Raw genomic sequence first — 63,583 nt, forward strand, 5'->3', positions numbered from 1 at the left:
TATTTTTGGTTCTGAAAAATGTAGTAAGTGGCATGTTGCTTCTGAACCCATATTAACAGCCATTCACATTGCACACACTAACAGTGGTGTAGAACAGTGAACTGTTTTAGCATTGAGAGTTTTGTGTTTGTGTGCACAGTGCATTTTTGCACAAAATGGGCTGAAGGTTCACTGTAGCACGAAGCCAGTTTCAGTTTTTACCCGGGTAAGTTCACGTTTAGTTTAAGCAAACTGGGATGGTTTTGAGTGGGTTTTGTCACCATGGCAACTTAAGCTACACAACTACCCTGCTCCGAAGCAGGTTTTATTCTGGGTTAGAGATCGCAAGCCAAAACTGGACCAATCAACTGATAGCAAAGTGACCTATATCTGATGCAATGAAGCCACTCCCCCGTATCTCTCGCTCCAAATTAAAGCAGTTTACAGTCAAAGAATTTTAGAGACAAAATTGCCAGACTTTTGCAGCTACTTATTTATTATATTTGTATTAAATTGTAATTGTTTATAATTCATATAATTTATTAATACAATTTTATATATATATATATATATATATATATATATATATACACACACACACACAGAGATAAGCTTTAATATAGCCAACTATTAAAATGACTAAACTAATGTTTTCCTTTTGAGCTCTGTGTGAAATTATAAATAAATTAATTTGATTCCTTTGCATATAGTCCTGTATTTTCTTTGTGCTGCCAAACGTTTGCAGAAGTGTTTACTCCTACCTTGTAAATGCATTTAAATTCATTACATTTTTAATAACGACATCGCATTAATCTTCAGCAGAAAAGTGAGTTGCTCTGACTCGTGAGAAGTGAATCCAAATGACACTTTTCTGATTAGGTGTTCGACTTGAAGCGGCGCTTAAAATTTACAATAGAATGATTAGAGCCATTCCAGTTGCTTTGAGATTAATGGTTAGAGAAGATATTGTGAACTCCCAAGTTTCCCCAGAGCTGAGAAAGCTTTCCTTAGAAGGTTATGATTTTTGTGAGAGAATTTTGTCTAATAGAGTTATTAGAAATTTGATTTCACAGGTCTATTATCCAAATCCAATTAGAAGGGAATATGTGCTAGAAGATTTTGATACCGTTGAGGTTAAAAAAATTTGAAAAATATATGTCTTTCCCCCTCCCTCCAAAAGCTAAAGAGGTGAGTTTCAAGATTCTAAATGAGTTTTACCCTACTAACGAATTTAAGATTAAAATTTAATTTTGATGTAAACAACTGTGTTTTCTGTGAAACAAGTATTGAAACGCTAGATCATATGTTTTTTTTTTTTTTTGTGTGATACGATAAAATTGTTTTGGAGAGGTGCATAACTTGTTATGTTCCAGAGGTGTTGTTCTCCCTCCTTTCGATGTGAAGATAGTCAGGTTTGGTATTTTTTTGGATAACAAAGATTTTGAATTTGTTATTAATTTTCTGATTTGTGGTGGGAGGTTTTTTATTCACAAATGCAGATGGTTTAAATCTAAACCCAACTTTAGCCAATGGTGTAATGAGGTTAAACTCTTATATAAATCGTTAAAATTTATCAAGAATAAGAAAGCCCTTAAGTTGGTATCTTTATTTGATTTGTATAATTTAATTTAAAAGCCCTCTTTGTTGTATTTATTTTGGAAGCATCTTATGTTCTCCTTATATTGTTATGTATTTAAGTTTTTTTTTTTTTTTTTTTTTTTTTTTTTTTTATATTTTTGGTTATGCTCAACTAAGGTTGTAAAGTTCTGATTTAGTCTGAAGGTGATTTGATTATGTTCCTTGTTTGTGTGTAAAGTTAAAATAATAATAAAAAAAAAAAAAAGACTTGAAGCTGTGCAGAATGATCAGTGTATGACATCAATGGTACGCGAGAGCGATAAGATGCGGTACTTTGATGTCATACACTGATCATTCTGTGCAGCGCCGCTTCAAGTGTGTGATTGCAAGTTCCACATGCAATGACAAACTGCTTGTTAAGTCTATCAGTAACTAAATACTGATAATGTATTCTGCATTTTGTAGGTTGAGTGTAGGTTAATTAATGCTTGATTTGTAAATATGGTCATTGTTTTATGGAATTTAATTCATGACAATCTGTATATTATATAACTGCAATGTGCCAGCAGCTTAAAATTTCTGATATATGTGTGTGTATAGCACCAACACTGAGCATTTGTATAGCGGTGGTGTGTGTGTGTGTGTGTGTGTGTGTATATATGTACTTATAATCATTGCATTTAGTATTTTTTTTTCTTGTTCTTAATACTAACATGAATGATTAATTAAAATTAGAAATATTCTGTACAATTTTATTGAAAGGTACATGTAATTAAAACATTATGTAATTGAGTGCAGAAATGAACGCAAATAATTTTACCTGACGCTGATTAAAATCAGTCTTAACAGTGATCTGAACGTGATCTGGCCCTTGATTTTATTATTGTCTTTTTTTTATCATCATTTATTTGTTTTCCGGAATGCAAATATATCAAACATGAGCGCGGTAAGAGCGTCTACTAATTCATGTTGGCCAAATCACACAAGGAAACACGTTGGGAAAAAAAAATCACTGGCAATCACAGACATCACATTCGGACGGGATTAGTTTTCTCAGAGTTTGCTGAAAAATAATAGGTAATTTGCTCTGGAATTATTACAGAGGTCGTGTGAGAAAAACACAGACATGGCAGATTCAGACGGGATTAAAATCACCAAGTACTTCTGTGAAACACAAATTTCTCTAACGACCCCCTGTAAAACTAGTCCCGTCCAAATAGGGCTTTAATCACCATGATGATATTGATCAAAGCTTTGTATAAATGTCATTTAACAACACAAAATTCTCACATTTTCCTTTAATTTCATAATGACTTGATGATTTTCACCTGTGACATGTTGCGTAAGTCAGTTAACAAGTCCAGGGAATGATTATGCTTGATGCTAGAGGGGTGGAGTCAGGCTTATCTAACTACTATACATAAAGAAAAAAGGCTCAGCGTTAGGCATCTGAAGGTTTCTGACAATGGGGTTGAGGAAAGTTTGTTTTGGATTGGTGTTTATGATTGCACTTGGTTTGTCTGAAGCACAATTGCGAGGAAAGCCAAAGCATAATCAGAACCCAGCTGTGCCTATGCCATTAGCTCAAGTTCCTCAACCGGCTGAAACCAGGATCCCTCAGGTTCCACAGAGATATGACCCCAGCAACGCTGTATTTGCACCACAAAGTTTTCCCATCCAGACACCAACCGGGAGCTACTTTGGAAGACCTTCTCAAGATCTTTTTGGTGTTCAGTCAAAAGAACTGATGCTGGGTCCAGTAGCAAAACTGACATGGCGCTTTCCAAGCCTACCAGAAGAACCCCAGCAGCCAGAAGTTAATTTTGATTTGCCCCATCCTGTCCCTGCCAACAGTGTGGCAGCTCAGTGTGGAGAGAATTCAATATATGTGGAAGTTATGGAAGACTTCTTTGGGACTGGGAAGCCACTGAGGTCATCTGCTTTTACACTAGGAGGATGTACTGCAACTGGAGAAGACCCTTCTGCTCAAGTGCTCATCTTTGAGTCTGAACTGCATGGATGTGGCAGTATAGTAACGGTGAGGTGTTTCAACTTTCTATTCTATGATTCTGAATAGTTTTTGACTAATATGGCTCCACTCCCTTCAGTTGACCGACGATGAGCTTGTCTATACCTTCAAACTTCTCTACACCCCACAAGAGGCTTCATATGGTGTTCCTATTGTAAGGAGCAGTAGTGCGGTGGTTGGTATCGAGTGTCACTATTCAAGGTGAGGGCAGAACTCAAGGTTGCTGGATGTACTAAAGCCACCATAAGGTGACTTTCTATTTAATTCTCTTGCAGAAAGCATAATGTGAGCAGCGATTCCTTAGTGCCCGCTTGGATCCCATATGCCTCTACTAAAGTTGCAGAGGAGGTCTTTGTCTTCTCCCTTAAACTCATGACTGGTTGGTATACCAAATGCTTTCGTAACACTCCAGTGCTTGTGAACCTGTGCTAAAAGTTGTCTTTGCAGATGACTGGCGATTTGAGAGGCCTTCTAAACAGTACTTCCTTGGCGACTTCATAAATCTTGAAGCATCTGTGCATTTGTACAGCCATGTTCCCATCCGTGTGTTTGTGGACAGCTGCGTGGCTACAACCGTCCCTGATGTCACATCTGTCCCCAGATACTCCTTTATTGAGAACAGTGGGTAAGTGGTGAACCTCGTGTGTCCTGCACTCTAGATCAGGGGTTCTCAAACTCATTCCTGGAGCCTCCCCAACACTGCACATTTTGCTTGTCTCCTTTGTCTGACACCCCCATTTCAGGTCTTGTAGTTGCTGCTAATGATTTGAATCGGGATAACGGAGACATGCAGAATGTGCTGTGTTGGGGAGGCTCCAGGAACGTGTTTGGGAACCCCTGCTCTAGCTGTATTGCAAGATGTCTGACTTGGTTCCTTTTTACCAGGTGCCTGGTTGATGCCAAGCTTACAGGCTCCAGGTCTCACTTTATTCCCCGAACCCAAGGTGACAAGTTGCAGTTTCAGCTGGAGGCTTTCAGGTTCCAGCAACCAAACAGTGGACTGGTATGTGACTTGTGCAGCACTTTGTATGAGGTGTTACCTTCTCTACAAACAATGGTCTTTGCAGGTCTACATCACATGCATAGTGAAGGTGGCTGTAGCAACTCAAACAAGTGCTGAACAGAAAGCTTGTTCGTTCTCTGCTAATGGGTATGCCCCCCTAAATAAGTGTACAGGTGACTGAGGAATTGCCTTGCCTTAATTTAAGGTTTTGTCTTGTTAGTTGGGTGTCCGCAGATGATTCTGACCAGGTGTGTGGCTGCTGTGACTCCACGTGTAGTAGCAGAAGAGGAAGTGATCGGCTGCTTAAAGGTCTGGATTTATTTTTATATATGCAAGTGCTGTTTCTCACGGCTGGTTTGTTCTTCCAGATCTGCGGTGGGATAGAACATCCGTTGGGCCCATCCATGTTAAGGAACATGGCTATGGACAAAAAATAGCTGGAAGTGCCATGTGACTTGTTGACTTAATAAAAAAATTTAAAAAAATGGTCTTAATGGGTTGTGAACCGTCTTTACTCCCTTTTGAAAATCTACAATTGTTTCTTCTGTGGTTTTGCTGTCATTCCCGTATAAGCCAAACTCCCTGTAACCAAACCAGTTCCTTTAACCTAGCAATTCTGGTGACAAATGTATGAAGCTGACTTTGTACACTGACTAAATGGTGCCAGAAGACTTCAGTGAAAACACTGGTTAGGGTAGGACTGTTATGACACTTGAGGATGTTTCACTGGCAACCACACTTTGTTAGCATACTAGATAAGGCCTCATCTGGAACGCACTGAAAATAATTAGTGAACATTGAGCACTGCATCGGTGTATGGTGGCAACTTGTATCTTTAACTCCAGTGTCTTAAGTGCTAAACAAAGCTGTAGTACCTAGAAAGTGTCATGCACTACCTCATGTCTTTACTGGTTGCCATTTCAAGGCCCTGATACTGGGAGACAAGTCCCTAGATCCTTTTGCAAGGCTACCGTGCAAAATCAAGCTGACGAGCCCTAACTGGATTTGCTGAACTTCTGTACCTTTTGAGTGTTAAATACTGGCTTTGTCAGTCTGTTTAAAGTGGTTTACACTGTACTAGGATAACTGTTCACTTCAAGAGTTGTCTTCCAGGTTTTAAAAGACCCTGTTTTTAATTTTTTTCTGGTGTGAGGTAATCTGTACTTTTGTTCAGACAAAGTTGAATCACTTGTGCAGAGATTTGTTGCACCGTGCTGTCTTATGCAGGGTTGTTTTTGTGCTCGTATGTAATGGAGGCCAGCTAGCAAGGTAAATCTCACTTCTGATCTCGAGGTGCTTTAGTCATCTTATACTAGAGGCTGCAATCTCTAGCATCCTTGTTAGTGTGCCATACCTCTCACTTGGAGAAGGTCAAATAGAACCAATGGGGTTGCATATACATAACCTTAGTGCAAGGATAGCTGTTTAATCAAACAGGTTTTGTGCTGTGTGTAGTCCCTTATTCACTTGAAAGCAGCTTATACAAAAACCTTTCTTGACCTGTTACTCTCTCCAGAAAGAAATATATAAAAGTAGGCTATAATATACATTCATATAATACATGTATAAATATATAAGCATAAAAATATAAGTATATATTTTTTCAAAGCAAATAAAACTTCCAATAAGATGTTTGGTGTAACATTTTAAAATGAAATGAAGAATTAATGGGCTGCTTGTGTATAAAAGTTTGTTTTCAAACTGATCAGTGTATGACATCAAAGTACTACAAGAGTGATTAGAAAGCATAAGGATCCGTCGGCTCTCTTATCGCTTTCGATAAGAGGTACTTTGATGTCATACACTGATCATTCTGCACAGCGCCTCTAAGTCGAACACACCTATTGAGTACTCTACTAATCAACTAATTCAGCTGGGTTATCTCAAAATGAGGAAGACTCCAAAAATAAATCCTCTATAAAAAGACAAAAAAATAAAACATTCAGGATGTTGGTGATTCAAAAAATGGCAATGGGGTTGAGGCAAGCAGTATTTGGGAAGTTATTGGTGTTTGTTGTTGGTTTATCTGAAGCACAACGGCATGGTAGATCAATGCAAAACCCTGTAATGCTCAAGAATCAACAGCCAGCACCAGGTTCACTGCAGCCTGAAACCAGGATGTCTCGGAGTCCACCAAAATATGATCCTAACAGTCCTATATTAGCACAAAGGTTTCCTGTCCAGACACAAGCCAGGAGTGACTTTGGAAGGCCTTCTCAAGTGGCAAAACTGACATGGCGCTTTCCAAGCCTACCAGAAGAACCACAGCAGCCAGAAATTCGTTTTGAGTTGCGCCATCCTGTCCCTGCCAACAGTGTAGCAGCTCAGTTTGGAGAGAATTCAATATATATGTAAGTCTTCTTTGGGAACGGATGACCGCTAACATTCTGTTTTTACACTGGTAGGCTGTACTGCAGCTGGAGAGTATCCTTCTGCTCAAGTGCTCATCTTTGAGTCTGAACTGCTTGTATATGGCAGCACACCAACAGTGATGTTTTGTTGTTGTTGTTGTTTTCTGGGTTTGTGTAGGTTTCCCTGAGCAACACTTGCACTTCTAACTCCTTTAGGTGACTGAAAATGAGCTTGTCTATACATTCTCCATCATCTACAGTCCACAAGAGGCTTCATATGGTGGTCCTATTGTCAGGAGCAGTGGTTAGTATTGAGTACCACTAGCCAAGGTAAGGACTAAATTCAGGATTGTTAGGTGTCCTATTACCATTACATTCACCAGGTGTGGTCAAGTACAGAGTGCATGATGTGAGCAGCAATACCTCAATGCCCACTTGGATACTATATGCCTCCACTAAAGTTGCATAGGGACTTTTGGTCTTCTCTCTCAAGCTTATGACTGGTTAGTAGAATGCAACTTTCACTAGTGCCATTTTTGTGTGAACCTTATCTAAAGTAATATAATTTCTCAACAGATGACTGGAGATTTGAGAGGCCTTCCAATCAGTACTTCTTGAGTGACATCAACTTTGAAGCCTCTGTAAGGTCATACAATCATGTTCCTTTCCGTGTGTTTGTGGACCGCTATGTGTCTACGACAGTCCCTGGTGTCAGTGCTGCCCCCAGATTTCCTTTATTGAGATTAAAGGGTAAGGAGTCCTCTTTGTAACTGCCACATTTCCATGAGGATGAGGTCTGACTAGATTCTACCTTAGATGTATGGTTGATGCCAAAATCACAGGCTCCAAGTCTCGCTTCATGATCCAGTCTCAAGGTGATAAACCGCAGTTTAAGCTGGAGGCTTTCAGGTTCCGGCAAGTAGACCATGGATTGGAATGTATGTGACAAAGTTGTGCTATACTTTGTATGATATGCCACCATAGTGTGCTAACAACTGTCTTTGCAGGTCGACTGCGAACAAGACATGAGGCGTGCGGATCCATATGCCAGCTTTTATTTATAAACATAGTCAATACACAGGCAGGGTCAAACAACGACAAACAGATATGGCACGGGCAAGACACAAGAGTGATCCTAGGGCAAGCGTGGGTCGACGATCGGCGGACAATATCCAATAGGCTTGAGAAGAGGGGTAGTCCGATAACCTGAGCAATAATCCAAACGAGGTGCAAACAGAGTCCGAACGGTAAGGCAAAGGGTTAATCCTGGAAACATGGGCAGATATCAAAACACAAGGAAACAGGCAAGGCAAGGAAAGGCCAACTGAGTGGGCTCTGTAGAGTACCTATCGCTAGGATATGCGCTATACAATACTTGGCAGAGAGGAAGAGGAAGTCCATGGTTTAAGTAAATTGTGTAATCAGTGCAATCAGCTGTGTGTTGTCAGTGCAATGGATTATGGGAATTATAGTTTGAGGTGAAGTGCAACAGTAGTGTGGTGCAAGAGTCAATGTGGGGAGCGAGTGACCTCTGGTGGTGAGTAAACGGAAGTTCATAGACCTGGTTCGTGACAATTCTGGGTTAGAGATCGCCAACCAAAACTGGACCAATCAACTGATAGCAAAGTGACCTATATCTGATGCAATGAAGCCACTCCCCCGTATCGCTCGCTCCAAATTAAAGCAGTTTACAGTCAAAGAATTTTAGAGACAAAATTGCCAGACTTTTGCAGCTACTTATTATATATTATATTGTAATTGTTTATAATTCATATAATTTATTCATATAATTATATACACACACACACACACACACAGACAGAGATAAGCTTTAATATTTCCAACTATTAAAATGACTAAACTAATGTTTTCATTTGAGCTCTGTGTGAAACTATAAATAAATAAATTCAGTTGATTCCTTTGCATATAGTCATATACAGTGGTGTGAAAAAGTGTTGGCCCTCTTCCTGATTTTTTATTGTTTTGCATGTTTGTCACACTTTAATGTTTCAGATCATCAAACAGATTTAAATATTAATCAAAGATAACACAAGTAAACACAACATGCAGTTTTTAAATTAAGGTTTATTTTTATGAAGGGAAAACAAAATCCAAACCCACATGGCCCTGTGTGAAAAAGTGTTAGCCACACCCAGGCATGATTATTCCCACACCTGTTCGCAATCAAGAAATCACTTAAAATAGGACCTGCCTGACAAAGTGAAGTAGACCAAAAGATCCTCAAAAGCGACACATCATGTTGAGATCCAAAAAAATTCAGGAACAAATGAGAAAGAAAGTAATTGAGATCTATCAGTCTGGAAAAGGTTATAAAGCCATTTCTAAAGCTTTGGGACTCCAGTGAACCACAGTGAGAGCCATTATCTACAAATGGTGAAAACATGGAACAGTGGTGAACCTTCCCAGGAGTGGCCGGCCGACCAAAATTACCCCAAGAGCGCAGTGACGACTCATCCAAGAGGTCACAAAAGACCCCACAACAACATCTAAAGAACTGCAGGCTCACTTGCCTCAGTTAAGGTCAGTGTTCATGACTACACCATAAGAAAGAGACTGGGCAAAAATGGCCTGCATGGCAGAGTTCCAAGACGAAAACCGCTGCTGAGCAAAAAGAACATAAAGGCTCGTCTCAGTTTTGCCAGAAAACATCTTGATGATACCCAAGACTTTTGGGAAAATACTCTGTGGACTGACGAGACAAAAGTTGAACTTTTTGGAAGGTGTGTGTCCTATTACATCTGGCGTAAAATTAACACAGCATTTCAGAAAAAGAACATCATACCAACAGTAAAATATGGTGGTGGTAGTGTGATGGTCTGGGGCTGTTTTGCTGCTTCAGGACTTGGAAGACTTGCTGTGATAAATGGAACCATGAATTCAGCTGTCTACCAAAAAATCCTGAAAGACAATATTCGGCCATCTGTTCGTGACCTCAAGCTGAAGCGAACTTGGGTTCTGCAGCAGGACAATGATCCAAAACACACCAACAAATCCACCTCTGAATGGCGGAAGTAAAACAAAATGAAGACTTTGGAGTGGCCTAGTCAAAGTCCTGACCAGAATCCTATTAAGATGCTGTGGCCTTAAAAAGGCGGTTCATGCTCTCAAACCCTCCAATGTGGCTGAATTGTAACAATTCTGCCAAGATGAGTGGGCCAAAATTCCTCCACAGCGCTGTAACAGACTCATTGCAAGTTATCGCAAACGCTTGATTGCAGTTGTTGTTGCGGCTAAGGGTGGCCCAACCAGTTATTAGGTTTAGGGGGCAAGCACTTTTTCACACAGGGCCATGTGGGTTTGGATTTTGTTTTCCCTTCATAATAAAAAACTTCATTCAAAAAACTGCATGTTGTTTACTTGTGTTGTCTTTGATTAATATTTAAATTTGTTTGATCTGAAACATCAGGAAGGGGGCCAACTTTTTCACACCACTGTATTTTCTTTGTGCTGCCAAACGTTTGCAGAAGTGTTTATTCCTACCTTGTAAATGCATTTAAATTTATTACATTTTTAATAACGACATCTCATAAATCTTCAGTAGAAAAGTGAGTTGCTCTGACTCTCGCGAGAAGTGAATCCAAATGACGCTTTTCTGATTAGGTGTTAGACTTGAAGCGGCGCTGTGCAGAATGATCGTGTGTATGACATCAACGTACCGCGAGAGCGACAAGAGAGCAGAGACATCCTGATGCTTTCGAATCGCTCTTGCGGTACTTTGATGTCATACACTGATCATTCTGCGCAGCGCCGCTTCAAGTGTGTGATTGCAAGTTCCACATGCAATGACAAACTGCGTTGTTAAGTCTATCAGTAACTAAATACTGATAATGTATTCTGCATTTTGTAGGTTGAGTGTAAGTTAATTAATGCTTGATTTGTAAATATGGTCATTGTTTTATGGAATTTAATTCATGACAATCTGTATATTATATAACTGCAATGTGCCAGCAGCTTACAATTTCTGATATATGTGTGTATAGCACCAACACTGAGCATTTGTATAGCGGTGGTGTGTGTGTGTGTATATGTATATTTATAATATTGCATTTAGTGATTTTTTTCTTGTTCTTAATACTAACATGAATGATTAATTAAAATTAGAAATATTCTGTAAAATTTTATTGAGGCAATCACTTGGTTTGTAGCTTTTATTTATATATATTTACATTTATTCATTTAGCTGACGCTTTTATTCAAAGCGACTTACAATTGCTATATGTGTCATAGGTCGCACGCCTCTGGAGCAACTAAGGGTTAAGTGTCTTGCTCAGGGACACATTGGTGTCTCACAGTGGATTCGAACCCGGGTCTCTCACACCAAAGGCATGTGTCTTATCCACTGCGCCATCACCACCCCAAATATATACTAGTATATTATTAAGTTAATTAAAATGTACAATAATAAATCAGAAGTTTTGACTTAAGCCCATTCGGACGGGACTAGTTTTCTAAACTACGTTTGAGTTTAGATTCTTATTACCTAACGTCTGTGATTTTCATGTACCAATTCGGACGGCACTAACATCTCCGTGTTTATTACAGAGGTGGGAGGGGCTGTTTTGGACATCTGGGCGTTTCAGAGATCACGCGCTCTGTATGGGTGCATTGCCTATAGTCATTCGGATTTATTACCATAATCACACAAATACCATGGTGAAGCTGGTATAGCAAAACCATGTTAATGTGTGGTTACTTTAATTTTACTTTAGTTATTTATTTTGTAGTAAACCCGTGTTTAATTTTCATAAAGGTACATGTAATTAAAACATTATGTAATTGAGTGCAGAAATGAACGCAAATAATTTTACCTGACGCTGATTGAAATCAGTCTTAACAGTGATCTGAACGTGATCTGGCTCTTGATTTTATTATTGTCTTTTTTTTTTATCATCATTTATTTGTTTTCCGGAATGCAACTATATCAAACATGAGCACGGTAAGAGCGTCTAATAATTCATGTTGGCCAAAACACGCAAGGAAACACGTTGGGAAAAAAAAATCACCGGCAATCACAGACATCGCATTCGGACAGGATTAGTTTTCTCAGAGGATCAGTGATTTTGCTGAAAAACAGTAGGTAATTTGCTCTGGAATTATTACAGAGGTCGTGTGAGAAAAACACAGACATGGTAGATTCGGACGGGATTAAAATCACCAAGTACTACTTCTGTGAAACACACATTTCTCTAACGACCCCCTGCAAAACTAGTCCCGTCCAAATAGGGCTTTAATCACCATGATGATATTGATCAAAGCTTTTTATAAATGTCATTTAACAACACAAAACTCTCACATTTTCCTTTAATTTCATGATGACTTGATGATTTTCACCTGTGACATGTTGCCTAAGTCAGTTAACAAGTCCAGGAAATGATTATGCTTGATGCTAGAGAGGTGGAGTCAGGCTTATCTAACTACTATACATAAAGGAAAAAGTCAAGGCTCAGCATTAGGCATCTGAAGGTTTCTGACAATGGGGTTGAGGAAAGTTTGTTTTGGATTGGTGTTTATGATTGCACTTGGTTTGTCTGAAGCACAATTGCAAGGAAAGCCAATGCACAATCAGAACCCAGCTGTGCCTATGCCATTAGCTCATGTTATTCAACCGGCTGAAACCAGGATCCCTCAGGTTCCACAGAGATATGACCCCAGCAACGATGTATTTGCACCACAAAGTTTTCCTGTCCAGACACCAACCGGGAGCAACTTTGGAAGGCCTTCTCAAGATCTTTTTGGTGCTCAGTCAAAAGAACTGATGCTGGGTCCAGTAGCAAAACTGACATGGCGCTTTCCAAGCCTACCAGAAGAACCCCAGCAGCCAGAAATTCCTTTTGATTTGCACCATCCTGTCCCTGCCAACAGTGTGGCAGCTCAGTGTGGAGAGAACTCAATATATGTGGAAGTGATGGAAGACTTCTTTGGGACTGGACGACCCCTGATGCCCTCCGCTTTTACACTGGGAGGCTGTACTGCAACTGGAGAAGACCCTTCTGCTCAAGTGTTAATCTTTGAGTATGAACTGCATGGATGTGGTAGCACATCATTGGTAAGGTTTGACTGCAGCAGAATGATAGGTGTTCTAAAGTCACTACAAATAACGGTCCTCTTCTAATCCTTCTGTTTAGGTAACTGAGGATGAACTCATCTATATGTTCTCCCTTATCTACACCCCGCAAGAGGCTTCATATGGTGGTCCTATTGTCAGAAGCAGTGGTGCGGTGGTTGGTATTGAGTGCCATTATCCAAGGTATGGACAAAATTTGTTCAGGATTACTGGATGTGTATACACTGTGTATAAAAGTGACCGCCTCCAACTCTTCTATAGAGTGCATAATGTGAGCAGCGATTCCTTAATGCCCATTTGGACCCCTTATGCCTCTACTGCAGTTTCGGAGGAACTTTTGGTCTTCTCCCTCAGGCTCATGACTGGTTAGTACAATGTTTAGTGCCTGTAATATGCAGCGCTCATGAACCTGTGCTAAAGTTCTTTTATTTACAGATGACTGGAGATTTGAGCGACCTTCCTACCAGTACTACTTGGGAGATTTCATTAATATTGAGGCTTCAGTGAGGTCGTACAACCATGTTCCTCTTCGTGTGTTTGTGGACAGCTGTGTGGCTACTTCAGACCCTTATACAAATGCTATCCCCAGATACTCCTTTATTGAGAATAACGGGTAAGACTGTCCTTTCATGCACGACTCACTCGTGGCGTCATATAAGCTCTGAAGGTTTTAATTCCTTCCCACACATTCTAGGTGCCTAGTTGATGCCAAGCTCACAGGCTCCAGCTCGCAATTCATGCCCCGGACACAAATTGACCAGCTGCAGTTTCAGCTGGAGGCATTCAGATTCCAACAAAAGATTAGTGGATTTGTAAGTATGTGGTTTAGCAGTTTGGGTGTATTTTTGCATTGACTATTTATTTATTTTTTCCTCTCTCTTTGTAGGTCTATATCACTTGTGTTCTCAAGGTGGCTGCAGCATCCACCCCTACTAATGTTGAGCAGAAAGCTTGCTCCTTCTCCACTAATCGGTATGTTGCCACTGAATTGAAATGCCTGAATAACTGCATGAGTCTAATGCTTTGTTTATCTGACAGGTGGGTGTCTGCTGATGGGGAGGATATGGTGTGTGGCTGCTGTGATGCAACCTGTGACATTGGAAGTGGAAGTGATCAGTTGCTTAAAGGTTGTTGTGTGTGTGTGGCTCTTTTTTTTTTTTTTTTTTTTTTTTTTTCTTTTTTTTTTTATATATAGTTGGAATGTGTATGTATGGTCATTTTCTTTTTCTTCCTCCTGCAGATCTGTGGTGGGACACAGCACATGTTGGACCCATCAGAGTCAAGGACCATGGTTTTGGTCCAATGTAACTCCACTGCACAATGGCAAAATAAAGTGCTTAATCATACTGTTTGACTTACTGGTTTATCTACAACTCGTTTATCTATGTGGTTAAATTAAGGAGGCATGTGATGTGAGCTATCTTAATGCCCTTAGCAAGGCATATAACCTCCATACTAGTGCAGTCTCCAACCCTGCTCCTGGAGAGCTATTGTCCTGCAGACAACTCCGCTTCACCAGACCTGCCTCTAAGTATCCTAGAAGGCCTTGATTGGCTGGTTCAGGTGCTTGATTAGGGTTGGAACTTAAACCTGCAGGGCAATCTCTAGGAGCAGTTTTGGAGACCCTTGGTGTAGTGAAAGTCACTTTGGACTATATTTTAATTGTTCTAATGCTACTACTCTGCACAGGACAAAAGCACATCGGGACAAGAGGTGCTTAAAACTACTGTACAATGTGTACACTGAAAACAAACAATTCACTTTAGAAGTTAATGAGTTACTTGTAGAAAATGGCAAGTAACGCAGCTGGAAGTATGAAATCTACAAGGGTATTTTCTTGTAAAACGTACTTCAATATGCTATAATTTGTTTTAAGTGTAGTACCTACTGTAGATCAGAGGCATTCAAATTGAGCATTAATGAGATCCAGTCACTAACTTTCCTGCCCAGAAGATTTGAACAAGTGTAACTTAAGCCTGATGTGCCCAATTTTTTCTAAAACAAATTTGCAACAGTATCTTATTAACATGCTGAATTGGCCGTACTCTAATGCTAATGTTGTGAAAGCTAAACAAAGGTGGTTTTGAGGCATACTGTATCAAGAACCAAAGCAAAAAAACAATCTTTCCTGATATAAAGTCTTATATTTCTCAGCTGCAGTGCTGGTATTTTCCCACCAGATGGTGGATGCATAGTTCTTTCCCATTGTATTACTTCTCTGAATGTTACATTAAAGTAGCCAATACCACTTCCCTTTACTATGAAACATGACTCCTGAACATCTGTTTCCAATAAGCCAGAGTCACCACTCACTAACAGCTTAAGGTAATCACTAATGAAGTCTTCATCTAACTCTCGTTACTTTAATTCTGCTTATTCTCAAAAATCTATTTTTCTATTTGTATTTTTGTAAACTTGAGGTTTTTCTTAATTTTGTTGGACAATTTGTTGGACAGTCGTACAATACATTACATGTCGTACTATGTATGTATATGTATGTGACAAATAAAAATTGAATTTGAAATCTGCAAGTTTGCTTGTTCAATGTTTTAAATTAAATATTGGTATGACATGGTCTAAATATATTTTGTAGTCTTGTATATTTACTTGCAGCAGCACATTTGACAGACGCTTCAGATTGTGATACAACATTCATTAACTGAGAGAAATGTTTATGGATCAAAGGAGAGTGTTTGTTTGTTTTTGCTTCGTAATAGGAGTTCGGCACAAACGAGATTCAGTGTAACCGTTTTTACAGCTCTTTGATATCAGGGGCGGTTCTAGACCACAGTAACTGGGGGGGGCAGACAGGGGCCACTTGTGCTTTTAGGGGGCAAAATTTTAAAATTCATCTTCACCTACTTTAAGTATTATTCATTCAGTCATTTTTCACCATATATATCACTGCAATCTCTAGAAGTAATCTATAACAGTTCATTAAATTAAATATTTCATGTTTCATTTATTTGACAAAATTTTTGGATTGTGGTGTCAGGGGCATCATGCACTCATCATTTTTGAGGGGACACGAGTAAAGGGGGGGGGGGCTCTCATGCTTGTCATGTGACACACAGCAGCCACAATACCATTGATATAGATATTGACATATATGAACTGATATGCTTATGTCCCTACTGAATAAAAAACAAAACCATCACAGAAAATTTGAATGGTTTCCACTATAAATACCATTACAAACATTACAAACCATCAATTTTTAACCATTAAAAAATGGTTTTCTGTAGTGTGTTTTGGGACATTCCATTAGGATTTATTGGTTTTAATAAGCCACCAATAGAAGGCAACCAATTATAAGCAGAGACCAACAGGCACAGTTTCCAGTAAAACCAATACAAGTCCCATTATAACCAGTAAAACCATTACTAATTTTGTAATGGTGTCTATTGTTTTTTTCAGCAGGGTTAATTATTTATTTTTTATTCGATATATCCCTAAAATATATCATGAAATATCTTGATTCTCAAATATGCCAGCCAGCGAACACAGATTTGAATCTAGCTGAATTTCACCCAAAATTGTTACACTGTACAGTGTGAGTACATTTACAGAGGTCCAGACCTCGGTGACCTCAAAGCTGGCTACGGGCCTAATCAGAGGTGCAACAGCGCATTCATATTTATGTTTTGTATGCAGAGTGCAAATAGCTGTGAATTTATTTGTTTTTAACTTGATGGGAGTGAAATTAAACTGTATGAACCCGAAGCTGTGTGTGTTGTCTGTCTCCCCTCTTCCCCCTCCACTCGCAGCGCACTACAGGGGGTTTCATGACCCTTTAATGAATGACAAATGAATTTGGTTCTGTTCTTCTCTATATTATTATGACTTCGGAAGACTTGTAGTGTTGCACATGAGTTGCATAGCCTACTTTTACAAGGCTTTAATGATGTTTAAATTATGTTTGATGTCATTTTTGAATATTGACAGATTTGAGATTCCGCATGATTCCGCAAATTTTCCAGGTTATGCTGCGTTCATGTGCTATCGGAATTATCGTAAATACGAGCTTCTTAGTTGGAAATTGGACATGAGCGGCCTTATCTGGCCAATTTCCAACTAGGAAACTTGTATTTATGATAATTCCGATAGCACATGAATGCAGCATTAGTACACCCAACAATTCAGTTTTGGGTGAACTAACCCTGTAAGTGCTGCAAAGAAGAAAAGAAATACAGGCCATTCTGGAATGACATGACAGTCGGTGAGTATAAAATCAAAATATTCTATAGTCTTTGGTAAAATATGACATTTACTAATACATCAATTTCGATTATGTTGTAGTGATGTCAGTCAAAGCTAAATAATTTTAAACATTACGATGGCTAAAAACGAATTAGCCCAGTTGCAACTCTTACTTACCTCACATATTAGTCTGACTGAACAAAGACAGCGGGAAAGAAACAGAGGCGAGGAATTAGGAATCCATGAGGTAATATGGCTATTTCTCGCAAGAGTCTCCTCCGAAAATGTACCTAAAGGCGGGAGGAGAGCGCGAGGACGCGGAACGAGCTTCGTCCAATCGCGTGCGACATCCTGCTGAATAAAAAAAGGCGTGATGAAAAGAGAGAGAGAGAGAGAGAGAGAGAGAGAGAGAGAACGTCCGTTGAAAAGAGAGGTGGGGGAAAGCACGTCAAGCTCTGTTGACGGCTCGAATGATCACAGCGTGTGCTGCTGGTACGTTTCATTTAAGCTCAACCGGAGAAGTTAATCGTTTAGACCAGCGGAAGAAACGAATGAGATTTCAACCGAGTGGACCGGACAGGGCAGCAGATCTCTCATCCCCTTTCTCTTCAGCAGACTGATAAGGAGACCCAGATGGTGAGTTTCTCTGCAGCCAGTGAACCCAGCGACCCCCTCGTCGTCTATTGTGGTGAGGTGCAGTCCGCTAGCTAGAGAGCTATCAAGAGCTAACTGTGGGGTACTGGACTCAGACTTACTAGTGTTGCAGTGATCCATCAAATCGGATGATTTGCTTATTGTAGAGATGTATTTATGTGAGCTTTAAGATTGGATACAGCATATGAATACTAATCAGACCTGTGTTGTGGGAGGCTAGGTCTCCGGGTCCAAGGCTGTCATGTGTGTCTTCTTGAGGATGCGGATTTCCAGATGAATTTAGACCGAAAACAAAGCCTTCTGGTTTTGACACCTGGTTTTCGTCGACCCTGTTTAGTTCATGGAAAGCTGGACCGGTAACGTTACTGAAGCAGCGGTAAACTTACACAGGTTTTTTAAAATACATTTTTCGTACTTCCTCTCAGTGTAACCGAGCATCTTTGCCGTTATATGGTGCTTCATTACATAAAATTGCGTAGCCCAGCCTGTCTGTGTCTAATGCATCTTTTCTCCTGTCTGTGCACATTTACGTTTATTCATAATTTGGCATACACGTTTATCCAAAGTGACTTGTTGTATTCAGGTTTCACATTCTGCTTGATTCTGTGTGTGACATTATTAATTGAGATTCATTACTCAACCCAAATGTACCCTAAACTCTAGGCTGCTTTCATATAGGCCTAGACAAACATCCTTTCTTTTTGTCGTTGTATCATGGAAAGCAGTGACTAGGACTTGGGACAGGTTTTATGTGGAAATTTATGTAAATGCTTTTTACATGTGAATCTCAGCCTAATGCTGTCATGGTTACATGTTTGTTTAACTCCTGCCCAGCATTTGCTGGCTGAAACCATATATGTACACTATAATAATGGGAACAAATTTATATTGGCCAGTTTTAGATGGTTATCATTTTGATAATGCACGAAATATCACACTTGACAGTGATTCTGTTGTAGACCTGAAACTGCAGGTAATCACAGTTGAGATTATATTTATTATTACAACATGAAAGCAAGTTCTAATAGCCTGAATATTATTGAGCATCTTGTGTTGCTTTGTTATTTTGTACAACGAAAATAGTTCTAAAATTACAATTAAGTTTTGCATGTTCCTGGTTTGGAGCGTCCTATGTGTGGACTTCAGCGACAGGGATTTTCTCACTACCGACACATTGAGGAAAAAACGAAACAAAAAAGCATGCAAAAGCATGTGTGAGAGAATGTGTAGATGCTTGGCTTCAACTTTGGAAAAACTTCTCCCACTTTCATTCTGCATACTCCAGAGTGAAACGTCACAATTTTACAGTAAATATCACTACTGAATCAAATTTGAGGAACTGTTGTATAATGATTTATTTTTAGCAATTCTACTCAACCAATAAAGCTTAAATGTCTGTGTCTTTAGTCTTTAAAGCTCCCATTTCTTTCGGGTGGTTCGTTGCTGTCATTAGTGATAGTGGCACTTTGTTTTGGCGGTTAGGGATCACCATCTGCCAGTGGATTGTCTGATCAAACATGTACTTTCTCAGTTAAATTGGCACCATTGGGCATTCAGAAGCACAAGGAAAATGCCTGTTTTACAAATGATGTGCTTGAGAGAATGCGAATGCTCAAGCAAATGGTACAAATAAACTTGAATGTGACCTCTTTCAGAGAGTTGCTTTTTAATGATGGCTTCTTTCATTAGAGGTGTCAATCTCTGTTGTACGCTGAAGTTAAGAGCAGACGGCAGAGGCCCTCAGGGATTTCAGATGAAACTAAGCCCTGAAGATTGTATACACCGATTATTCATGTGGAGATGACAGCCTGCGGCGTCAACTGTCCAGTTGTCAGAAACAAACGTGGAGGGATGTCATTCCAGGTGTTTCAAAGCGTTATAACTTGCAGGAACTCAAAAGTATTTGGGAGGCCCCAAGAAATCATCCATAGTGGATTTTTTTTTCTTCTTCTAATTCTCATTCTTAGAATATCAAATAATTTAATCATGGCCATCTAGGTGTGTTTATTCATTCAAGTCTGTTCAAGTCTACCATCAAATGCAGTGTTTTCTTTTGTACGGTGTTTTTGCATGCTGTGCGTCAGTGATGTTCCTGTTTGAGCTGAATGTCACACACTGAGGTTCTAGTCCATGTCTACTCTTAGTCTCTTGACTATTCTTAGATCTCCATACTAATGAAATTATGCCAACAAGGACTCTGGGACAGCCTCTGCAGAGTGATAATGGAACCCTTTTTGTCCTTGCAAAAACTGTCTCCTTATATGGAGAAAGTGAAGAAATTAGGCTCGCTCCATAGGCCTAAATAGAACTTTCCACTGAGTGACTAGCTGTAGTCGATGCAGTGGTGTCCCAGCAGTATGTCTTTGACTTCAATATTGGTTCATATATGTAGGGGTGGGCGATATGGGAAAAATATCATATCACGATTTTTTATAGAAATATCACGATTCACGATTTTTATCACGATTCTTTGTTAGTTTTACTATTTTGGTTTTACAAGTTGTCTGAGCATTACAGCCAAACTAGAAAGACAAAGATGCATGGCAGATATTTAGGCCAAAGTGGGCGAAGATAAATCTTTGTCATTATTTTATTTTTCTTATTAAAAAATAAGAACAAAGATACACATTACAAATACACATAATATACAAATAAAACAAACAGTGCTTTATTTCCAGGTACAATAGGTGTATTTAGCAGAGCATTCAATGAAATTGAATGAACAAATATAAAAATAAAACACTAGATAGACTGATTCCTAAAGCAACTGTATTAAAGTTTTTCAGTCAAGAATAGTGAGTGATTTTTCTCTTTTGCGTTTTGTTGTTTTGTTAACGTTAAATGAATAGTTCCCCCACAAATTAATATTCTGTCATCTGTCTGTCAATTCTGTCATAATGTTGTATTTTTATATCATCATTTACTCAAAAGTTGTTTTAAACCGGAATGAGTTTCTTTCTTGTGCTGAACATTTATAAATGCTATTTTGAAGAAGGTGGAAAACCAAACAGTTGCTGGTCCTCAGTGACTTCCATAGGATTTTTCTTTCCTACTATCAAAGTCAATGTGGACCAGCAACTGTTTGGTTTTCCACTGAGTAAATAATGACAGAAATTAAATTTTAGGGTGAACTATCCCTTTAATGACAGTCGACAGCATGTTTAGTGTCCTGTCCCTTTAAGAGCTGCACGCATCTAATATACAGGCACGCATCCGTTTCTCTCTTAACCATTTACTTTCATTTTAGAGATAACCAACTCAGTCTGTATGTAAACCTTGTGTGTTTTGACAGTATTAGCGCAAAATATAACTTAGTTGAGTAATCAGGCGCTGTTAGACAGGCTTTTTAGCACGCGTGCTTCAGGTGTATCCGCTCAGAACAAGCGCACGTCAGACCAGCGCGCGAATTAAACATTTACCAGCAAGGCTTGTATGCAAATAATGTACTTTTGCGATCGCGAATAAGTGCAGTGTCCTGTCTGAGTAACTCTACTGCTGTATGTCGTGTTGTACAGTATATAGAGACCGCGGCGCCAGAACTGTATTTGACATAATGTGTGCTGTAGCGCGATACTACGATATTTCTTAAAAAGCAGATCGTGGAGACATTTTTATCGTGCACGATCAAAAATCGTCATATCGCACACCCCTACATATATGTATATTGTGGTATAATATGTACTTTTTATTATGTTAATGCAGGTGTTTTGGGTGTTAAGTATGTTTGGCCTGTCAAGCCCTTACTGGCATTGAGTTTAACCCAATGTGAGACACATTGAACACTTCTAGCCTTCATATAGGCTCTCTTTTGTTGCAGACTTTTTGTGTGTGTGCTAAAAGGGCTTTCCTGTGTGAAAATGAGTGTGTGAAATGTCCTGTGAAAGGGCAAAGGAGAATAGGTTTGCCACCTCTACCATGTTTTTCAAATTCCATTGAAAAGAGCAGTGTCTCTTGGCAGTTCTTCTGTGTATGCTTTATGATTTCTGATTGCAAAATGCACTCCCTTCCTTGTGATAAGATCACGGTATGGTAGATGCTGATGGCTGTGTTTTGTGAAGTACCACGAAGTGCCTAGATCAAGTTTCGAACTGTCTGAACATGTTTGAAAGGATTCAAAAAAGGGATGTGTCCTAGCAGTACCATTCTAAGTAAAGATCCAGTGGTTTTCTGCTCATTTTTGCAAGTGTTGTGCGAAGTGTAGCAAACATAAACTGAAGTTACAGAAAATGGGGGAGATTCTTTTTAACACGTCTTTGAAAATGATAATTATTTTTGCAGTTGTGTTCCAGTGGCACCACTTCAGTTTTAACAGGTGAAATTTTACACCGTGCACTTTCTCTTGGTCAAAGGTGCACTCTGGAGTCAAATGAAACATTAGACTGTTCCTCTACAACCCCGCCCACAAGCCTTCTCTTTAAAACATCCTATACAGTCGTCTTCAGATTTTTTTTCTGTCTAAACACATTTACAGTTTCACATCCGTGTGTAGACTCCAGCATCAGCTTCTGTCTGTGGCTCAACGCATTGGCAAAGACTTTCACGTTCTTCTTTAGAAGTGTTTAAACATTAGCGTTTTCTGCATCCTCATGCAAATACTTTCACGCAATCATTCTCTCCGACACAGGGTGTTTCTGCACTCAGCAAGAATTCAGTCAGCTCTGACTTATGAAAATGAGCACTATAATGATTGGAAAAGCACTTGGGTCTAACGATGGTACGAAACAAAACATGAGGTAGAAATAAGCCAAACTGAAGCTTTCATTTAAAACCCATACAACCGTCATATATCTAGATACAAGAGCAATCGGCAGCCGAGGCTTTGAGTATGTTCTGTTTTATATCTCCTGTGAGTTATCTAAACCGAAAGTACGCAATGCATTGCAGTGGGGAAATGCACAAATTAACGGAATCATTTGGAAAATTACTTATTGATTGGCACTAGTGGAAGACGACTAACCCTAATGTGTCAACTGGTAAATGAATGTATGTGTTTTGCTGCCTGAAGGCTCATTTTGCTTTTCTAGTTAAAAGGAGATCAATCATAGCTTGAGTTTTTCAAAAATGTGCCTTCCAGCGTCTTTTAAAACATTGCTTCTCATTCATGGAGCCCAGCCAGACTCCCTCAGGGTTTCTGCATGAACATCTTATCTGTGTTGCCCGGAATCTTGACAAAAGAGTTTTATCTTCTAAATCTGACTCTTCTCTTTCTCTTGTTGTTTAAGAATTATTAGCTCGGCAGATTGTGGCAAAAGGGACGTCAGCCAAATCATTCACTCCATGTCTAGGTTGGCCTGTTTTTACCTAATATTCCAGAGGATCCATCCACAAGTGGTCGCCCAAAACAGATTGCCGTTTACACTCATTATTAACTGTCATCTAAAATACATGGCACTGCACGTTGAGCCAGATACTCTGTGGGCAATGTTCAGTGGTACCACAAATGTAATGGTTCTGTGCATCCCAGATCACATCTGAAAGATCACAAGATACATTAGACACAAGGTGAACAGGGATTGCGTGGGTTTATGGTTGTTGCCTCCTCAGTCCACTGAACTCCTGCTTATTCCCCTGGCTGTCTGGACCCATGGGGAGCAGCTGATGGGATTTTGTCCAGCTAATGAGATTAAAAGAGCGTCTGCAGTCCAGTACTATAGAGGAAGAGTAATGGAGAGTGAATGTTGTGTGTGCTCAGTGTGTGGCTGTGGGAGAGAGTAAAATACTGACCTTTGGTAATGGTAGGGCATCACAAATCTGTCAGTGTCTGAGGGGGGAGCAACGGTTCAAATATGTATACATACTACTAGCCTGGGTCACAGAATGGCCCACAGCCCATCTGGTTGGCTGCAATTTTGAATTTGGGTAGATGTTTAGCTCGCTCTGTCTTGTTCTCTCTCTCTCTCTCTCTCACCTCACTTTCTCTTGCACAGTTCTATGTAGTCCGAATTTTAGAATATGAAAGGAGCACAAGGTTTTTTGACGTTGGCTCTAATGTCACTTATGAACAAAAAACTAATTGATGTCATCATTCATAATTTATAAAGTGGATTTTTCCATTTCTAAAAGTTCTGGAAATTGTTGTAATTTCTGTGACTTAACTGTTGTGATGGCCAGTTCTCTCAAACTTGATGTTTGAGTTATTTTCAATGTAATTTTTATTTTATTTTAATGTTGTAATTGGCAATTATCTTAAATATTATTATTTAAAATAGTGTGCAATTTTAAAAATAATGTTATTTATATACATTTATTTTATTTTTTACTTTTCTTTGAAGATTTGTATCTTCATTGTGCTTCATATCATGCATAAAAATACTCTCATCTGTGGTAAAATCACTTATGCACAGTGCCATGTTTGAGGTGCAACTTTTTTTTTTTTCTTTAATTGGTATATGGCTGTATCTAAAATGTCTTTTAAGAGTATTAACAGGCCCTGAAAAAAATAATTAAAACACTGTGACATTGTTGACACTGTAATGATCACTTTAATATTTAATGGCCTGACTGTGTTTCTTTTCTTGTGACATTCACATGCAAGGTAGTGTTTTTGAAACAAGGTTGAACTTTAAAAGAGAACATGGTGGTTTTTTTTTTGGTTTTTTTTCTGAGAATGTCATTGTGAAACCCAGAGGAGCTGGTAATGTGAACTGTAATGCAGTGATCTTCAGGGTCTTATGATTGCATATGGCATACATACTGCACTAAAGCTGTCTCAGTGTGCATGTCAGCTGATGACTGATTTTTGAGGGTCTCTAGGGAGGGCAGTTTGGACCTCATCATCATAAAGTGCATCAGAGCAGAGCACAGGAAGAAGATGTGTCATCACTCCTTCCTGCCACAGTGGAGACGGTTGGGCAGCAGTGCTATCTGCATGTGTGTGTGGTGAGAGAGTGTGTTTTTCTTCATCTTATGTACAAATAAGGCAAAAAGGGACAGATGGCACAAGCTGAGATGGTACCCTGCTCCATTGCTATGTGTGCTTCTCTTGTGTGTGTATTAACACACTCTCACACATTTCTAATCCCGTTTTTGCCACCATTTCAACTGTGACTGACCCAAGCATCTTTGTTTTGGATTTAATAGTTTGTGGCATCATTTTATTGCACTTCTGCTAACTAGAAGACAGAAAGTGCCTAAAACTTAATTTTTTGTAGTAGTAATATTTGCAATAGACTTTTTAAGGCTCCTTTTCCACAGTTCTTTAAACGTAAATGGTGTTTTTGATATTCATGCTAAATGCACACAAATATGTAAATCTCTCTGGCAATGGCTCTGAAACAAACGTGTTACACAAACGCTCTGAAACAGGAAGTGGGCTGAGGGTTGTCTTGCACTCAGGGTGTGTTGTGACTATCAGATAAAGCTTAATCATGTTGGCTTCTCGTTTTACTGCACAGCATGGGCTAATACATAATAAATGGTTCTTTCTGTATTGACCAGGGGATGACCACATTATACATTGTACAATAAAACACTTTACAAGCTGATGCAGACACACATTGTACTTCCTTTTGCAACACATGCTTAGAAATGTGTCAATGCAAATGCAGAAAAGTGTTACTTTTATTCCGTTTTGAAAATTGCAATGTTTTATGTTATATATCTATTGAATGCATCTCTTTCACAGCATGGAATGAAAACAAACATGTTGGTGGTGGTGTGTGTGTGTTTTGAAAAAGAATTTTAAAATTCTTAATTACTGCACTTTATTATTCTTCTAGTTAATTACCTATTGCAGTTAACAAATCACAAAATAGCTTGGTTTCATATTGAAAAATAAGGTGGATAATCCTAAGCAAATGATTAAGGAAAAGATGCAGTGATTTGAGATAATTTGTTAGTACTCTGTGTAAAAAAAAAAAAAAAAAAATAAAAGTGACATTTACGGTAAAATACCACCTACTGTTTTTGCCAGAAATTTACTGTAAAATAAAATATGATAGCAACATTTCAGGTTTTACAGACCTAATATATTAACCTATTAAAATACTAATATCTGTTTTGTACCATTGTAATACACTGATAACCACCAAACACAGGTGGTGATGAGTCACATGAATCAAAGCTCATCACAAGCAGTTTTTCCACAAGCTGAGAAAGTAAATACTAAAGTATAGAAGGTGCACAGTGTCATTCACACCGACACTAAACCCAATCATGGTACCACACAACACTGAAAAAATGCAATAAACATTAATTTAACAACATTAGATGTAAGATAAAACCTAATGTACGCAACTAACAAGACACAAACTTTTTCAGTGAAAAAACATCAAATGTGAAATGTCATGCAGGGAATTCGAGAATATCAATTTACGTTTTTTTAATGTAAATTATACAATGATTTTTTTCAAAAACTATATTTAACAGTATTTTACTGTTAAATGTAATTACAGTTATTTGTTGTAGTAGAGGAACTTACTGTTACACAATTAACAGGTTTCTACTGTAGCATTTTTGTAGTCTTTTACTGTTAAAATCACAATCATTTTTTTACCGTGTACCTGATACTGATAACGTTCTTGTCTGATTCTGATTTTAAGCAAATATTATCATGTTGAGACTGAGAGCTTGTAATCTCATTTCCGGGCTTTGATAGTATGTGAGCGAGAGCATGTAGTCCCTCTCGATAATGGCTGTAATTTGTGAAAAATGGTGTTATTGAATGTCGGATGTGATATAATGGTCATTACTGATACTTGCGCCGGCTGTTTGAGCCAAGCAACTAAACTTTCCTTTTTTCTTTTTTTTTTTAAGATCTACAACAACAGAGGGCATGAGTGTGAGCCATTATGCCAGCAGATCTGTGTGCGATTTTAAGCTCTGGATTTCCACGAAAGAGACAAGTATAGATGCTGTAGTGGAGGTGGAGATCTGCTCTTGGCTTTCTGACAGACCTGAGCGGTTACATAAAAACCTGTCAGCTCAGCAGATGATTCTTATACTGCACTGCATTAAAAAACATTTTAGACTCTCTGTGGGTCTGTTTTCAGAATCCTTTATTGCTGCTTCAGTGTTGTACAGGTGTGTCCCAAACCTGGACCCTGTCATTAGCATTTTGTCTGAAATATTGCGTAAACACTTGGTTCTTAAGTTCCCAATCTCTCTTGTGCGTAATATGGTGGCCTGTTCAGGCTGGCAGCTGTTTCGAATATTTGGTGCAGAGTTGCATGTGGGACATGGCTTGTGTTATGCAATGTCATATTGTAGCTTTAGACCGGCTGAAACTGAAAGAGTGTGTGAGCAGGGTCTTTATTTCAAAGGGTGATCAAGTTCGAAACGCTCACCGGGCTTAGGCTTCGTTGATCCCTCTTCATGCATTCGTGCGTGTAGGTACACAGATAAAAAGGTGCTTGTAAGAGCATACGGCCAGATGGAGGGATATAGGAGGTACTGCAGGAACATTTTTGGAGTGTGTCAGGCTAAAAGAACAGTAGTGATGGTGGATGGATGATGGCGGGATTATGCTGTGGTGTTCACAAGGCTCTGTCTGAAAAAGTGTTGCCATGGGTAACCTGTCTTAGGACCACTGGCTTAATTTTTCTTTCTTTTTTTGTTTCCAGGACAACAGGAACACGTCTGCTGACAAGCCCGTTCAGCGTTCTAAGGTATGTCGCTTTGTTCACATCCTTCTAGTCTTTTCTCATTTTTTTCAACCATACCCAGCACTCCCTCTGGTACTAGTTTTGTGAAGTAAAGCAATCTGTTTTGTTCCTCCATGTGGTTTTGAACACTATTCATTATCTTATACATATTATTTTATAATAAATTTCATAAAAGATGAAATGCATTTTTAATAATGCATTAAGTTGAAAATGTGTAATGGTATTAGATTTTGTACTTATCTAGAATAAGACTGTTTGATTTGTAGTAAAGATAGATGCTTAGAAGGAAAAGCAAAGCTTCAGAACTAATTAAAGTACCTTAATATAAGTTAATATGTCTTATTCTGAGGTCATTTAGTGATATTTTGGTCTGCTCTTTGATTGAAAACCAATATCTTTGCTTGCGTTTCCCACCAGTCTTTCAGTTTCAAGACACCGAAAGAGACTTGTGCATCATGTGAGAAAACCGTGTATCCGATGGAGAGATTGGTGGCCAACAACCTCATCTTCCACACCACGTGCTTCTGCTGCAAGCATTGCAACACCAAGCTCAGGTTAGTCACTTCCTCACCAGCACAGCCTGAGAAAACACCAAAAACTAGAGCACTTAAACATGAGTTGTAAACTGAAAAGTCTTCTTTTGTAAGAAATCCTTTTGCTCCCCAAGAGTGAATGTATCTGATCAAAAATACAGTGCAAGCAGTAATACTTTTTAATATATTTATTATATAAACAATAACTGTTTTCTATTTGAATATATTTTAAAAAGCAATTTATTCCTGTGATGGCAAAGCTGAATTTTCAGCAGCCATTACTACAGTCTTCAGCATCACATGATCCTCACATGATTTCAAGTTCAAGTTGAGCTTTATTGTCATCCCGCTACATGTGGGGACATACAGTGGAACGAAATGTCGTGCCTCGCAGGACCACGGTGCTACATAAATACAGACATACAACAATGAAGGAAAAAACACTATAAACCTATACACAACTAACCTACTGACAGATTTAACTATAAGTATACTATATATAAGTATTTACCCTATACAGACTAAAAAATAGATCAAAAATACAAACTATACGAATGCTTCAAATAAATTTACCCTATACAAACTAAAAATTAAAAGATAAAAAATTTATAAGTGAAAATATATATGAAAAAAAAAAAAATTCCATCACTTGATTGTCATTTTAATGCAGTAACATTTATTATATTTTTAATGTATTTCTAATGTTATCTCTTGGCTTCTGCAGTCTGGGGTCCTATGCAGCGCTGCAGGGGGAGTTCTACTGCAAACCACACTTCCAGCAGCTCTTCAAGAGTAAAGGGAACTACGACGAGGGCTTCGGGCGCAAGCAGCACAAGGAGCTCTGGGCCTCCAAGGATGCAGAGAGCATCACCAAGACACCATAATCCTCAGTGATTTCCAAAGCACCTTTCCCCTTCCTAGCAAATGATGAAGACCCTTTATATACTCTGCCCACATCAATACACACATGCTTCCACACAAACACACACTCATTTCAAGCACACAAGCAGTTGATCCAGACTTCTCATGATATCACAACACAATCACAGATATACCACAACGTGATAGGGTTGATTAGCGTCCCTTTTGTTTGTTGTTCATTTTATTTTTTTCTCCCTCCCACCCTTTCTTCTCTGCTTAGTTTTAATTTTTAGTTAGGTTTAGAAAATGTCATTTTGTGTGTGGATTTTATTTTTTATTTTTTTTTGTAGTAGTGTTGTGTAGTTAACAATTAGCTGATTGTGACCAAAATCTTTGTGTCCCTATAGGTGGGATAATTCACTTATTAGCGTCATTACGATCCTGTTGGGCAGTACTACAATCAGTTGGTTTTCTGTTGTGAAAGGTTTCAAGATTGTTTAGATTATACACTCAGGTAAAGATTCTGGGTTGTTGCATCAAGATTATTCAGCAATGTTTTCTGTACATGATGAACTTAAATGTTTTGTTTTATGATTGATATATGTCCCTCATTTCAGTTACAGCAATCTGTACTGTTTTCAAACTAAATGGCTTAACAGTATTCCTTCAAATGGGAAAACTGTCTTTTTATTTTGTCTGCTTTGCTGGCACAGGGTATTTTATCTGTGAATCTACAGGGTACACTGTACTGTAAAGAACTCACTTGAGTTTACATCCCCCTTACTTTTCATTCTTTTTCATCCTTGTTTTATCTTTTGACATTAAGAATTGGTATTTGACAGATCCTGTCAAATCTGTGATCCAATCAGACAATATCATTCTTATAGCCTGAGTATCTTTTAACAAATGTAGTTGTAAGCATAATATTTGCTCAGATAATATTTACCTTTACTGAATATTTACCACTCTAAAATTAATTTGATTACAAATTAAGATTTTGACTTGCTGAAATTTAGACATAGTCTTATATCAGCCATAATTTCTGGCGCCCTCTAGTGTTTTGGATGATATTCCTTATTTTATTATAGTTGGATATTCTTTGCCATCTATTGATGCCATCTAGTGATATGTATGCTCAGTTGATCAAACATAAATATTCCTTGTATATCTTATTTTAGTCACATTTTAGTGTTTTTCAGCAGACTGCACATCTTTTTTTTTTTTTTTATTTTTTTTTTTTTATATTGTTGCTCAGTGATTTCTTGTAAAGGCATTTGTACATAAGTACCACTAAGCTGAGTGAATGTACTGTGATGTACTTATGCCTTGCTGCATGGGACCAAGCTTGTTCAACAAAATTAAGAGATTCGCAGGGAACTAGGTCTCAGAGGAAATTACATTTATGATGCTTCGCACCATTGCCTCCCCACTCCACCACTTCCTGTCATCGCATAGTTTTTGGCTGTTTCCTGTTGGCTTCTCTGTGACTAGGTTTTGTGGGACTTTGAGCACATGCGTAACCGTGTGGCTCGGATGCAATGCTCAGGAATATGGATGGGTCACAATGATCCAGCAGTGTCACCCCTAGTGTTCATTGTTAAAAGCTGTTGTTCACTAAATGAATAATTTTTACACTCTAAATCGACAAACAGTTGGGGTTTGAGCAGGAACATCTAAATGAACACTTCCATCCCAGGTTTTATATGCACATGACAGCGTGAAACTGTGATTTGTGAATTGTCACTGTGGCCATAAGCTGTGACCTCTCCAGAGGTTCATGTATTTGTGTACAAACATCATTAATGCCATCATGTTGTTTCTTTTAATTAATGAAATGCCTCTGTTTTAATACTGTTGCTTTTTTGGTTTTCTAGTGTAACACGGTAAAGCTGTTCTGATAAGCCTGTATTTGTTAAATGCCATAAGGAAGTGGTCTGTAGATAGTTTTGCTTTTAGTTTTAGGCCCATGATAATGGCTTGTTGTGTTTGCAAATGTCTCGTCTGCCTTCCAGTGCAATGGCCTTTCGTCTGTACGTTTGAGGAGATTCTCCATTTAGACTTAAGCCATTGAAAATCATCCAAATATTTTCAACAACTTGAACGCCACAAAAGTCCCAGTGTGTGTATATATTTAAGATGACTGTGAAATGGAAATGCATCGCAAGGTTTAGATGAATTATAGAAAACTCTTGGCATGAACGAAAATAATATTTTCATATTAAGCCTTATCATTTTAGTTGCTTTTTTTTTTGCCTTGAATCATTTTTAAGAAATCTTTGTTTTGAGTTTTTCCCCCAAATCATCAGCTTTTTAAAATTTCATAATCAACTTTCTCGCTTTCTCTCTCTGTAGATGATTTGGTCTTCATTCCAATGCATTTTCTTTTCTGTCCAAATGTGCTTTTAATTTTGGAACAGACTTTTCACAGACACAAATCACTGTGTTTACGCCAGTTGTTAGTTGTGTTTGCACGCAGTGCGCCAAGGTACAAATGACACAATATCCTGCAAACACTCACTGTCTTTTATAAACTACAGAACAAACAGGAAAAAGGCACGCTCTTCTTTGCTCTTTTCTGATGGGATTTGTAGTTCTTGAAATGTGTGAGTGTGTCTTTGTAAATGTATGGATATTTAAGGTCGGTATTAAAAATAATATTTTTAAATGCTGTTTACTCTGTCTGCATGCGTTGAGTGAGAGGAGATAAATGTACGCAAAGTGTATTACTCTATATCTAAAACTTGATCAGTGGAACAAGGTGGCCTTAAAGCAGAAGGAGGTCTTGGATCTTTACTTGTCTCTTTTGTCCCCCATCAGGTTTATTTTTGTCTAAGTACTTTTATCAGCCCTCCAGTTCAACTGCTACAACAATTTATAATAAAATGTGATTTTGCTTTCTTTCACTTCCCACCGCCTTGTCTCATCTTTTTCTCCTCCTTTTTGTTTCTCATTTTTGTACACACTTTTGAAGAAAAACAATAAATGATATGCTGGTGTTGATCAACCCTTAGTTTGGATGTTTTCTTATAGTGAAGAAAATAAAATGTTAACTCAAAATATGATAAAGTAAACTTTTTATTTTAGCTACTTGTCAAGGTAACTTTTCTAATTTAAATTTTTTCATAATTGATGTACTACACTAAAACAGATACAAATGAACAAATAAGGACATTTAGAAAAAAAAAACAATTACAAACTTTTACAGAGAACAATACTCATTGTTAATTCTTAAAGTGATATAATTCTTAAAAAAATGAAACATTACAATGACTAAAATCTATTGTTTAAAATAAAAGACAGTACAGTAAACAACATTTTCAGCACTTTCATTTGTAATGTCTATTTAGAAGTAACACAAATATTGTAAATAAATACTAGTCCCAGATACAAGTCCAAAAACAAATCACACTAAGAAATATTTTCTGTGAAGAGTTCTGGTGTGCATGCGTTAAATTAATCACGTTATTTATCTAAATATGGAACCTCTGGTCATTTTTTTTTTTAATTGAAAGTCAAAAAAGGTACCAACAAAACAGGTGTTACGTGAAATACACAGATGCAAATACAATAGGCAGACACAACTATAAGTTACATTTCATGGCAGTGGTTAAATTTGAATTAGAAATCAACATGAAATATATTAAAATAAAAAAAATAATGCATATACATAATTTTTAAGAAGGGGTTTTATTATACTATGAGTCACTAAACTTTTTAAAAATAATGTAATAGCCTTATTATAATTGAAAGTTTGATAAACATCATACCATAACTTTTTCACATAACTACAATGCCAGAACATCTGGGGCCTGTTTCCAGGTGCAAAGAGCAACTAACATTAATATCCTTAAACTTACTGGGAAGATGTTTAACAGGATAGAGTTGATGAATTATTTTGAAAGAGATTTCTTTTACCTTGTTTGTAGCAAAAAACTGATTTTTGTGGCAATAACCACACACTTTCCCACGTAAGATTATTAACAAATTTGGACCAATAAGCAATAGAGCAAGACTTGGTAGCTACTTCCTTTAGGAATAGGGAACGAATAGATTTGTTGTTTTTGGACTGTGAAAAACAAATTTTACCATATATTATATCAGTTAGATTAATTATGGGCATATAAACTGATATCACATCTTTACATAAAGAGACCATACTAGAATTAATTGCAGAGAAAATAAGAGAAAATTCCTTGGGAGTCACAAGAAAATTAAAGTGAAACTCATCATCCCCTGGTTTCCGTCAAGGCTTAAGCCTAGTCCTAGACTAAAATGTAAGTCTGAGCTGTTTCAACTGAAATAAACTTGCACTGACTGATCTTAAAACATCAGTGCCTTTGTTTTGTCTTTAGATGCACACCAGTAATGTTTTTTCTAAAATTACTTAAATGTCCTAATTGAACTATGGCCTAATCTTGGTTTAGTCTAAGCCCTGTCTGTGAAACCAGGGGCCTGTACCATGAAGCCGGATTAGCTGGCTACCCAGGTGAGTTTCAGTTTAGTTTGCATCAATCCTGGGTTTTAGGTACCATGAAAGTGGCTTGGCTTTTAGCTGCGTTCCTTACCATAGTAACTTACACTCCACGGCTAACCTGCTCCGGGGCAGGTTATGTTCTGAGTTAGAGATCACAAACTGAAATTGGACCAATCAGACGTGAGCAAAGTGACACGTCTGACACAAAAAAAGTCACTCCCCGAGTTTCTCTTCTTACAAATTCAAGGTCACTATGAAGTACCTTAAAAAAAAAATACAGCAAAATTGTCTGGCTTCAATGATAATTACAATTTACATATTATTTATATAAATATAATATGATTTATATTATTATTACTCCATTACACACAAGCACTTTCACTTTTCAATTATTATAAAGCATTCATTTGAAATGAATATTAATATATACAGATCATATGTAATATAAATAAGTGGTAGAATCAATGGATAACACTTTAAAAATGGCTGACCTTACATGTTTGAGTCTCTATCACTATATATATCACTATATATTATGAACTATATAAACTAACTTCACAAGTTTCACTTGTGGCTGCACTGATAGAGCAAGATAATTTCCTTTATTTGTCATCTTTCATGGACAAGTACTTAAGTGGAAATGCATTTAAATTCATCATATTCTTTAATCTCTTAACCTTTAACAAAAGCGTTTTGAATCTCGCGGGCTCTCTCGCGAGAAGTGAATCTCACTTGCTCTGTGTTGTGATTGGCTGTTCACCGCAGACGTCACACATTCATGTGCACGCGCTCCATTAACTCAGGATCAAGCCTGAGTTAACAGAGAAAGTTGATGATCAGCTTCATGGTACCAACAAAGCCAGATTGGAGTGGTTTGGTTTTGTCAACTCAAAACTTCTATAACTCTGAATTTGTTCACCTACCATCATGGTACAGGCCCCTGCTCCGGGACAGGCTATGTTCTGAGTTAGAAATTTCAAGTTGAAATTGGACCAATCAGATGTGAGCAAAGTGACACGTGTCTGACACAAGAAAGTCACTCCCCCAGTTTGTCTTGCTCCAAATTAAAGGTCACTTGTATAAAAAAAAAAAATCTCTGGCTTTAATGATAGGTCTAATTGCTTATTTTATATGATTTGTATAATTATATGATTTATATTATTATTAATCAATTACACTCAAGCATTTTTAGTTTAAGTTATTATAAATCATTTAATTTAAATGAATGTTAATATATACAGATCGTATAAGCTGTAGAATCAATAGATAATGCTTTAAAAATGACTGTGACCTGACATTTGAGTCTCTATTGCTGTAGGCTATATTTCCAACTAGCTATATAAACTAACTTAAGTTTCACTTGTGACTGCACTGATAAAGCAAGATCATTTATTTTATTAGTCCTCTTTCATGAACAAGAATTTTTTTTCATTGTAAATGAAAAATTTACAATGAAAAAATTCATTTAAATTCATCACATTCTTCAATCCTTTAGCAAAACCTTTAACCAAGTCTCGTGATTGGCTGTTCGGCAGTGATGTCTCACATTCAAGTTCACGTGCTCCACAAACTGAGGATCAAAGCCTGAGTTAACAAAGAAAGCTGATGATCAGCATCATGGTACCATCAAAGCTTAGATTGGAGTGGTTTTGTCAACACGAAACTAATCCTGCAACTCTGAATTTGTTCATCTACCATCATGGTACAGGCCCATAAGTCATAATTGAATACTAAATAAATGACTAACTAAAACAATGCCCTTATCAAACCAGCCTTTCAAAAACAAACAAACAAAAGTCGTTTGTGTTTATACAAAATACAACGCTGCGGAGAAAAAAAATGTGCTTGTAGATCAGTTTCCAAGCCAACTGGGAATCTCACCTATATATGACAGCTAGCTCACTTCTGGCTGCTACTTCAGAAAACTGTGTGAGATGTGTGCACCGAGCGTGATTGAACTAAAGAGAGGAACAGCGTACACAAACTCCGTGTGCTTGCCACAGTTGTCATCTTGAACATGTCACGGAAATTACAGACGCTATGCGATGCATTGTTTCTCACCGACGACGATGAAAAAACCCTGAGCGCGATTTCTTCCGTGCACGAGCATTAACATGACGAACTTTGGGCTGGTTTTGAAGGAAGCGAGCTTTTGGGTTCCGGTGTCGAACTGCTTTTTGGCTGTCAGGAAACTCACTGCGCTAAAGATTGATTCTAGCATCTGCTGCTTATTATCAACAACATCACGAGAACGCCTGGACTAATGTCGCCTCAAGAGCTCCTCTCCTGCCTAACACCAACAAATCCGCTCGCGCGGCCGTCCGGGAGCGCATTTCTCGCACTTTCTCCGAGTTTTAACTTTCGCTGAGTTTAGCCGTCGTTAACGGAAAGAGGAATTTGTTCAAGTAAGGCGCACGCTCTTTTGTCCAGACCCTCGACAGTGCGGTTCCCGTGCAGTTATCCTCGTACGTTTTTCGCTTTTACTCTGGTAAAGTGGATACATGAAGGCTGCTTTCACAGTCACATGCCTTCATTCATGATCATTTGTCGCATAATAATGCGGAGACTGTCCAAGCATCGAGCTGAGGGCTCGTTTTCTTGCTTATTTGGCTTTACAAAGTTGTTACGCACAGGATTCATTGACACAGACGGACTGTTACCGATTCGCCTTTCAATAGAAAAGTGAAAACTGTAGCTTTGTGCAGTGAGCTATCCAGACACATCGACGGAGAGGGAAAATATGCAAACCTAGCAGGAAAAGAAGCCATCAAAATTACGGAAATCCCTTCTTTTCCTCCGGTCTGCTATTACGAATGCGTTGCATGTAACAGCTCGCTTATATCGGCACCATTTGTGTGATTTTCATACTCTTCTACACCTTCTGGACTGGAAGTTTGTTATCCAGATTTATTTTGGACTCGTCATGCAGTAGTTATGCTGTCTACACAAAGCTATACATATATTGACGCAACGTCAATATCTTTGTAGTGTTATTGCTACTTTCTCTCAGTATAAACTGGAAATTACGTTTTTGTGTGTATGCTAAGAAGGGGTCTCTTCTCTTGACTGCTCTGAGGAATAAGTTTGATGGGTGATATGGGAGACCCTCAGGGGTCCGCTTGCCTGGGAGCTCTTTAGCAATGGCAGCGGCCTGGATATCTGTGGACAGTCACATTACATTAACTGTTACCTTTGTCTTCACGAGATACATCGAGTTCCTGAAGACAGGACAGAAAGTCACTCTGTGAAGAGCCCTCTTTCACCTGCCTAAGTTCAGGTGAGTATTTTAACTGCTGTGCAGTTTACACCTGCTATTAGTCACACATATGCCATACAGATGCCAGCTATTTATGTGCATATTTAGTGCACATTTTATGAATGACAAGAGTGGGCGGGATACCATTGGCATGTCACTTTCATCAGTCAAGACTGTCATACACCCAAAACACAATATCAAAACCTGTTGCTATCCTTCACACACTTTGACACAACTTTGCAAACATTCAAGCATGTTAATGTAATTACATACTGAACCCTAAGTTAAAATGATTCACTAGTACTGGAAATCATGTAGAACAACAACCATTATTTGGCATGGACCTAAATGGAGGTCTTCGTGCTCATATTTCAAGTCAAGATAAATTACCATTTTTTATAGCGCTTTATAGAGTACAGATTGTTTCAAAGGAGCTTCACAGTAATAAACAGGAAGATAGAAGAATCAATTATGGAAAGTCTGCTATGGAGACAATTCAGATTTAGCTGTGAAGCAGCTCTTAAGAGACAATAGTGTTACTATTTAGGTTAAGTTATGTCAGTGTTGGTTCACTTCAGTTCGATAACATTGTAAAGTTCATCTATTTTGAAACAAGTAATTCATCTAAAAGCAGGTCTGCAGAAGCCAGCAATGTTGTTATTCAGCCCGAGTTGGTTTTATGGTGATTCAGTTCAGTTGGATAACAGTATCGATGTTGCAAGATGCGATTCAGCTATAAAGCAGCTCTACAGAAGATAATATACAGTTATATGTGTGACATGCAGTTTCTCTTTCTCATTGTTGAGCTTTGATGCATACAATAGCATGTTCATATGTGTTAGTGTTTTACAATATAGGGAGTGCTATAGGTCAGTGTTTCCCAGCTTTTTTTGCCTTATAGACTTGACAGCTCCATCAGTATGCCTAAATGAAAAGGGGGGGATTTGTGCTGTAAGCCTCTGAATCTCTTGTGCTGTAAGCCCCTCCATGAGCAAAAGCCAACAGCCTCCACGGCTGGGAAAACCAGCCACAGACTAAACAGCTGAAAATCAGGCGAGAGGTGGTTGGGGGGCGGGAACGGTCAGAGAAATTTATTGAGATTCTGGCAAATACTGGAAAAGGGATACAAGCAAAACAAAGGGTCCAGCTGACAGGGCCCATGGACGGCCTTCTTCCCTCTCCAGATTCCACACATACTTAGCGCAAGGTAATTAAGAACAGGAGAAACAGAAAATGAGACCAAGACGGGGCCAGAGACTCAATAAAAACGCAATTTTTTGCTCCATAACCCATTTTAAGATTTAAAATTTTTTGACCCCTGCCCCAACTGTTATACCCAGCTTTTATAATACCAGTTCAAACACTGCATCAAACTATTAAGTGCCAGCATACAGTACCAAAGGCAATATTCACAATACCACACAATAATCACAATACCGCAAAAACAGTTAGCAAATACATGTACGTTTCTTCCCAATGGCTGCATTTGAAATCACACTTGAAATCAACATCTTGATTAGGTACTTATTTTGAATAAGTAAATACTTTGAGACTACTAAAAAAGTATGCTTTAGTTGCATCACTTCAGTGTCATTCACAAATCCTCTCCTGTGGCCTCATGGGATAGTAAAGTGTCCATCATATGCACACTTCACTTCATCTCGCTGAAAGTTCATCCAGGTACTTTTATGAGTAATGTGAATTCGGACATACTTATTTCCCTACTTCTCATACAGTTTTTCACCATCTATACGTATAGTAGGGAGGTATGCAAATTCGGTTGCAGCCTATGTGTTCAAGAAAACAAAGTGGTCTCTTCTGGAGACATTGGTGCAAAATAGGAATGGAAAGGGAAGTTGTAGCCACTTGGGAAATTCTATTTGGTAAATGTGCTTCCATCATAGTTTATGTGCATCTTATAGAATAAGCGAGTGTACGCTTCTTGTGAGCAGTTTGGAAATGTATTTTGCATGTTGGTATTCCTGCTTGGCGTTTTATATTTGCTTACAAATACATGGATGTAAACCCAGCTATTGTCATTCAGCCTTTGCAACATTTCCTCATTACAATGTGTTGCAGTTTTGAAAATAAGGTACAGTTGATAGTCCCTATGTATAATAAAACTTGTAGTAATAATATTGAAATGATAATAAATTAAAAGAACGTTAGGGTTAAAATTCTCTATTTTAGTTCTTAACCCACTTGACTAGATTACTTCTCGAAGTTTAGACTCCAGAGTTTATGCTCCAGTTTAAATAGAAAGAAAGTGGTTTGATAAGAAAGCAACAAAAGATTGAAGGAGAATCTAAAGTCATGGAAGGTAGGCAGTTGAGTTGGTGTTTTTTCCAGTGGTGTGGCATCACCCCATCATAAATCCATTGCATAAAGGAAAAAGCTTTCGCACCAAATCCTCTGTGAAACATTATGTTGAGGTTAGACTTGGATTTATGTATAGTGAGATGTCAGATGGGGCCGTACTCACTCGCTGCTCATCGAGTGTGTTCATAGGTGCAGTCGGTCGGGCCACCTGGGTGCCACTCAGGATATTTGTCCGAATGAGTGCAAATGAATGATGCCTGACCTCTGTAATTTCTCACGGTTCAGTTGAAGCTGCATGACTGGAGGCGCTGAAACAAACGCTTGCATGCGCGCACACACTCCTTACCTCATCCGTTTGGTTAATCATTTCAGCACTGACCGTAATTTTAGAAGGATGAGCAATTCTCAGCAATGTCCAGTTTGTCCTTTCTCCTCCGATCTGCTGTAATTGGATCAAATGAGAGTTTTGTAGCTCTGTTGAAGCCCGGCAGTGAAGCACAGGCAGGTAATGTCATTACAAATGATGCAGTCCTATCCAGAGCTCTACTTTTTAAGGTCAGAACATGCTGGTGGAAGCAATCTAATGAGACTTTGCAGAATTTCTAGAGTAACCATTGGTCGGTTTGCCCCTCAGCAGCTCACCTGGTCTGAGTAGTTCAGGATGTTAAATTGATTTAGAAAAGATGTTGGTAAGTGAAGACCTAAATTTTTATATCATATTTTTACGTTTGTATTTGTAATGTTGCATTTAAGTAAAAGTAACTGAGTCTAAGTCTAAATATTAATACATATTTCCTGATTAGATGCCAATTCGTGCTTATTTGATTTAAGTCAAATTTGATTTCATTTAATGTCCATTTTACTTAAATATGAAATAAATTTTCTCTTGGTTAATGCTCTAAATAATCTAGGGTGATATTTTCAATGCATTTCATTTTTGAGATATTCTTTAAAATAATTAATTCAAAAAGGATTGTATGGGGGAAATTAGGATACACTTGTCGCACCCTGTTTTTGATTCACTAATAAAAACTGTTTGTAAGAGTCATTTGTTTGTGAATCTGACTACACTGGTCATGTGTATATATTTGTTTTTGAGCGAAAAGTAATTTCTGGTGGCACAAATGCTGTTGTGCTTCGGGCGTCCCGAGTTTGCGGACCTTTACCGACCCCGCCCCCCCACCTCGCTTCCTGTCTACATTACTGTCCTATCTAACAAAAGCCAAAAACACACACAAAAAAAAAGTGTAATTTCTTGACATTGTTTTGTGATGCATGGCCTGTTTATCGCGCCACAATCAATACAGATCACAAACTCACAGCTTGGATACAATGTTATTTATTTGATGGACTAGTGGCACTGACTGTTCAGCAGGATGCAATGACACCTGCCCGGTGGTTGGTGCTGTACAAATACATTTTCATGCAGCCACTGAATGTAGCCATTAGACCACAAGATTTGTCTTTGTATTTTAGGAATCGATACCAGGGTCATTTAAATTAAGATCTGTATTTTGGACCCAGTTTTTGAGTTAAAACTGATATTGTTCATCAAATGCATTAGAATATGCTGTTTGTAACATTTACTAGAGCCGAATACTGAAATGTCGCCAAACATTTTTATCCAGACAGTCTTAGCTGAAAATTGCGATTCTTGGTAAATGAATGCTAACACTAGATTCCATGCATTCCATGCAGAGGTTAGCTGTTGTTAAATAGGTTTCTTCAAAGAAGTAGGTTATATATTATGTGAAACTATCATTTGACACCTTTGTGGTACATTTGTTTTTTCCACTTCCAGGAAGAACAGATAACACCTTTGAAGGACATCAGAAGGTCACTAGGTACATTTGTTGTTGTTTTTTCTCTCATATTTGAATAGAATTATACATTTTAGAGCTCCAAATACATGGTCAACAATATTGTTATGGACCACATGATCTGCCATGTTGTTGAGCCTTGAAAAATAAGACAACCTCAGTTAAAAAGCAGAACATTCAGTGTGAAGTACAGCTATTTTTACATTAACATTCTTTTTATATTGTGAGCCACCTGTATTCATGGGCAAATGTAGTATGAAAATATAAAGTGATAGTGTTCAAAGGGAGTATGGCATTGTTGAGAGGAGCTTTTATGGCTAGAATCAAGCTTGGAGCTGAAAATCTGGCAATTTTTAAATGGAAAATATTTCCCCCGGCTTTTTTTTTCTCCTTGGCTTGAAGGTTTGTGCCAGGTTCCTAAGTGCCAGAAGGGATCAGGTTACAGTTCTTCGGGTCTCACATGCATGACCAGCACACATTCTCACCATCCAGTTACACATGTAAAAGATTTTTAGGTTATTGCCTATATTTTGGGTGGAGGTTTTGTGCATCTAGCATCAGTAAATTTTAATGTGTAAAATTTACACTGAGGTGGTAAACAGCTATTAAAATACTTTCATAAATGAAAGGCCCCTGGAAAGATGGTGATATAGTACATAGTTGTCTCTGTTGTTGGCTATGATATCATTGTTTGTTGGCTCAGATTACATTTGTTTAGATATGGAGGTAAGGCACAGCTCACAACAGTCAGTTGTAATGATGTGTGATTTTTAGGCCATTGATGGGTGACACAAGAGGACAGTGTGTGTGTGAGGACCTTCAAACCTGAACTCTCATCAAGAGCACACACATTCATACCGCCAAAATGAGTAAGTCCTCATGTTTTTTCCCTTCATTTATCAAGTGTCGTCAACCTGTCTTCAATTGTTGTTTGATCTCAAACATATGGAAGCCCTTTACTGCCACTGAATAAAAATAAAAAAGAATATTATGTATTATGGAATTATATTAAAATACCACTATTTGTAAGAGCTTCCATGCTAACATTTTTTAGGAAAAAAAAGAAAATCTATACGTTATTAGGTTAATTTCAACCAAAGCTAAAGTTAAAAAGCTATAACGCGTTTTAACGATTAAAAAATGTGAGGTCAGTAAAATATTCTAATGTTTTTGAAAAAAGTCTCACCACATCTGCATTTATTTGATCGGAAATACAGTACAAATAAACATTATTGTAAAATATTATAATTTCAAATAACTTTTCTATTTTAATATTTATTATTTAAAATTGCAGAGGAAAAAGAGTGACTAAGAAATGGCAGACAAGCTGTTGAGCTGGAAGCATCTTTGAGGCCTGGAATTAAAAGGATGTTTGGAGATATTTGTTTAAGAAAGAGAGAGTGAGACATGTAGACAGACAATGGCTTATGTTCTCACTGATCACATGAACGCACAGATATTCAACAGTTCAGTGGTTTAGTCTGTTGCTTGGGTTGATCTGCCATATTCCCAGTATTGGTGGGTAGAGGAGGCTTCTTGGTTTCTCTCCCTCTCTGGAGATGTGTGAAGTCCGTCCAAACAACACACTGTGAATATTTTCCCTCCGTGAGTGAGCTCGGCCAAGACACATCTCGTTCTTACATCAAACATGAGAACAGAGTTCTCGAAAAACACAGTCATCTCCCTCTCACAACTTTCTGTGCGTTGACGCAGGTCTAGTCGTCTGACTGTGAGTGTGTTTATTCATGAAAGAGAGCAGAACAGTTCCTCTGCACCTGTGCTGTAACTGTATAGCAAGATTATAGTTTCTGCTACATAATCTCTGTTTAGTTTAAAATGAGGTAACAAGCCACTCAAGGACATTCATTACAATGATTAACCACAATTAAGGTTTGGTAATAAAAGAGGGTGCACAAATATTGCTAAAATTAATACATTGAATTAAGTAGTTTAGAATAAACGTATCTGTTGAATTCATACATATAATGATTCAATTTAATACTTATAATTACAATATATAGCCAAACAGAGTAGTTCATTAGCCTGCTCTGCCCAATAGCTGCCAGGAAAAGAATGTTTGACCAGCATATAAATTACTAACGATAGATTGTTTCGTTTTTTACATTTTTATTTGCAAATAGATTGCAACATAAATAAATGTAAATAATGGCACAGTGGTCTCCTTGAAAAAGTGTAAAAAAAAACAATCAAAATGTGTATTGACAGAATAATAAATACTGATTATTTGGAAGGATGCAAAATATATCATATTGGTTATCGGCCGATATTAGGGATTTTTTTTTTTATCTATATTGACTAATATTGCATATTTAATTGATGGTAATTTCCCCTATTTTTACATTTAGATAAAAGTTTCCATCATCAAACACTGACTTAAACTCAGTCTAATAAATTAATAATTTGATAACTCTGTAAAATGTAATCTTTAGTACATCTCAAAATGAATATCTATTTATTGTTTATTGTAACATCTCTTTCTTTCTCCCCAGATGAGAGACAGGCTCTCCATTCAATTATGAAGGATCTGGTGGCCCTGCAGATGACCAGGCGCCAGTCGGCGTCAACTTATGACACGGCAAAACCTAAACCTGTCAGCACTGCCAGCTCTTCCAAAAGAATGGTAATACACAAACATACAGGAGAACATAGAGTTACCTTATGACTCCTGTATGACCCTGTCGTGACATAACTGCTCTTTCTTTCTCTTCAGGAGGATGTCAGGATTAAGTTTGAGTTCTGTGGTGAAAGAAGGTGAATTTGAGTTTCTTTCTTCTGGAACACACATAAAACAACATGTAGAATGTACATTTTGAGTTTGTGGCATTTACACACAGATACACACAGGTATTCTGTCTCTCAGCTCTCAGACTGGTATCACAGTGGAAAGGGAAAGGACTGTGGTTAGTCTGTGGCTGCCAGGACAGACCACAGCTATGCTAGGTGTGCTTGAAGGAATGTGTGCACTCTGCAGAACCAACTGTGTGTTTGACTTGACTTATTGGCTCAGATTACACATCTAAAGAAATCTCAGCTTCCTGTTTAATGTCCCCCCCTCTGCGTGCGTGGCGTGGGTGTATGTTTATATATGTTTGTGTAGGATTCTGATGTTTGGGCGGCCTGTGCAGTTTGAGGAAGTCCAGCAGAAAGTCAAAACATTCTTCGGTCAGCAGTTAGACCTGCATTATATGAATAATGAGGTATTGATTCACATTCAAATGCACTCACTGACACTCACTTATGTCTGATTGCTGCACTCTTATAAGAAATACTCAGGACTGTTATATCTGCTATTTTAGGACTATTTTGCTGAACTCCTCATTTTGTATAAGCTTAAAAGTGCTCACAAAGGTTAACAATAATACATAAATTATAGTAAGCTAAATTTAACATTTATTGGTAGCACTGAATGCAGTTCATTAAGGGGCCGTTCACACAGAACGCGTATTTGTGTTTAAAAACGCGATTTTGTTTTTTAAACGCAGGGCAAAATTCTCGAGATGCGCTTTTGAGACGTGATATCACCGGATATATTCAATGACAAAGACATTTCTCTCCAGGCTCTTTTTTTAAGAAACGTGATAATCACTTAAAATGTTATATAATTCGGGGTATCCGGACACAGCCACTATGAGTGCCTCCTCCGCCATATTGCTGTCAAATAAAACAGTTGCCAACTTGCTACTGTAAACAAAAGCTCGCAACGCTTGCCCTGCCTCCGGGGTCCTCTGATTGGTCCACTGTTTTGGAACTGACATTGATGAGTGGCGCTGTGTGTAAAAGCTGGAATACTTTTAACTTGACACGGCATCTTAAAAACGCAACACTCATGTGCGAGGTGCTGCAAAAGAAGTGAGATATAAGCGCAACGGTCATACACATCTATCTAGTGTGTGTTTATTTTGAGAAAAACACTGGAAAATTAGCACATTGGAATTGAAAAATGCATTTTGTGTGAATAGCCCCTAATTGCACTAGATGTCGATTCAGTAACTCAGTTATTTAATTGAATGATTCGTCAGACTCATTCAAACCAGTAACTCCTAAGTTTATAAGTCTCTTGAATGATTCATTAAAAAAACCTGCGTACAAAAGTTGCTGTGGATCAGACTACTCTGCAGTGGATGGGCAGGAAACACAGAAACACAGATGATAACTCAGATCGCTTGTATTCCTCATTTGTGATCTGCTTTTGATGAAGGCATAAACTAAAGGAATAAATGTAAATGTATAACATAAGTTAATATGATTTTTCAAGAAGTGCCTAAATACAGATTTATTTCTTTGTGTATGTTGTTTAAGTGACAGCTCTACTCGGTGCGTTTGTTAAGTGTGTGTGTGTTTGTGCACACAGCTGTCCATTCCCCTGCGTGATCAGGATGACTTGGATAAAGCCATTGATCTGTTGGACCGCAGCTCAAACATGAAGAGCATCAAGATCATGCTGCTGACACAGGAACAAAGCAATGTGAGACTTACCAATTAATATTACATGTCAGTATGAACCAGTTCCATTTGGAAAGTAGAATTCAAATTCAAATTCAAATAGAATTCAAAAAGCAAATTCTAGTATCTCTGCTTTCTAGAAAGAGGTTTAAATGCTAACACTGCTGTATGTCAGTTAGTACACTGGAGCAGAGATGTGTTGATTCATTATAATGTGTTGTTTCTACATGTATAATGATTTCTAGATGCTTATGTACATTTGTGTGTGTGTTTGCATATGCAGGCCTCTTCTCCATCTCATCACACATTGTGTAAGCAGGTTCGCATCAAAACCTCTCAGTCCACCGGTGATGTCAGTACCGCCTACCAATCCTCAGAAACAAGAGGACGCCACCACTCCACCAGTGAGTTCATACACACACACAAACACACATATATATGCACACACACTGGTGCACTTAACCAAAAACCTCTGCTTTTCTTATCAATCTCCTTGCCCTGGTCTTTTTCTCTTTCATTTTCTCTCTCTCTCCCTCTGTTGTTTCTTTGACTTCCTCTGTGAGCAGTGGGTCCTCTTCCTTTTCCTGTCCACCATCACTGGCTGCTCCACAATGGCTTGCTGGCTCCCAGCCAATCAGATTGCGAGACACTATTAGTATGGTGGGCCAATGGCCTGTTGTAGAGATAGTGTGTATTTTAGGGGGGAGGGGAGGTTGCTACAGCTTGTAAGGGCGTCTGGAGAAAAGCGTGAGCTCCTTGAGCTCTGTGACTGGAGGAAAAAGCTGTTTGTTTATATTATGCTTCAGTCTCATGATTCAGCTGTTCTGCTTTTAGATTGTGCTCTTGTCACAGTGTAACACATTGCTTGGGACTTTTTCTTGTTTTGTATTGCGAATGCAGTGTTTTGTTTTTTTGTTTTTTTGAGCTCATCATAATCTATAAAAATGCAGTTGGAATTGTGAAATCGAGTCTTAAAAATTTGTATAAAATCATAAATCCAGAAACCCTATTTTTGTAAAAACATTTATATAATTTAGAAAATTTTAAACAGAAAACACTGAATTTGGTCAAATAAATAAAATGGAATTTAGGGACAAAATAAAACTAAAAAGTAAAGATTTCATAGGGACCTAAAAATGTAAATTTAATGACCATTAGCAGTGTAATTTGATTAAATGTGCAAATTTGTACCTGTAATGGTTTGTAAAGTCCTGATTTGTACTTGTTTATTGCACACTAACACTGCTTTAGAAAATATAAATATTATTGTGTATAAACTATAAGGTGTTTTCAGGGTAATTATTGTATTTTTCTCTTTCATTCTGTACTGCCACTGTAGTCACTGTACTGACTGAAAGGAAACAAAATACAGCTGGACAAAATGGTGAAGTGAATATGATGTGAATACAAATTGTTGCATGTGTGCACTCTCAGTCTCACACCAGTGTTGTCAGTAACAGAGATGCATGTTTGCCACCATAAAAGTATTACCAGAAAAAAATGTGTTCTTCCAAATGTTGAATTGTTAGTTGTAACATTTATGTCTATTGTCTTGTCCTTACATAGGCTCTCAGAACACTGGCCGAAGTTCTCCGCCCCCTGGTTACGTTCCTGAGCACCAACAGCGAATCGCACGTCAAGGATCGTACACCAGCATCAATAGCGAGGGGGAGTTCATACCTGAAACCAGCGACCAGTGTGTGAGTTCATAGACATGTGCACAAATATGTCAGTGGGTACTTCAAAACTATAACAGATTTAGTGTTTCTGAATTTTTGATTCGTTGTGTCGTAAGTCAGATTTTAATATATCAGGTAGCATTTATATACACTACAGAACGAAGTCTGTTAAGGCTACATTTATTTGATCAAAAACACAGTATAAACAGTAATATTTGGAAATATTATAATTTAAATATATTTTAAAATGTCATTTATTCCTGTGATGGCATGATTAAATTATTCTAATTTCAATGTTGAAATCCAGTTGTGCTGCTCAACATTTTTTTTTGCAGAAACATGCTTTTTCAAGATTCTTTAAATGAATAGAAAGTTTAAAAGAACTGCATATGTTTTAAATTAATTTTGAGTAACATTATAAATGTCTTTACTGTCACTTTTGACCAATTGAATACATCCTTGCTGAATTTAAGTATTCATTTCATTCAAAAAATCTTTCTGACCCAGACTTTTGAAAAGCAGTGTTCTTATATTTGAAAATATTCTTTTCTATTCTATTCTATTCTATTCTATTCTATTCTATTCTATTCTATTCTATTCATTATAAATACATGCCAGATATGCTGTGTCACTGCTTTTAAGTGCTGGATATCACACTCTAAAAATTTAAATTTGTAATTTGGCAACATGTTAACTTTTGCAATTACTGTACTTCCTTCAATTCATGTATACATGGCTAACTTGCATAGTCTCGTAACCAGAGTGGAAAAAGAGCCACTTGTGCAGCATAGACTTGAAGTATAGAATAGGTGTCAGGGTGCTGTCAGGCAGCATAAGTTCTTTGAGAGAATTCATGCATATGCCACATTATATACCACTGCTAAAATGAAATACCACATAATCACCTGCAGTGCCTCCTGAGTCCATTTAACTTACAGTTCACCTGTATTTAAAGGTGCTGGATCGTTGGAGCAGTGCAGAAAACTCTGTCTCTGGCAGCTGTCAGTCATTGGACAGCAACTCTGACAGGTGAGGAGACTGTAATTGTAAGCACCTGTCAAAATGCAATTTTTCATTTATTGGTGTCTCTTGTTTCATAGTCCCTCACTCAGGAAACCTCGTACACACAGGGTAAAGAGTTACCCTGACAACCGACAGGACTGTGCAGGTGTGTCTCAGTGAAGATACTTTTAGTTTTAAAATCAGCTTTTCCATTTGCCCAAATATCCATCCCCTCTCTGTGTTCTCTTTCAGACCGGGAAAACCATGTATATGATAAGATTGTAGGGAAGGGAGGGACGTACCCTCGCAGATATCATGTGTCGCTGCATCATAAAGACCACAGTGAAGGTATGCAACACTCAAATTTAGGAAGCTCACACATACACACTCCAGTTCCTGCCAAATCATAATTTATACAAATAATGCTGCTCCTCAGGTCGACGGACATTTCCACGGATCCGTCGTCCCCAGGGAAACTTGTTCACGTTGGTGCCATCGCGGCGTTCACTGAACGGCAGTGAGGAGAGTTTGGGGAGCTGGCAGCTTGTTGATACTCAAGCCAGACTCCGCCCACAGGACCGCCCAGTTCCTCACAAGTGTGAGTGTGAGATAGATCCTGATGTTGTAGAGTATAGTTGTGTTTATAAATATTTTAGGAATGCTTTGATGTAATTAAAATGTTGGTATTTGTGTGAAATTTTCAATTCATATGTTTAATTAAATTAAATTAAATTAAATTCAATTCATGTTTATTTGTATAGTGCTTTTTACGATACAAAAAAAAAGCAGCTCTACAGGAATTTAAGTTTCCACAATATATTTATATATTGCAGAACCTTAATATGTTTGACTTATGGCAAAATTTGGTAATTCTGTATGTTGGCTGAGTGTTGGCATCCTCCGAAGTTCTCTGAGGGGTTGGCATTATCTTTTCTCAGGTGTTCGGTCATCTCAGATCATTTAAGGGTTGGATCCAGACTGAATGTTACCAAGTGATGTTAATCCTGTGACAGAAACAGAGAAACAAATAGAGACATAATTAGCGTAGCTGCTGTTCCATCTAAGCAAAAATGATTTTTTCAACCCAAGCTAAAGAATAATACTAATAATAATAATAATAATATACATTGGATCAGATATAACTGCAGTACAAGATTATAAAATGCATTATGTGAATGCTTGGCTAAAGAGATGTGTCTTTAATCTAGATTTAAACAGAGAAAGTGTGTCTGAACACCGGACGTTATCAGGAAGGCTATTCCAGAGTTTGGGAGCCAAATGTGAAAAAGCTCTACCTCCTTTAGTGGACTTTGCTATCCTAGGTACTACCAAAAGTCCAGAGTTTTGCAACCTTAGGGAGAGGGTTGGATTGTAGCGTGGTAGAAGACAAGTTAGGTACGCAGGAGCTAAACCATTTAGGGCCTTATAGGCAAGTAATAATATTTTGTAAATGATACGGAACTTAATAGGTAGCCAGTGCAGAGACTGTAAAATTGGGCTAATATTATCATATTTTCTTGACCTGGTAAGAACTCTAGCCGCTGCATTTTGGACTATCTGTAGCTTGTTTATTGAAATGCAGGACAACCACCTAGCAGTGCATTACAATAGTCCAGTCTAGAGGTCATGAATGCATGAACTAGCTTTTCTGCATCAGAAACAGGTAGCATGTTTTGATGCTTGGCAATGTTTCTAAGATGGAAGAATGCTGTTTTTGTAACATGGGAAATATGATTTTCAAAGGACAAGTTGCTGTCTAATATAACACCCAGATTTCAGATGTTTATAACATCCGTCTAGTTGCAAATTGTAATCCAAGAGATTCTGTGTACTGTTTTTTGGTCCAATTCAGACAGTCATTCTTGTATCTCCATATGTGTTATGTTCATGCATGTAGCCCCTACAGCTCCAGTGACGTGGCGCAGGGGGAAGTTGCTGGGTCAGGGTGCTTTTGGAAGGGTGTATCTGTGCTATGATGTGGACACAGGCAGGGAACTTGCTGCAAAACAGGTTCATTTTGACCCTGCAAGTCCAGAGACCAGTAAGGTATTACACTTTGTTGTGTTGTGTTTTTTGTTTTGTTTTGTTTTGTGTTTTTGTGTTGTGATGTATTGTGTTGTTTTGTTTTGTTGTGATGTTTGGTGTTGTGTTTTTTGTTGTGTGTTGTTTTGTTATTGTTTTTTTGTGTTGTTTTGTTATGTGTTGAGTTTTGTGATTTATTTATTTTTATTTTTTTTTAGTTTTTTGTTGTGTTGTGTTTTGTGTTGAGTAGTGTTTTGTTGTGTTTTTTGTTTTATTGTATTTTTTTTGTGTTTTGTTTTTTGTTGTTTTGTTTTGTGTTTTTTGTATTTTTTGTGTTGTGTTTTGTTTTGTTTGTTTTGTTTTGTGATGTTTTGTTTTGTTTTTTTGTGTTGTGTAGTGTTTTGTGCTGTTTTGTTGTGTGTTGTTTTGTTTTGTGTTTGTTTTGTCGTGTTGTGTTGTTTTGTTTTGTGTTTTTTGTATTTTTTGTGTTGTGTTTTGTTTTGTTTGTTTTATTTTGTTTTTTGTGTTGTGTAGTGTTTTGTGCTGTTTTGTTGTGTGTTGTTTTGTTTTGTGTTGTTTTGTGTTTGTTTTGTCGTGTTGTGTTGTTTTGTTTTGTTTTGTATTGTGTTTTGCATTTAGTTTTTTTAATTTTCTTTTGTTTTATTGTTTTCTTTTATATTGTTTTTCTTTTACTTTTTATTTTTGTATTTTTCATTATCCTTTCTTTCTTGTTTCTTTTCTCTTTGAGTTTGCCAGCATGTTTTTTTTTTCGTTCTTTCTTAAACTTTCCCCCCAGTCTTTAAATCCTTTCCTGTCTGCCATTGCAAAAACATGCACTGTCGCTTCCTGTGTCTGTGTGAGATTGTGTGTGCATTGGCCAGAGGGGGGTTTTGATCGTGCTCTCACTTGACACAAACACACACATACGCTTACACACTCAAAAAAACAAAGTGCCTCTTAACCACTGCATGGTACTAGTGTGTTGAGGCTCATTTGATCTTCCACATACATGCTCAGCCCTCTCACTCATACCCCGCTCTGGTCACAGACAGCTGCCTCAGCTGTGGTTGTGTCATGACTCTTGCCGCCCCCCCCCCCCCCCCCCCCCCCCTTTTCTGCAGGAGGTGAGCGCTTTAGAGTGTGAGATACAGCTGTTGAAGAACCTGCATCACGAACGAATCGTTCAGTACTACGGTTGCCTTAGAGACCATAATGAGAAGACCCTCACCATTTTCATGGAGTATATGCCCGGGGTGAGTTTGAGACAGCACTGGCTCATCAAGTATTGGGAAAGCAACAAGACTAGACTTGTTAAAGAAATAGTTCACCAAAAATGAACATTCTGTCATCATTTACCAATCCTCATGTTTTACTAAGAAATTCCCAAAAAGAACCTCACATTGATTTTTTTCATAAAATGACAGTTCACAGTGACCATGGGTATATGACCATGTATTTGATTTAAAATAGGCAGTAGAAACAGTAATATTATGAAATATTATTATAATTTAAAATAACTTTTTTATTTCAATATATAAATTTTTTTATTTATCCCTGCTTAATGTTTTTGTGAAATCATTGGAATCCATTTTTCTTTGAATGATAAAAAACGTTTGTAATATTATAAATGGTTTTACTTTCACTTTTGATCAATTTAATGCATTCTTGCTGAATAAAAGCTTTAATTTCTTTCACCAAATCTTGACTCCAAACTTAAATAGTAGTGTATTTAAAATGTATCTGTCTAGTTCTGAATGCATATGATGATAAAAATTTGCCTCTGCTGCAACTCTCAAATCAAATATGATTACAGTTCATATCAGTACAAACTGTTGTTGTATGAGAAATATCAATGAAATCTGTTACTTCAGTGTTTCACAGAAAAAAGAACAACATGTAGTGTTGGAATGACACGAGGGTGAATAATCGATGACACAATTTTAATTTTGGTACTTTAACACAGCTGCTTTCTATTGTAAATAAATTATTTTTATTGCAAGGGTTATAATGTGTCATCACACACCTGTTTGTTAGCAAAACTGTGGTTGTGATGTAGAGTTCGATGTGACTCACTGGTGCTGTGGTCTTTGTCCCTCAGGGTTCAGTCAAAGACCAGCTGAAGGCTTATGGGGCTTTGACAGAGAATGTGACACGCAAGTATACCAGACAAATTCTGGAGGGCATGTCCTACTTGCACAGCAACATGATTGTCCACAGGGACATCAAAGGTACCGTCTGGCATTAGACCTCACATAGTCAAATACTATGTGTTTTTTTTGTCAGCTATTTGAAATGCAATTAAAATAAACAAAAGTGTATTATATTTGTAGTGGCTATTTGAGTAAAACGTTTTCGTGTTTTAATAATTTTGGATCAACTATTATAGCTTGTAAATCTTCTTTTAGTCATGTAACAAGAGGAAAACTGGATCAAAGATCTTTCCGTCCATAGCATGCTAACAGCTCTCCCTGGTCACTTCCTCCGGTGCGTTCAGGTGCCAACATCCTGCGAGATTCAGACGGCAATGTGAAGCTGGGAGATTTTGGTGCCAGTAAGCGGCTTCAGACCATCTGCATGTCCAGCACTGGAGTCCGTTCTGTTACTGGAACACCGTACTGGATGAGCCCAGAGGTCATCAGCGGAGAGGGGTACGGCCGGAAGGCAGACGTTTGGTGAGAACAATTTTTTTGTTTATGAATAAAAAAGCACATCACACAAGAAGTGCACACATCTTTATGAGGTGAAATTTTAAGTTTTAGGGGGAAAAAATGCTTTGAAATAGCATTTTCCATCTTCGTCATCATGGGAATCTAAAAACCTTTAAAATATTTTCAAAATCTCATTTTACTAGAGTGAAGAAAGCAGCTGGGATTTGTGGAATGGTACAATCCTCTCTGCAATTTTTCATCATTAAGATCCAGTCTAAATCACATTTTACTGTAAACTGTTTTTTTTAAGCAGACATGATTGTGATCTATGTTGCAGAGCCTAAAAAAGCAACATCCTCTTAATATTAAGAACCTATTTTTAACAAAGAAAGATTTATAAACAAACGTTGAAGTAGGAGAAAAAGAATTTGGTTAATTTTAAGAAGTGCTCAGATTCTCAGTCGGTGGGAGTGGCTTAGTTGCTGCTCAGGGATTCCCCCATATAAACTGATTGGACAGTCTCCTGTCAGGTCAGAAAATCATTATGATTGGCTGAAAGTCAGCTCACAAGAGTAAGCTGGGAAAAGTTTTGGTAACACTTAAAGAATTTATGTACAATGCATTATAAAGGGTTATTAAAGGATATAATCCAATACAATTATTCATAATGTGTGTTTTAATACATTATATCTTGTCATAAATAATAATAACCAAATTTAAAATGCATAGTGTAACAATGAATGGATGTTATAATGCATTAACTGTGGTTACAATTTTTCATGAGATTGTACAATGCTTTATAGGCATAATTAATGCATTCAAACTACTTTTATAATGCATTATACTTAAAGGCTTTAAGTAATGTGTTACCAAAGGTTTTTTTTTTTTTTTATGGGCTATTTTATTTTAATTTTTTGGCAAAATCAGCTATTCAAAATGCAATTAAAAATGAACAGAAGTGTATTATGTCAAGTGTATTAGTTCAATTTGCTTCTTTGGTATACCATTCGGAAACTTATTCTATAAAAATGTAGCCGTATTTGAATAGTGGAAATTCAAAAACACAGTGAAATGTGTGTTTTCATATTCAAATAGTTTTGGATCACATAATAAAGCTTCAAGATTCAAGATTTTTATTTGTCACATACACAATTATACAGAGTATCACCAGCAGTGAAATGTAGGTCAGGTCCGCTCCAAGGACAGTGCAATTATATAGAATACAAAACACCGAATGTACATAAATATTAAGAAAAAGAAAAGTAGAAAAAATAAAAGATATAAATATAAATGTGCAGGTCAGTGTGTTTGTTGACTTGAATAGTACTATAAGAAGGAATGTGCAAAAGAATGTGCAAAAAGTTGTACAGGGTATGTACATAGCAGCAATACGAGGTAGAAAAACAATTATGAATAATTGATATAGTGGTATTTAATTGTAAATCTTCTTGTAGTCAATACAGCAAGAACAAAACTGATCAAAGACCTTTCGACCAGGAGAGTATTATGATTGGCTGTAAGTTAGCTCGTATGAGTGAGTTGGAAAATTTGATGTTCTCTGGGTCACCAGTCATCTGTTAGCATATAGCACTGCAAAACATCATTCTTAATCAGGATTTTCATTTATTTTGCAATTAAAAATGTTTATAAATATCCATAAAACAAAATACGTTTACTTGAAGCAAAATTACAAATCATATTGCAAATATTATAACAATTTAAACAAAAATCAATCAAAATGTATTTTTGAAACACCTGGAATCTGTAACATATAGAATGTTAAATAAACAATATAATTTAACCTAACGGGTCCCTTTTCTTAAACTGTGTTGTGTGAACAGGAGTCTAGGCTGCACTGTGGTGGAGATGTTGACAGAAAAGCCCCCGTGGGCTGAATTCGAGGCCATGGCAGCCATATTTAAGATTGCCACTCAGCCCACCAACCCCCAGCTGCCCTCTCACATCTCCGAGCACACTCGGGACTTCCTCCGCTGCATCTTCGTGGAGGCCAAGTTCCGGCCGAGTGCAGAGGAGCTGCTCAGACATCCCTTCTCCCAGATCTTGTGCTGAGGTGCCCATCTAACTGCTTCCACGGGTTAAAACCCCTAATTTTTCTTGTTAAAGAGTGATAAGCTCAGCTTCAAACGCAATCTGCATTTCAGCAGCATGTGACCTGCCAGCACCCAATCCGGGGTGTAGCCTGGATTAGGTCACAAAACTGGTTTATTCTCTAATGGTTTGAAATGTGATGTCTTTGGGACAGCAGGGGGCGCTACAGGACTTTCCTGATGCACAAGCTCTTTATTACAGAAATAAACAGATGTGTGTCACAGGATTTGCAGATGCAACAAACATGATACTGTTTGAGCCACTGAGCTGCTTCAAACCGGACTGTTTCTTACAACAACTGCCAAATGTGCCTTCTAAAGCAAACATGGTCAATCTCACTGACCGCTGAATGAGTTTTTTAGACATCAAGAAAGTGTCCTAGTAATGAATGTTTCATACAGTCCACAGCAGAGTTATGAAGTCAGTGCCATTTCCCCTTCTATATGGATTCCTGCATGCGCCCATTGTCTCTAGGCACTTAGTGTTAAAGGAAACGTAATAATTGTGTCCCGGTTTGTTCCTGCCTCAGATGAAGGAGGGTCATATGCACGTCAGTCTCAAATGGTTTGCATTCGTGATTAATCGTATATATTGATTAAGCGTCAAAGAATTGCTCTTCCTTGATTTGTAGTTTCTAAGAAAGCAGCTTCTTCTCGTTTTTTGTCTGAGGTCAGATGCCAAGGGTCAGGGCATGAGGTTATAGTGGCTGAAGTGTAATACGTAGTTTTGTACCGCAGTAGTGCCTTATCGTGTCCTGTAGAGAGCAGCAGTGCAGTACGTAAGATGCAGCTAATCTATAGTATTCCTATAGTGATGATGAGGAATCAATTGGGAATCTCGTAAGGGCTGTGTTATCGGTTATTTTGTGTCTGGTGAGATATTGAGAGCACATTAGGTTGTATATTAGTTCTCTCTCCAGCCCTGCCAAAGAAAACATGTTTAGAAAGTGTGCCTTAAGTGTTTTATGGCAGTATATTGGACTCATTTGGATCAGATGCACTTTTAAATATGAATGTTGAATATACCAAATTGTTCAATTGTTACACAGAATGTGAAGCTTTTTTCACTTTTATTTATGTCCCAATGGTCAGCCATTTTTATATACGAGTATATATATGTATGTGTATAAATCTATTTTTATATAGTGACTCTGAACCGAGTTATGCTTTTAGGAACAGAAGAATTGTAACAGCAGCTGGTTTTGCAGAGACTACAACATGATTTTACATGTGTTTATTACTGGCTGGAAATTGAGCTCTGGCGATTTATGCCGCGCCTGATCTGTGCAAGTCACAAGTCTTCTGTACTCGTTTTTTAAGTGTTTATTGTGTGTCTGTTTCTGCCTGCTTTTTCACCCGAGAATATCAGGGTGAATCTCATGCAGACAGGATTTTGATGCAGGTTGTCACAGGAAGTGACTAGTGCCTTGAATCTTTCTCAGAAAGGCATGTACACACAGATATTCACATTTGCTGCCACTTAGGAAGGACTTACACAGATATTTGCCTTTTATGTATTCAGAGTTGCAGTGTTGGAAAGAAAAATAAGAGGTGGAAAAGAAAGATTTTTTTTATGTTAAGAAAATGAAAATGGTATTAAGGTTGATGTACACTACCATTCACAGTTTGGGGTCAGTACGATTTTTGTGAAAGAAATAATGTTTTTTTTTTCTTTAGCAAGGAGGCATTATTTGATCAAAAGTTACAGTAACGATTATTCATAATGTTACAAAAGATTTCTACTTTCTCAATTAGTTTTTTTTTTACTTTCTATTCATCAAATAATCTTGTCAAGGTTTCCACAAAAATGTTAAGCAACACGACTGTTTTCAACATAAATGTTTTTGAGCATACAAGCAAATCAGCATATAAAAGAATTTCAGAAAGATCATGTAAAAACGAAGTAAATTCAGTTTTGCCGTTAAAGTAATTAAAATCAAAAACAGTTCTTTTTAGGTGGAAATAAATTTACATAACATTACGGTTATTGGTGTATTTCTGATCAAATGCAGCCTTGGTGAGTTTAAAAACATTTAAAAAATCTTACTGACTTTACTGATAATTCAGAATTATTCGAAATGCAGGAAGTGTTATTATACTGAAAGTATGTACGTGAGACTAGGCATGTTTATGGGGAACTAAGAAAAGCGTGTGAAAAGGCACTATGCTTTCTTTGGAAATGTATCATGGAGTATTGCTCAAGTGAAAGGGTAGGTGGGTGCCAGGGGTGAATTTCCACTCAGCTTGACGACTTTGTTTAGCTCAGGGTTTGAGTGACAGGTGTCCGTCATACGGGCACACCAACACTGACCGCAGGACCACTTGTCCTTCTTTTATATTGTTTTGAAAGTATTTTGGCCTCCTGAAAAACAGTTGAATGGCTCAAATATGATCTCAAATAGCTGCTAGTTTTTGTTTCGGCAGCTAAGAATCAGTATTGTACCAAAGATTGAGAAACGTCTCAGAGAAATGTCAGAGTTAAGTCTAGCTGAGAACCCTGGGATAAGCAAAAGAATACAAGCCAATAGGTTAGATACACAATATATGATTGTTTATGTATCTTGACATGAGACTTGCAGTGCAAAGTCCAGTGTATCAAATATTTTCAAATAAAACAATATGCACAAAACAACATATTTAATGTAACGTGTGCTTGTTTTTAATCTTGAATATGTGGTATAGTTTTCAGTGTCCTCTAATACCTGTTATATGTGTTTGTTCATGATTCTTGCTAACAGTGTGTTTCTCACCATCTGTCTTTGTCTGTTTGGAGTCAGTCTAAGCCAGTCACAGTACTAACTGCTTTTCTCGGTGAATACACACCATTGTGGCATCAAGGAAAGGAGCGAGTGAATTTATAGCGCTTCCTCCCCCTCTTCTCTCTGTTCAGTGAAATACAGTGCAAAGCGAAACATTATGTTCAGGCAGGAATAAAGAAGTGACTTATGTGTAGTCTAAGATGTACATTATTTCTTCACAGCATTTTTTCCCGCATTTACTGCAAGTATTCATCTGTCAGTGTTCTCTAGGTCTTTTCACCATCAAGAAAGTAGAAGTGTTTTTCTTGTGTATTTTGTTAGACCAGTTGTGACCGCGAAGGAATGCATTTCTTTTGACTTCATGTGATAAACCTGTAGTTCACTAATGCTGCAGGCATAGACACCAAATGTGTTCATTAGAATGGCAGGTTTGTTCTTTGTATTTCTTCATCAGTTTTTTTTTTTTCATTAAGATGAACATGCAGCATTAACAATATGATTAAAACTAAAAAAAAAAAAAAAAAATTATGACAAAATACCATAGATATTACACGCATAATATTTATAATGTATTGTAGTAATATGTATAATTTAGCAGGTTAATTGTCTTTTTTATTTCATTTTTAATTTGTCCTTTCAGTAGCTTAGTTTTAATAGAATTCAGTAGTCACTGTATAAAATGGTAGCTAGTGTTGCCTAGTTTAAAGGGTTACTCCACCCCAAAATGAACATTTTGTCATTAATCACTTACCCCCATGTTGTTCCAAACCCAGTTTGTCTTCGGAACACAAATTAAGATATTTTTGATGCATTCTGAGAGCTCTCTGACCCTCCCATAGACAGCAATGTGATTAACACGATCAACGTCCAGAAACGTAGCAAGGAGATCGGTAAAATTAGGGGTTCAACCGTAATTTTATGAAGCTACGAGAATACTTTTTGTATGCAAAGAAAACAAAAATAACGACTATACAACTATTTGTCTCCTCCTCGTCACCCTAGCGCCATTTTGGAGAGTTTCCACTGAACGCGGATATGTTGTTTTCATTCAAATCAAAGTGTAAACGTTGTAAACAGTGTATCCTCGTGGCGCAGCTGACACAGAACAGCATACGCTGTTTACGGTCAGTGGACACTCTCCAAAATGACATTAGGGTGACACGGAGGGGACATATTGTTAAATTAATTTGTTATTTTTGTTTTCTTTGCGCACAAAAAGTATTCTCGTATCTTCGTAAAATTATGGTTGAACGATCAGAGAGCTGGTCAGAGAGCTCTCAGAATGCATCAAAAATATCTTAATTTGTGTTCCGAAGACGAACAAAGCTTTTGTGGGTTTGGAACGACATGGGGGTAAATTATTAATGACAAAATTTTAATTTTGGGGTGGAGTAACCCTTTAAGTTTAGTTTTCTAATATATGTAGTTTTTGTTTTAGTTTTAGTATTTTAGAGCTGCCGAAGTTAATAGCCTCATAATACTGATGACATTTTTGCTGTTTTTCAGGCCTCAGTATCTCAATTCTACCAACATTTTCATGTGTAAGGGGGGAAGGCTATGAGCATATACAATACAAAACAAACTTTGTTTATTAAGCTTATTTTATTTTTAATCATTTATTTATTTTGTATTTGATTTTTTGTTTATTTTATGGTCTTTCATTGTATTATTGTATTTTCTTTAGTTTTTTCCAAACACATTTTTTTAAATGAAAATATTGTCATTTAGTTTAGCAAAAAGTTGTAAAGGAATAGTTCACCCAAAAAATTAAATTCTGTCATCATTTACTCACCCTCATGTCATTCCAAACCTGTATAATTTTCTTGCTGATGTTAAACACAAAAAAATATATTTTAAAGAAGAGCCAAACAGTTGTGCCCAATGACTTCCATAGCAAGTAAGTCAATGGGGAACATCAACTGTTTGATTACCTGGATTCTTTAAAATATCTTATGTTCAACATAAGAAAGAAAACTCTTACAGGTTGGAAACAACCTGAGGGTGAGTCAATGATTCATTTTTGGGTGAACTACCCCTTTAATTTAATTTTGGTTAAGAACTCTTGTGCACAAAACATTTGCACAGCAGCGTTTGAAACACAACAAATGTCTCTTGTCAGCTTCTAAGCGGAGCACCTGGCTGGATTTTTTGGCAGAATTTGCTTGTGTCCTGGACTTACTAGTTGTTGTGTTAGCCATGATTGCCACATCATTTAAATTTGTATTGCTCAGATTCTATTACACAGTACGATTCACAATCGACACGCACACACATAAACAAGCGTAAACGCTCACAAACGGAGTTTGGCAGATTGGTGCAGTCTCAGAGTCTGGTTGTGGCTTTGTCTTGGCTGATGATCAGTCGGTGGAAACGGCATTGGGATTCTGCTGTTCGCTCCTGGCTCATTACGCTGGAGACATGAATCAGCTGTTTGACGCCTCTCAAACCCGAGAGAGCGAAACCAAGCGCGCCAATAAACAGAAGAGTCTCACTGTCGCAAAAAATGAGGAAGACTTGAAAAGAAAACAACTGGACTCTATGGAAAAGCGTCTCGTACACTAACAGACTTTTCTCTTTGAACTTTTCACCTCTCCTGAATGTTTGGTCTCAGGCAGATATTCCCCAGTTACCGGGGCTGAGGCAACCACAGTCACCCCTGCAGATATTTATTAGCAGATCGTAACGTTGGCCCTACATGTTAGTCTAAACACACCAAACAGCATCAATTACAGCTGGCCTTACAGTGGAAGCGCTCTTTCAGAAACAGTGCGATAAAAGGGTCATTTGTATTCTAGTCGCGCTGTCAAGTCCAACCACCCAACTTGATCATTTAAGTGACAATCAACATGAGTTTTATCTGATGGCTAGTTTGTTCAGTTATTTATCATCAGAACTTTTTATTCAGACTTTCTAGTCTGAATATTTCTGATATGCATGTTTTGTAACACTTTAGTTTAGTTTAGGGACCAATTCTCACAATAAACACAATAAAATAAACCATTTGTATTGCTAGCATATTGACTGTTCATTAAAGCATATATTAATGCCTATATATTAATGCATATATACTGCATGATCAAATTTTTGATCCCTTAAACCTATACCTAAACTTAACAACTATATCACTACACTCTTAAAAATAACGGCTCCAAAAGGGTGTTTTTGCAGTGATGCCATAGAAGAACCATTTTTGGTTCCCAAAAGAACCTTTCAGTGAACAGTTCCTAAAAGAACCATTAAAATCTAAAGAACCTTTTTCAACTACAAAGAACCTTTTCTGCATTTGAAAGGTTCCATGATGTTCAAGGTTCTTCATAGAACCATTGATGCCAATAAAAAAACTAGATTTTTTAGAGTGTAACTATTAATAAGCAGCAAATCAGGAGTTTACTGAGACACAAGTCATAGTTAATTATTAGTTAATAGAGAAAATTGATGCCCAAACTAAAGTGTGACTGTTTTTTTTTTTTTATTACTGAATTTTTTTTCACACACCTGAAGCAATACGTTTAACTGTCTCAGCAGTAAAAAAATAAGCAACGAATTAAGAAATCATTCATGCAGACAAATATATATTTGATATTTTTTTAGTTTAAATGTAAAGCCTTTTATCTACGTTCATTAAAACTTTTGTATGTGTACATTAATTGACGTTCAGAAGATTCAATATTAAAATTATCAACCTTAACTGTCAGCAGATTTGGAACAAATCATAAAAATATGTAAAATGATTTTGAGTTCACATGTTCAGAAATTTTCAGAGTAAATAGGTTTGGCTTGTTATGGAACTCAAGACAAAAATGAGGAAAAAAGAAATGTCATTAAATTTCTACATTCCAGCTTAATGTTGCAGGGAATTACGACATGTTTCTCTGTCCTTGCAGTTGTTTTATATAAATATTTTATATATTTAAATGTATGTATATTAAATATTTACATTATATAATATTATTTTGGTAACACTTTATTTTAAGGACCAATTCTCACTATTAACTAGTTGCTTATTATTAGCATGCATATTACTAGAATACTGGCTGTTTATTAGTACTTATAGAGCAGATATTACTGCCTTATTCTGCATGTCCATATTCAAAACTCTTTAATCCTACCCCATGCTTAAACTTAATAACTACCTTACTAACATTAATAAGCAGCAAACCAGGTGTTTATTGAGTCAAAAGCTGTAGTTATTAGTTTATAGTGAGAATTGGTCCCCAAACTAAAGAGTGATCGAAGGATCATGTGATACTGAAGACTGGTGTAATGGCTGCTGACACATCTTACCCCACTCTTCTCTGTGAATTTATGCCCCATAATTAACTTCTAATATCTTCCCCACTTTTCCTAATCAACCATCCATCACAGCCTGCATTCCCACTGGATCTGACTGTCCATCAATGACAATCCTGCAGTCTGCTGGTCATCAGTGGTGGCTGCCGATGAGCTCATCTCCTACAAATCTGATTGGTGGGTGTGTTGTTTTCTGTCTGGCTGTGGGTCTAGTGCCCCAGTGTCTCTCTGGCCTTGATACACTCCTCTACTACTTTGTAGACTGCTGATGGGGCATGAGCCAAACCATTTATCAAAACCATCTGTCCTTTAGAAATGTATAGTATAAATATATTTTACACTCGTTTTATAAATTTATTAGCAAAATGTCTGCGCTAAACTCGCATACACATCTGTCAAGTAAGCTTTTCAAGGAAAGATTTTCAGTAAATATTGACTCAGATTTCTTTGGGTTTCAAAGTCATTGCATGATGCAGATGAGGCATATTGTCTACTTTCATGATGCTTTGACCAGTGTGTAGTATTATTTATGTACAATTATAGTATTTAGTAATCTTTTGAAATAGCTTTTTTAGCTTTAGTAATTTTATGTAATATTTATCCTTTTTGTTATTTTAAATTTCTAAAATTCTGAAATTGTTCTATTTAGCTTAAATTAATTTTTATTTTATTTTTTTAGTTGTAGTCATTTTACTTAAACATTTTATACATGAGGGTGAGTAAATGATGACTTTCATTTTGAGTGAACTATTCCTTTAGTAGCTAACTAAGTGGGAGTTGTATAAAGTTAAATGAGTGAAATCTCCTGGTTACTTGATTTTTCTGGTAAACAGATATGAATCAGTGGTGCTGAAAAGCGTGTGTGATGTTCCCAGATCAGCACAAAAGAGAGCGGCAGACTCCTTTTATAACAAATAGTTGCGTAATCACCCCAGTGTTCCGTGACATCATTAAAATCCCTCTTGGAACGACAGGAAAAACTCTGACCGAGTAGCAGAGGAACTCCAAATTAACTCAGAAAAGGTACAAAGCAGCACTTTTTTATGAGGTGAGACAGAACAGTCAGATATAAGTGCCATTACAGTCTGTCTCTGTGTGTATGTGTTCCAGCAGTGGCATGAATAGGATTTTCTCTGACTGACTGTGTGCACCCCACACCAGAGACACAGACAGAGTAGAGTGAATAGAGGCAGTCAGGAGACTGGGTGGACAAGCACAAACAATTCCGGGCTCACATACACACCCCCTGGCCTTTACCCTGCCCATTGGACCCCCTCTCTCTCCCCCGCCTTCTCTATAAAAACCCAAAGTTCACCCACACTCGATCTCATTTTCCTCTGGCATGGAGTCCCAGCGAGCTTTCTCGTCCTACCGAAAGCGCTTCGGAACTTCGGGCGGCTCCCCGTCCATGGGGGTGACCAGCCGCCTCAGCACAGGCCGCCTGTCCCTCCACAGCAGCCCGCGCCACCTGACCTCCAGCCCAATCACCCTGTCCACCTCGCGCCTATCCCTGGGCGGGGACCGGCTGGACTTCTCTGCGGACTCCCTGCTGAAGGCCCAGTACCGGGAGACGCGCACCAATGAGAAAGTGGAGATGATGGGGCTGAATGACCGCTTTGCCAGCTACATCGAAAAAGTGCGCTTCCTGGAGCAACAGAACAAGATGCTGGTGGTGGAGCTGAACCAGCTGAGAGGGAAGGAGCCCAGCCGTCTGGGGGACATCTACCAGGAGGAGCTGAGGGAGCTCCGCAGGCAGGTGGATGGCCTCAACGCTGGTAAAGCCAGAATGGAGATTGAAAGAGACAACCTGGCCTCAGACCTGGCCACTCTTAAACAGAGGTAAGGACAGATGTGCTGTGCCTGTTTA

General features: G+C 37.7%; 3 protein-coding genes across 3 annotated transcripts in view; all 3 read left to right on the forward strand.

The window, feature by feature from the left end:
- Positions 1–17,611: 17,611 nt before the first annotated feature.
- LOC306849738 (LIM domain-containing protein 2-like) lies at positions 17,612–31,877 on the forward strand. Its single transcript, XM_079385014.1, has 4 exons — positions 17,612–17,861; positions 27,440–27,484; positions 27,899–28,035; positions 28,739–31,877. Exons 1-4 carry the CDS (start codon positions 17,859–17,861, stop codon positions 28,896–28,898), a joined length of 345 nt encoding a protein of 114 aa, XP_079241140.1. The 5' UTR covers positions 17,612–17,858; the 3' UTR covers positions 28,899–31,877.
- Positions 31,878–35,263: 3,386 nt separating this feature from the next.
- LOC306855942 (mitogen-activated protein kinase kinase kinase 3-like) lies at positions 35,264–57,301 on the forward strand. The gene is made up of 18 exons (XM_079394914.1): positions 35,264–36,626; positions 40,726–40,768; positions 41,519–41,613; positions 43,255–43,385; positions 43,476–43,516; positions 43,863–43,962; positions 45,117–45,230; positions 45,492–45,612; positions 46,775–46,908; positions 47,843–47,916; positions 47,988–48,055; positions 48,142–48,237; positions 48,326–48,487; positions 49,787–49,935; positions 51,033–51,164; positions 52,010–52,139; positions 52,406–52,583; positions 54,401–57,301. Exons 3-18 carry the CDS (start codon positions 41,610–41,612, stop codon positions 54,627–54,629), a joined length of 1,863 nt encoding a protein of 620 aa, XP_079251040.1. The 5' UTR covers positions 35,264–36,626; positions 40,726–40,768; positions 41,519–41,609; the 3' UTR covers positions 54,630–57,301.
- A 5,744-nt stretch (positions 57,302–63,045) lies between these two features.
- LOC306855951 (glial fibrillary acidic protein-like) overlaps positions 63,046–63,583 on the forward strand; it is a 6,060-nt gene continuing 5,522 nt past the window's right edge. The window contains exon 1 of the mRNA XM_079394925.1: positions 63,046–63,555. Coding sequence (XP_079251051.1) covers positions 63,059–63,555 — 497 coding nt within the window. The 5' untranslated portion in view covers positions 63,046–63,058. The remainder of the gene's footprint in view (positions 63,556–63,583) is intronic.

This window comes from Barbus barbus, assembly GCF_936440315.1.
Source record: "Barbus barbus genome assembly, chromosome: 3".
Taxonomy (NCBI): Eukaryota; Metazoa; Chordata; class Actinopteri; order Cypriniformes; family Cyprinidae; genus Barbus; species Barbus barbus.

What these genes read in the sequence shown, in the direction of transcription:
- LOC306855942 (XM_079394914.1), top strand. An exon ending in TGCATTATATGAATAATGAG is followed by an intron (nt 43,963 to 45,116) that starts GTATTGATTCAC and finishes TTGTGCACACAG; the next exon opens with CTGTCCATTCCCCTGCGTGA. An exon ending in TTGGACAGCAACTCTGACAG is followed by an intron (nt 47,917 to 47,987) that starts GTGAGGAGACTG and finishes CTTGTTTCATAG; the next exon opens with TCCCTCACTCAGGAAACCTC.
- LOC306849738 (XM_079385014.1), top strand. An exon ending in AGCCCGTTCAGCGTTCTAAG is followed by an intron (nt 27,485 to 27,898) that starts GTATGTCGCTTT and finishes GTTTCCCACCAG; the next exon opens with TCTTTCAGTTTCAAGACACC. An exon ending in CATTGCAACACCAAGCTCAG is followed by an intron (nt 28,036 to 28,738) that starts GTTAGTCACTTC and finishes TGGCTTCTGCAG; the next exon opens with TCTGGGGTCCTATGCAGCGC.